Source organism: Sus scrofa, chromosome 6, assembly GCF_000003025.6.
Source record: "Sus scrofa isolate TJ Tabasco breed Duroc chromosome 6, Sscrofa11.1, whole genome shotgun sequence".
NCBI lineage: Eukaryota > Metazoa > Chordata > Mammalia > Artiodactyla > Suidae > Sus > Sus scrofa.
Window position 1 is genome coordinate 48,204,633 of NC_010448.4, and position 71,226 is coordinate 48,275,858.

A 71,226-nucleotide genomic window follows, 5' to 3' on the forward strand; every position below is an offset into this window, starting at 1 on the left:
CCTGCGGCTCTCCAGCTCTTCCTTGGAATAAAGTTTTCGAATGCGGACCCGGTCTTGTCTTTCTCCGGTCTCTCCAGTGCCTCTTGCACAAAGCCAGGCAGAGTGTTAGTTAACAGTGAACATCCTTAGAGGGAGGGAAGAATTCAGAAAGTTCACCTGATTTTCCACCGGTTACGGAGTTTCTTCCCCCGTCCCCCAGTCTAGCTTCCTGACTGTAGACAGATGCTCTCTATCTTGGTTGCCTTGTCTGAAAGAGGGGAAGGATTTCGGTTCAGAGTGTCTGACATACAGGAAGTCCCATATAAGGATATTGTCACGAATGTCTTTGCATTTCAGTGACCCTGTCCCTCATTCCGTGTGCGGCGAAATGTCTGTTCTCTTGGATTCCTTGATCTTTTCCATGGTACTGTCACACCCCTCTCAGTGATGGCCCCTTTACTCTATTTTCCCTGAAGCAAGAACTGAACTGTGTTGAGGTTTTCAGAAATTTTAATGACCCGGGTTTGGGGAAGGGTGGAGGAGGAACCATCCCGTTTGTGAACTCAGGGAGTCCCATGGTCCCTTGGATGAGGGGATCTCCTTGACTCGGGGGGAGTCTGGTCACGTCCCTTTCTAGCAGACACACACGGAGGAAAGAGAGACATCTCTCCACACCTGCATCAACTTCACAGATTGTGGCGAGAGCCGGTGGGGGAAGCTGTAGTAGTGCTGGCCATTCACCATCACCTGGAAGGGAAGAGTGTCCAAATGGCCGTCTGCCGCCAAACGACTCGCCGCCTTCCTTTCTCCTTCTTCCCCGGCACCCACTCCCTCCACCCAGAAAACGCATGTGGGAGTTCCCGTAGTGGCGCAGTGGTTAACGAATCCTACTAGGAACCATGAGGTTGCAGGTTCGGTCCCCGCCCTTGCTCAGTGGGTTAACGATCCGGCGTTGCCGTGAGCTGTGGTGTAGTTTGCAGACGCGGCTCGGATCCCACGTTGTTGTGGCTCTGGCATAGGCTGGTGGCTATGGCTCCGATTAGACCCCTAGCCTGGGAATCTCCATATGCCGTGGGAGTGGCCCAAGAAATAGCAAAAAAAAAGCAAAACAAAAAAACAACAAAAAAAACCCACGTATACCTTCTCACCCAGTTACTCCTGCAGTGTAAGTAGTGGGAAGCTGGTAATGAGAAGTGTGGTATAGAAACCTTAATGTAGGAGTTCCCGTCGTGGCGCAGTGGTTAACGAATCCGACTAGGAACCATGAGGTTGCGGGTTCGGTCCCTGCCCTTGCTCAGTGGGTTAACGATCCGGCGTTGCCGTGAGCTGTGGTGTAGGTTGCAGACGCGGCTCAGATCCCGTGTTGCTGTGGCTCTGGTGTAGGCTGGCAGCTACAGCTCCAATTGGACCCCTAGCCTGGGAACCTCCATATGCCATGGAAGCGGCCCAAGAAATGGCAAAAAGACAAAAAAAAAAAAAAAAAAAAAAGAAAGAAAGAAACCTTAATGCAATGTCATTCTCGAGAGCAAAATATTGCAAACAACATAGATGTGCATGAATCAGGGTCTAGTTAAATCATTTTTGGTGATCCTTCCCCTGGAATCTTATACAAACAGGAAATAATGAGGACACCTCATGGATAGAATGACCTCTGCAGATACCTTCTTAGCCCACACACAAACCCTAGTCCTCATGGCGTGATATATACAGAAACCTACAACACCATCTCTCTCTCTCTCTCTCTTTTTTTTTTTTTTTTTTCTGGCTTCACACACATCTTGTGGAAGTTCCTGGGCCAGAGATCAAACCTGACCCACCAGGGAACTTGGTAACACCATTTGTTTAAAAACAAATGGAAATTCTCTTGTGGTGGTGCAGTGGGTTAAGGATCTGGCATTGTCACTGCAGCAGCTTAGGTCGCTGATGTGGCACGGATCTATCCCTGGCCTGGAAACTTCCATAAGCCTCAGGCGTGGCTGAAAAAGAAGAAAAACGAAGAAAGGATCTCTCTATTTATTCATCCTCTATCAGGTGGGTGTCCTTGTATAAGCATGTGTTATGTCCGGAAGGAGTTGTATGAAAGCTAGTGTCAGTTGTCCTGGTTTGAGAGCAAAAGACTTCATTTTGGATGGATTATCATTACTCACGGGCATATTTTAACCACTTAGCTCAAATAATGACAGCGTAGGTAGAAAGGATACCTCTGGGGGATCAGGGCCGTTCTCCCCTTTGAGGGAAAAGGCACATGAGCTGATTGTGACTCCGGTTAGATTTGGGGAAAGACCCGAGGGGGGCAGTATGAGCAGAGGGTGGTTTGAGATTCAAGGGGCCGGAGCCCTTCTGGGAGATGGACCCCAAAGGACAGTTGGGGCCAGGCCAGGGCGACCTGTGTCCTCCTGGGAAAGCCTAAGAGGGCACAGAATGGCTGGGTCCCAGGCACATGTACCTGGTACTCGTTTTGCAGCACCAAGATGTGCAGCTCAAAGGGTTGGCCGTCCGCAAAGGGCATGTCGGAGGATTTCACCTCACAGTTCCAGCTCCCGTTCTGCCGGCTGTTCATCCTCACGTATAGGCCGAAGCTCACTCGGAAGTGGAAGGCGATGTCTGAGTCCCCATCCGCTTCCGTGTGGAAATCCACCTGCATTTCTGGGTTCTTGCTAATGGGCAAAGCACACAGGCTCTTGAGCAGGCCCCTTCCTTGTGGGGGAACCCATGGTTGACACATGCCTGCATGTCCTCCCCAACTCCTCCCTGGTAGAAGGAGGGCCTTTCTGGGGGCTGCTGTGATCCTTGCTCCTGGGGTGCTGCTTCGGCTCCTCCTGTCCAGGGTGGTGAGATGCCCTCTTGCTTGGCCCAAGGCTCGAACTGAGCAGCCATCGCCCCTGGCCTGCGCCTTCTGGTTGTTCATCCCCCGGAAACCCTATGCTTCTTGATAAAGAGCCTCAGCCCTGGCCCCTTTCCCCGGAGCCCGAGACCGGCCAACGTCCTGCAACTGCAAGCTCAATGCCTGGTGCCGTACGGCTCTCCAGGACCTGCGCCTGCAACGTGCTGCCATTATGCTTATCACACATGAAGTGACACCCTAAGCCACCCCGCCTTCTCCTGCACCTCCCCTCCTGTGGGCTATAGAGCACTCACCTGAAACAGACAGCAGGTTTCCCTCTGATTGTCACTGAGGAACCCACAGGCAGGGACACATGCTTCGTGTAGGGGACCTGCCATGGGGAGACGAGGGTGGGTGAGGGGCAAGGCCAGGGGTGGGCTCCCCTCCTACAGGAATATCCAGGGGGGCACAGGTTAGACAGCAGAGGACAGACTCTGAGGACCCCCTCCCAGGCAGGTCCCTGTGTCCTTGAAGAGATGAGAGCGTCAGAGTTAAGAGCCGGGATTCAAATCCCTGCCCTGCCCTTCTTAGCAGTGAGATCTTAGCTCCATCACCTGCCTTAATCTGCCTCTGCTTCCTCAGGACAAGGAGGATATTCAGAAATTCATAGACTGTTTTCAGGAATCGATGTGGTGCTTATGCCAAACCTTTAGCCCAACCCCTGGCACGTACAGGGTCCATACGGGGGCACCTATTAGAAGGAGAAGGGCCCTTTCTGGAACACTCTCTTTTCATTATTTTCTACCATCTGAAACTCTGAAAGTTTCAGGACTGGAGGATAGAAACACCTGAATATAACAATTCACTCCAGTGGAAAACATTTGTGTTAGGAGAGAGGGAGACGCCTGTGTGCGGGATTGGTGTATGCAGAAAATGACCAAGGAGATGGCCTTCCCGCTGTGGCCAGGGGGTGAAGGATCTGGCTTCCATCCCCGGGCCCTGTGCAGTGGGTTAAGGATCCAGTGTTGCCACAGCTGTGGGGTAGCTCGCAACTCTGGTTCGGGTTTGATCCTGGCCTGGGAACGTCCAGAGGCCATGGGCGTAGCCCAAACAAAAAATTATCAAGGCAAGTGCATGTCTTTTCAAGAATGTGTCCCTGTTGCTGAGAGCATAGTCCCCGCACAGAGTGTGTGGGCCGGGAACCTAACTGGGGAGAATCTACAGGTTGTTGATTGAAATCTGTAAACTGTCTGCACTGAGGCTGAGCTTGGAGCTTCTAGCTTCAGGTGATTTGATTTTCTGAGAGCAAATGCCCCAAAGGCTGTCCCCTGGGGGCCAGGCTGTGCTCCCCCTCCTCCCACGAGGCCGCGAGAAGGGCTGACTGGGGGTGGGGACCTGAGACAGGTCCCAGTGTGTGGACACGGACTGGAAATGCAGTGCCCTGCAGTCTGAGGTCACCTCCCCCCACTCCTCTTGAGAAGGGGCATCTAGGACCCTCGTTGTGCTCATGTTAAGCTCAGAGATGCGTTCGGGGGGGACCCACAGTCCCCAAGACCACATTTCTGCCAACAGGGATCCACACTGATCCCCATGGAAACACCCACTGAAACAGTCACTGCTGGGGGAGTTCCCGTAGTGGTGCAGTGGAAAGGAATCTGACTAGAATCCATGAGGATGAGGGTTCGATCCCGGATCTGGCATGGCCGTGAGCTGCGGCATAGACCACAGATGCGGCTCAGATCTGGTGGTGCTGCGGCTGTGGTGTAGGCAGGCAGCTGGAGTTCCCTTTCAACCCCTAGCCTGGGAACTTCCATATGCTCTAGGTGTGGCCCTACTAAGGGAAAAAAAAAAAAAAAGAGGACAAAAAAAGAAAAAAAAAGGGTCACTCTTGTGTAGGAGAGTTCCCTTCCCTGCAGACAAAGCCACATACGGAGTCACAGAGTCTCTTCTCACGCATGCACACAGTCCCAGAAACATGCCACTCAGTGCATCACTCAGACCCCCCACATTCCCACTCTGTGTGCACGTACAGATGTGCTGTACTCACACACACAGACCACAAAGACAAATGCACAGCCTCCCCCCTCACACTCAGGCACACGCTCCCTCATCCAGGCAGTGGTCCCCATCCCACAAGAAGTCACGGTCCCTCGGTCGAGTTCACTGTCAGGCAGATACTGCCAGGGGCTGACACAGACCCAGGCTTGGCACCTGATCCCCGTGTACCATATCCCCAGGGTCTTGCTCACACACTCACAGCTCTTAGGAAAACAGGCCACAGAAAAGCCCACATTTCCATCTTCTACAATGTCTTGCCCTTGTTGCTCCTCCCTTTATGTGACTTGGGATCACGGAGGGCGTGTCTTTTCAACTCACCTGTGGCTCTGCCATGGTGGTGTCGTCCTCTGGGCAGCTCGTCTCCACTCTGCCTGGATTTGTGTGTGACCCTCTCAGAGTCACAGAATATAAAGGATCAGCCCCACCCTCTGGCTTGATTCCTGTTTCTCAGCCTCAGAGTTTCCCAACCGGGGTGATGGTGGGGGAAGGGGGTGGCAGAAATGGACCCAGTGCCAACTATGCCCGGGGACCCGTCCTTGAGCAGGGCGTGTCTGTGATAAAGCAGCAGCTTCAGGGAGGGAAATGCCCTGGGAGGAAGGACCAGCAGGGCAATGGCTGCAGGAGGGTGGGCTGAGGGGGAGTGGGTCTAAAGCCAGCCTCCGAGCCTCGTCCCACATCTCGACCCCACAGCCCGGGGCCGCTCAAAAGATGTGCGCGTTTCTAATGTGCACAGTGGAAGAGAGCTGGAGATCCTGGGGTAACCCAAAGAACTTGGGTCCCCTTGGCCCCTGTGGAGCCGCACCAACGTCCTGACCCTGGGTTGTGCTGAAGGCGAGTGTGGAGATTATGGCAGATGCCAGGCAAGGGCAAGGGGCAGTTCATGGGCCCCAGGGGCTTTCAGGCAAGGTGGTTAAAGGCAGCATTCGGGGCGAGGGCTGCAAGGTGCACCATTTCCTTCTGCTTGGTGGGTGGTGGGTTAAGAGGGTGATGTTTCGGGACCGTCATCCTTCGGGTTCCAGCCAGTCTGGGGTCTCCTGTTTGTGGTCAGCCTGCGGTCACTGTCCTCCACCTGGGTGGGGCCTTTGCTTCTGCAGAATGTCTCAAAGATACACATCAGGTTCTCGTGTTTTTCAGTTGAGGAGGAACGGGGGCTTTATCGCTGACCGTTGTTTGAGCCAACCCTCCTTATCTTGCTCAACTGCTCCTGTGTCGTTTCTGCCTTCCCTCCCTTCCCCAGGTAGCACCTGCTTGAGTCTGCTCTTTGCATCTCAGGCAAGGCCTAGGAGACCAAAGCCTTTTTCTACCAACAAGAAACTGGAGGACCCTGGAGGTCCCTGGTGGCTCAGCCAGTTAAGGATCTGGCATTGTTACTGCTGAGGCATGGGTCCCTGGCCCAGGCACTTCTGCATGCTGTGGGTCCCCCCCCAGCCCCCCAGAATAAAACTTGAGGATGCAGGTGCGTCTGTATTCAGGAGGGCCCCCCAGGATCCTGCTTGATCGTACCCCCTCCTCTTCTCTGATACCCTTCACTCCTGTGGGGAACAGAAGTGGGACAAGGAAGGGAATAGAGATTTGAACAGAGAGGTTCATCATCGACTTGGCCGAGGAACTTGGTCTTAGTGGGACTTGACTTCCGTGGGGCTAAGGTCTCTCTTCTGGGGGTTCTATGAGAGCCTAGACCTTGATCCTCAGCTGGCTCAAGGGAGGCGTGGAGAGAGGATTTTTTTTTGTCATCTCCAGTCCACACTCAGTCTCCTGGCACCACCTCTGCCAGGTGAGGGCCCCTCAAACTCTGTTCTCTCGCACAGCTGGACTATCCGTAGTCACGCCTTGTCCTTTCTCTCTCAGTCTGTGGGCATCAAACCCCCAGAGACCCTGATTCTGCTTTAGGTTCTAGGACAAATGTGAGATCCTTAGGTTCTATTCCTTGATTTGTGCACTCCTGGGTTCCAGGCCCGAGGACAGGCCCAAGTGTAGGCAATTGAACTTCGGCCATCAGGCAGGACCTCATCCTCAAGTTCTCCTTTTGGAGCGAGAGGAGACGTCTTCAGCACCTAAATTAGGAATTTATAGAAGAGGTGTATTAGAATTCGGTCATCATGGAGGAGTTCCCTGGCGGCAGAGCAGATTAAAGATCTGGGGTTGTCACTCTTGGGGCTCCGTCCCTGGCCTGGGAAATTCCACATGCTACGGGCAGGGCCAAAAACAATCGTCATTGATGTGAAGTAATGTTTTCATCACCCACTCGTTGCATGAGGCCGTGGCTCTGCGGAGACTGAGAGCCGGGGTCTCGGAGCCCTTTTGGGAGGACAGATGGGGATCTTTCCTGCCACTCAGAGTCCCTGCCTCGTAGCAGTGCCTGGGCATCCTCGTGAAGTTATTCTCCATGACTCTCATCTCCCTGGAAATTCTTAAATGTCAGTGATTGCTCGGTAAACATAAGGTATTTGCTTTTGTGTGTTGCATTTGTTCGTGTTTATTGATGTGTTCACCTATTTGTTTAGTTGGGGGAATATGTTTACGGAAGCATAGAAGACTGTGCTTTCAGGAAGGTATTGAAAGGGGGCTTTTCTTCACTGCAAAATGTGGCTTCATCTGGTGTTTGTGCAGATTTTGGGAACTAAGAGAGACAATTGCTTTTGATGTGGTCTTCAGGGCTTTTTTTCTTTCTTTCTCTTTTTTTTTTTTTTAGGGCCACACCCGCAGCATATGAAGGTCCCCAGGCTAGGGGTTGATTTGGAGCCGCAGCCACTGGCCTATGCCTCAGCCACAGCAACTCCAGATCCACAACAACTCCAGATCCAAGCCATATCTGCGACCTACAACACAGCTCGTGGCAATGCCAGACCCTTAACCCACTGAGCGAGGCCAGAGGTCAAACCTGCATCCTCATGGTTCCTAGTCAGATTCCATTCCACTGAGCCAAAATGGGAACTCCTTCAGGTCTTTATAAGGAAGTTTTTTCTTGGATTGGATTAGGCAATTAATCCTTTTTTTGGCAGCATCCATGGCATGTGGAATTTTCCGGGCCAGGGATTGAACTCATGCCATGGCAGTGACCCAAGCCATTGCATTGACAGCTCAGGGTCCTTAACCCACTGCCCCACAAAAGAACTCCTGAGCAATGAATCTATTGTTTGTACAGTGTGAAATCTGGTATTCTCCTTGCAGCCTCCCATGAAGAAATCATGAGTGGTGGGGTGGAGGTTTCTCTCTGCTTTTTGACTGCGTTCACAACAGCCACAACTTTATAGGTGGGATCACTTTACACTTTCCCACGGCAACTCGTAATTGGACTAACAAAGCCATGTATATATTTTTTCTTTTGACTCCCACTTCTTGCCAGAGCAAAGTGAAGAAAAATTGAGAGTGGGGGTGGGGTGTGGCAAGATATATATATATATATATTTGGTCTTTTTACTGCCACACTTGCAGTATATGGAAATTCCCAGGCTAGGGGTCAAATTGGAGCTGCAGCTGTCAGCTTACACCACAGCCACAGCCACATCAGATCTGAGCCGCATCTGCAATCTATGCTGCAGCTTGTGGCAACGCCAGGTCCTTAATCCACTGACCAAGGCCAGGGATTGAACCTGTGTCCTCTACCTGCTAAGCCACAATGGGAGCTCTGCAGCGGTGTTTTGAGCAGCAATATATGTCTGGACTACATGTTTTTTTCAAAATATATTCATAGTTCTTTATGACAAGAAGAGAAATTAAGCAAACCTAGATTTTCAGTTGAGTTTCAACATTCAGTTAGTACGATAAGGAACTGAACTTCCGGAGAGCAAGCGCTGGGTGCAGGCAGGCTGTCATTAGGAAGTAACAGTTCAGGGGCTCCCATCGTGGCGTGGTGGTTAACGAATCCAACTAGGAACCATGAGGTTGTGGGTTCCATCCCTGGCCTTGGTCAGTGGGTTAAGGATCCGGCATTGCCGTGAGCTGTGGGTGTAGGTCTCAGAGGCGGCTCGGATTTGGCATTGCTGTGGCTGTGGCGAAGGCCGGTGGCTACAGCTCCGATTAGACCCCTAGCCTGGGAACCTCCATATGCTGTAGGTGCGGCACTAGAAAAGACAAAAAGACAAAAAAAAAAAAAAAAAAAAAGACAAAAAGGGGAAATAACAGAGTTCAGTTACCTTTTTTCTAATGATAAATTAGAAAATTTTAACCCATAATTGAAACATCATTTCTAATATCTGAGACATATAAACAGTACTACAAAAATAAAGGGACCATTTAGGAGAAGACTGTGAATGACGTAGGAATTCATCAAATCACAGAAGAAATCATAATGTCCGCTGGGAGATCCCAGTGTGGCTGAGCGGGTTAAAGACCTGATGTCGTCTCTGCGAGGATGTGGGTTCGATCCCTGGCCTCGCTCAGTGGGTTAAGGATCTGGCATTGCCATGGCACAGGTGGCAGATGTGGCTTGAATCTGGCGTTGCTGTGATGGTGGCGCAGGCCGGTGGCTGCAGCTCCAACTCTACCCCTAACCTGGGAGCCTCCATAGGCTTCAGGGGCAGCCCTAAAAAGAAAAAAAATGAAAGAAAGAAAACTGGTGACTGGAATCAGGCACTAACTCACTAGAAAGGAGGCACGTGCAAACAACATAAAGGTTGCTAATTATTTCCCTTATCATGTAGACCAAAAAATAAAAAGGCGCATCATTTGCCATATGGGTGATGACTTGCAATTTGGGTACCGTCTTGCGTTGTTCATTGGACAGCATGTTTTGCAAGGCATTTTGAAGCGTCACTCAACACCCGTAAGGCTCACAAAGTTCCCATAGAGGCAGGTCGTGTGTGTGTGTGTGTGTGTGTGTGTGTGTGTTGGGGGGTGGAGGGTAAAAGGAAAAGAGGAGGAAAACCAACTCCATAAAACCCAGAGATGAGGCACGTTAATTCCTTAGGGTTGGTCCTGCCCTGAATATGTGCTGCATCCGTGGAGCGTAGGAGGAAGGACGGCAGTTCAAGAGTCTGTGCCCCCTTGTTTATTGTTAGAACCCCCTGCTTCTGTTCGCATTGTCGAGAATGTGGTCTCTCACCCCACATGATGCGTAAGACTCTACTGTCAGGAAGCCAGGACTGTTTCCTTCTCTTCTTCTCGTACTGAGCTACAGAAAAGATCATCCCCCAGCTAGGCTCCCTTTCCTCCTTGTCTGTGGGACCTCTGCCACCTGCGTAGACATTCCAGACCGTGAGGTGAGGCCAAGAGCAGGGCCAGTAAAGTAGCCGTTCAGGTGGTACTCCTGTGTGCATTTCAGCAAGGTGTCCTCTTCGTGACAGACGCGTTTCTAAGTGATGCCTCTTCTGTGTGGATGCACGACAGCAACACGCCCCTACGCCAGGGGGTGCGTGTTCCGCGACCTCTGCTCTTCCCCCCCTTCTCCTAGGCAGCATCTCTGCATCCTCCTGACCCTCTGTGTTGTCCAAGCCCTGTCTCCGGATGTCTTTGAGCCTCCCTCTGGCTGCAGAGGTGCTGAAGCCGAGGCATAGGGTCCCAAGACCTACCTGCCCCCAGATGTCTCCTTCCATCATTGACTCTCTGGAACCGGAGACATGGCACATCACTAAGCCCTGAGCGTGTCTGAACCGCTTCAATGGCTTTCTCTTCTGTTCGTTTTGCTGCTACAGAAAACTTCTCTGAGGCACTCGGGAAGGATAGTTAGGAAGGCCTCATTCGGCAGGGACCACTGCCGTGGGGGTTTGCAGGGGGGGAAAGAATGGGCCTTATTTGTAAGTAAAAGAGGGAGAAGTGGAGATTGAGAGCCAAGGAGCAAGATGGGATCAGTGGGTAGAAAATTTCTTTCTTTCTTTCTTTTTTTTTTTGTCTTTTTAGGGCTGCCGCTGCGGCATATGGAGGTTCCCAGGCTAGGGGTCCAATTGGAGCTGTAACTGCTGGCCTACCCCACAGCCATAGCAATGCTAGATCCAAGCCATGTCTGCTACCTACACCACAGCTCATGGCAACGCTGGATCCTTAACCCACTGAGTGAGGCCAGGGGTTGAACTCACATCTTCATGGATATGAGTTGGATTCGATGACCGCTGAGCAACGAGGGGAATGCCTAGAAAGTTTCTAAGAGGAAACCTCATGGGTACGGCAATTCCGGCTCAACGAATTTGATGGGATTCTCATTGGCGGCTGTCCAGGATGATACGATAACAAGGGTGGAGGATGCCGTGTTTGGTCAGTGGTTGGGGTGGTTGGACACCAAGGGCGGGGAGTGAGAAATTTGTTCAGATGCTGAAGGTGGGAGATTTTTATTGAACGGACCCAGCAGAATTCCTGCTAAAACTGGACCAAGTGGGGCAAGGTCAGAGACTGAGGTCAGGACCTCGTCGAAAAGAGGGCTCAGCAGGGCCGGACTCGAGGCTAGTCACTGAGAGAATCTTTGGGGGTCCTTCTGTGGCCCAAGGGGACTGGCGGCGTCTCTGGAGCACCGGGATGCAAGCTTGATCCCTGGCCCGGCACGGTGGGTTAAGGATCTGGATCTGGCATTGGCACTGCGCTGTAGGTTGCACCTGTGGCTGGGAGCTGAGTCCTGGCCTGGGACATCCATAGGCCATGGGGCCAAAGAAGAAAAAGGAAAAAAGACAAGAGAGAGAATCTTTGTCATCCCTCATTTCGCTTTGTTTTAATTTGCCTTGCTTCCGTTCTTGGTGTTGTTGAATATATTTCTGAATATTTAAAAGCCATTCATGTTTCCTTTTCTATGAAATGTCTTTTTTTATTTCATACACATTGTCAATTTTTCTGTTGGGTTTTTGGCATATATCTTACTGATCTTAAAGAGCTTTTGGAGTTCCCACCATGGCGCAATGGCTTTAGAATCTGACTACAGTGGCTCTGGTTGCTGTGGAAATTGTGGGTTTGATCCCCCTGCCTGGCGCACTGGGTTAAAAGGATCTGGTGTTGGGAGTTCCCACTGTGGCTCAGCAGTAGCAAACCCTCTTGGTATCTGTGAGGATGTTGGTTTGATCACTGGCCCCGCTCAGTGGGCTAAGGATCTGGTGTTGCCGTGAGCTGTGGTGTAGGTTACAGACGCGGCTCGGATCCCGAGTTGAGGAGGCTGTGGTGTAGGCCAGCAGGTGTACGATTCGACCTCTAGCCTGGGAACCTCCACATGCCATGGGTGCGGCCCTAAAAAGACCAAAAAAAAAAAGGATCTGTAGGTGCTGCTGCTGGGGTTGCAGGTGTGGCTTGGATTCGATCCTCAGCCCAGGCTAGAATTTCCATATGTTGTCATAAAAATAAATAAACAACAGAGAGTCCGTGGTGGCCTAGTGGTTAAGGATTCAACATTGTCACTGCTGTGATTCCAGGTTAATCCCTGGCCTGGGAACTTCCGCGTGCTGTGGGTGCAGCCAAAATAAAATTAAAAAATACAATGGCCCAAAGGAGTAGTTATATAAAAAAAAAAAAAAAAAAAAAGAGAGAGAGAGAGAGCTCTTTATAGATTAAGCATCAAAAACTTCCTGTATCATTTATGTTGTATTTTCTCCCCTTGTTGTTTTTATCTTTTGAATCCTTCATCATATATTTTGCCTTTAAAACGTCTAAATTTAATGTGTTTAATTTTACTGATTTTTAATGGATACTATTTTGAATACAGTTATTATTTTATTTTTATTTCTCTATTTATTTATTTTGCTTTTTAGGGCCACACTCGTGGCACATGGAGGTTCCCAGCCCAGGGGTCTGATCAGAGCTGCAGCTGCCAGCCTCCACCACAGCCACAGCAATGCCAGATCCGAGCTGCGTCTGCGACCTACACCACAACTCATGGTAATGCTGGATCCTTAACCCACTGAGCGAGGCCAGGGATCAGACCTGCAACCTCACAGTTCCTAGTCGAATTCATTTCTGCTGCTCCGAACTCCCTAGCATTATTTTATGGTTTTTTTTTTTTTTTTTTGGTCTTTTTTGCCATTTTTTTGGGCCGCTCTCGAGGCATATGGAGGTTCCCAGGCTAGGGGTCGAATCGGAGCTGTAGCCGCCGGCCTACGCCAGAGCCACAGCAACGCTGGATCCAAGCCGTGTCTACAACCTACACTGCAGCTCACGGCAACGCGGGATCCTTAACCCACTGAGCAAGGCCAGGGATCGAACCCGTAACCTCATGGTTCCTAGTCGGGTTTGTTAACCACTGCGCCACGACGGGAACTCCCCTAGCATTATTTTAAATCTAATCTATTGCATCTTATCAATGAGCGTTGCATCCTAGCTAATGACTATTCACTCTTGTTTTCTAGGTGTGGGGTTCTGATGGGGAACCGCACAGGCAGGGTCTCTGTTCTCTGGACAATCCATCCATGGAGGGGAGAAGATCTGCTCATTAGTGGCCTAGAGCATAGTTACAGGTTGGCCAAGTGGGTAAAGGATGAGCACCCGACCGTGTGGAAGCGCATGGTATCTTCTACCAGATGGCATCCATGAGGGGCAGAGACTTGACCTGGGAAAGAAAGGATGCGAAAGAGTCTGATGTTTGGAGGCAGGGCTCAGATGTCCCTGGAAATGGGAACACGTCATAGCACCCTGCCGAGGGAGGTAACCTGATTAGTTAAACGGGGACAAAGAAGCCGAGAGGATGTCACATAATCAGTGAAAGAGAGTCTTGGACTCTAGGGAAAAGCTGGCTCCTAGTGCCTTGTTGCCATTGACAGAGGGCTACATTCTAAGTACAGGAGGCGAATCACTTCTGGGGACTGATGGACAGGGACACAATTTGGTCCATCTGGCAAATATTGAAGAACAGAGTATCTGGGCCAGGAGAGGATTCGCAGGGCCAAGGGGATGCCTTGGCATTTCTCTGGGGGAGGCCTCAATGGCTTTGCCTGGAAAAAGGAGGAAGTGGAGCTGGAGAGAAGAGGTGATGTGGGAGTTCCTGTTGTGACTCAGTGGAAACGAATCTAATTAGCACTCATAGGACGCAGGTTCAAATTTGTTTTTGTTTTTGTCTTTTTTAGGGCCGCACCTGGGGCATATGGAGGTTTCCAGGCTGGGGGTTGAATCGGAGCTGCAGCTGCCGGCCTACACCACAACTCACGGCAACGCCAGATCCTTAACCCACTGAGTGAGGCCAAGGATCAAACTCACAACCTCATGTTCGGGTTTATTAACCACTGAGCCACAATGGCAACTCGCCTTTTTAGGAATTTGAAAGGAGGAGGAAGGAAAGGATGCCTCGGAAAAAGGCGTGGGTCAAGGGCTGGGCTGTCTTAATGGCTAGTAAGTATTATTTTAACAGTGAGGAGAGAAGGAGGAGAAATCATAAAATTGGTTTTATGTGTGTTATTTTTTTATTTTTTATTTTTTTGTCTTTTTATTTTATTTTTTTTCCTTTGCCATTTCTTGGGCCGCTCCCGCGGCATATGGAGATTCCCAGGCTAGGGGTCCAATCGGAGCTGTAGCCACCAGCCTACGCCAGAGCCACAGCAACGCAGGATCCGAGCCGTGCCTGCAACCTACACCACAGCTCACGGCAATGCTGGATCCTTAACCCACTGAGCAAGGGCAGGGATGGAACCCGCAACCTCATGGTTCCTAGTCAGATTCGTTAACCACTGCGCCAGGATGGGAACTCCAATGTGTTATTTTTAATAGGAAGTAATTTATTGACTGGTAAAACATTGGCATGGGGCCTGGACACATGTCTGTCCTGTGCACAAAAGCCTCTTGTGCGCCAGTAGTGCCTTTTGGCTCTGTGTCCTCATGGTACCATTTGGCGATTTGGTATCCTGCCCACGGAGGGAACATCTAAGCAGGTGGCGGATACTATGCAGAGGATCTCACAACTATGATTCTTTTGTCTGTCAGCGGCTCTCCTGCTTGGTACCTCTAACAGGACCCTAGGTCCTGTGACACCGACCTGGGAGACCCTGGTCTAACCGGTGGCAGGTGGCAGGTTCTGTGCAGATAAGGAGGAAAGGTGGCCAGCCTGGGGGCCTCCCTCTGCCTCGGGGAGAAGGAGAAGGAAGCGGTTCCTGATGCCCTCTTCCACGTCCACAGACTTGCTGCCATTGGAGAGACCCTACTGTGAGGGGTTCTGTGTCTTTCCAGTGATGGGCCTTGAACCCCACTCAGACCTCACTCCTCGATTCTTTGGAAGTCACCTTTGAGCCACATGTCAGATGAGATATATTTTCTTTCTCTTAATGAAGACCTACGCTTCATTTTTAAAAAACCGTAGTTGATTTATAAGATTGCATTAGTTTCAGGGGTATGATATTTATGCTTCATTTTAATTTAATTTTATTTTTATTTTATTTATTTATTTTTCATATGGCCAAACTTGTGGCATATGGAAGTTCCCTGGGCTAGGGTGTTGAATCAGAGCCGCACCTGGGGCCTATGCCACAGCCACCGTAACGCCGGATCTGAGCCGCATCCACGACCTACGCTGCAGCTTGCGGCAAAGCCAGATCCTTAACCCGCTGAGTGAGGCCAGGGGGTGAACCTGCATTCTCATAGATACTAGTCGGATTTTTTTTTTTTTAGTCTTTTTGCCTTTTCTAGGGCCACTCCTGCAGCATATGGAGGTTCCAAGGCTAGGGGTCGAATCAGAGCTGTAGCCACCGGCCTACGCCAGAGCCACAGCAACACGGGATCTGAGCCGCATCTGCGACCTACACCACAGCTCATGGCAACGTGGGATCCTCAACCCACTGAGCAAGGCCAGGGACCGAACCTGCAACCTCATGGTTCCTAGTCGGATTCGTTAACCACTGAGCCTCGACGGGAACGCCTAGTCAGATTCTTAACTGGCTGAGCCATAGCGGGAACTCCTAAAGCCCCAGCCACCTCTCCTAAACCTGAATATCGCCAGAGCAGAGACTAGGTTTCCGCCCCCGCTCAGGGCCCAGGCAGAATCGATGGCAGAACATCTTCTGAAACAGAAACACGGCCAGTGGCTTGTTGAGCATGTACCCTGTCATCCCTGTGTCATGCCCTTGAGATGCGGGTAGAACTGAGACACACTGCTCGCCTCATGGTGTTTCTGGGGTGGAAGGGAGGTGGGCAGACACACAAGCGACACAGTCTAGAGTGAGGAAACGTTATGGTAGGCACCAGAGGAGCATAGGGCTGAGAGGGCGGGGTGGAGGCGCCCGTGCATAGACGATAGCCCAGAGGAAGCTTTGTTTGGGTTTGACTTAGAAAGAGCAGCAGTATCTGGTACAGTGGAGTCCTGCAATCCTGCATTTGTCTCCTTCCTTCCTTCCTTCCTTTCTTTCTCTCTTCCTTCCTTCCTTTCTTTTGTCTTTTTCTTTCTTTTTTTTTTTTGCTTTTAGGGGCCGTACCTGGGGCATATGGAGGTTCCCAGCCTAGGGGTCAAATCAGAGCTGTAGCCGCCGGCCTACGCCAGAGCCACAGCAATGTGGGATCTACACCACAGCTCACAGCAACACCGGATCCTTAACCCACTAAGCAAGGCCAGGGATCGAACCTGAAACCTCATGGTTCCTAGTCGGATTCCTTAACCACTGAGCCACGATGGGAACTCCCCTTCCTTCCTTCCTTCCTTCCTTCCTTCCTTCCTTCCTTCCTTTCTTTCTTTCTTTCTTTCTTTCTTTCTTTCTTTCTTTCTTTCTTTCTTTCTTTCTTTCTTTCTTTCTTTCTTTCTTTCTATCTCTTTCTTTCGAGCTGCACCAGCAGCATATGGAAGTTCCCAGGCTAGGGGTCCAATTGGAGCTGCAGCTGCTGACCTACACCACAGCCACAGCAATATGGGATCTGAGCCATGTCTGTGACCTACACCACAGCTCACGGCAAAGCCAGATTCTTAACCCGCTGAACAAGGCCAGGGATCAAACCCCCATCCTCATGGATGCTCGTGAGATTCGTTAATTGCCGTAGGAAGCTCTGTATCTGCTGATCTTAAACTCCTTCTTTATCCCTCCCCACCTCCCTTCCCCCTTGGTAACCTCAAGTCGATTCTCTAGATCTGTGAGTCTGTTTCTGTTTTGTAAGTAAGTTCATTTGTGTCATATTTGAGATTCCACACGTAAGTGATATCAATTGGTATCTGTCTTCTCGGTCTGACCTCACTTACGATGATAATCTTTGGGTGCATCCATGATGCTGCAAATATGCTGTTTTAGTGCCTATTGTATAATTTACTCGCTTCCATGGCAACAGTTAGTTTCCCGCTTTCAGCTGATTAGAGGAGCTGTAGTTTAGTTTGCCCCTGGCCACAGGTTTACAGAGTAGACTGTGGATCATGGGCAGTCTGGACTATTTCCGTGAGTTTGCTTTCCCCTTTCTATCATCTTCTTGATTGTTAAGCATTTGCCTTGAGTCTGGCCTTTTCTTTAGTGCAGTGATGGAGACTGAAAGACAAAAATTGATTAATTTGAAGACAGGAAAGGATATCTCAGGAATTTAAATGATCAGCTCAAAGCAAAACTCCTTTGAGATCCCTGAATGAATGCTCCCATTTCTTTTACTCAAAGGGCCATAGCAGAAATTGAAACACAACATATATATGTTTTCTTTTTAGGGCCGCACCTGCGCCATATGGAGGTTCCCAGGCTAGGGGTCGAATCAGAGCTGCAGCTGCCGGCCTCCACCACAACCACAGCAGTGCTGGATCCGAGCTGCCTCTGCGACCTATACCACAGCTCAGGAGTTCCTGTTGTGGCTCAGAAGAAACAAAGCTGATTAGCACCCATGAGGACGCAGGTTTGATCCCTGACCTCGCTCAGTGGGTTAAGGATCCAGCGTTGCTGTGAGCTGTGGTATAGGTCACAGAATTGACTTGGATTCTACACAGTTGTGGCTATGGTGTAGGCCAGCAGCTATAGCTCCAATTTGACCCCTAGCCTGGGAACCTTCATATGCAGCAGGTGTGGCCCTAAAAAGACGATAATAATAATAACAAAAGATTTACAACAGCTCAGGGCAATGCTGGAGCCTTAACCCACTGAGCGGGGCCGGGGATCGAACTCATGTCCTCATGGATACTAGTTGCATTCTTAACCTGCTGAGCCACAACAGGAACTCCTGAAACACAACATTTTGTCTTGTGCGTGGCTGGATCACTAGAGCAAATTGAACTTACAACTCGTGCAGCCTCCTGTGTAAATGTGAGAGTGTTGTATAAGAAAGAAGGGGAACGTGATTATAATAGAAACATTTGGGGGCGATTCTAAGACATCCGAATGCTCTGAACTACTAACGTCAGTTCAGTATGTTGTGCAGGGAGAATCTTCACTTTCCCTTCTTAAAATCATCCCCTGAAAGCTGGGAGTAAGTGCAGTGGATTGTTTCACTGTGAAATTCAAAGGCAGAGCCAGCGTCAGAGACCAAAGTGAATTGAAAGAGTGAGAACGTGTTTTTCTTTTAAACTATGCAGACACATATATTTGAGAACTACTTGAAGGGACAGAGAATGTCCATTTTTATTTTTAAAATGTAATTAATGCATTAATTTGGGGGGCCACCCATGAAGCATGTGGGAGTTCCTGGCCAGGGATGGAACCTGTGCCACAGCAGTGACCTGAGCCCCTGCAATGACAATGCCAGGTCCTTAACCCGCTGTGCCACAAGGGAACTCCAGAACGCCAGTTTTTAAAATACAGAAAAATAAAATAAAATACAGGATTGATGTTAAACAGTGAGGTATTTTTCTTCTTTAGTGCAGCTTGAACAGACTTCCAAAAGTGGGGAGGAAGCGAATAGGCAATAGAGAAAAAGTAGAGGAGTCACTGAGATGAGGGGAAGCAGGTCTGCATTTCTGTTTCCACTTGAGATACTGTCCTTTCTGAGTCTGACTCATCACCAGTGTGAGAATAATAAATATCACAGTCAAAACTGATCTTCTTTTTTTTTAATTTTTTATTTTATTATTTATTTATTTTTTTGTCTTTTTGCCTTTTCTAGGGCTGCTCCCACGACATATGGAGGTTCCCAGGCTAGGGGTCTAATCGGAGCTGTAGACGCCAGCCTACACCACAGTCACAGCAACACGGGTCTGAGCCGTGTCTGCAACCTACACCACAGCTCACGGCAACACCACATCCTTAACCCACTGATTGAGGTCAGGGATCGAACCTGCAACCTCATGGTTCCTTGTCAGATTTGTTAACCACTGAGCCACAATGGGAACTCCAAAACTGATTTTCAACATGAGAAAGTCTACAGAAAGTAAAGCCTGAGGGAGTTCCTTTCATGGCTCAGTGGTTAACGAACCCAACTTGGATCCATGAGGATGCAAGTTCGATCCCTGGCCTTGCTCAGTGGGTTAAGGATCTGACATTGCCGTGAGCTGTGGTGCAGGATGGCAGCTGCAGCTCTGATTTAACCCCTAGTCGGGAACCTCCATATGCCGCAAGTACAGGTACGGCCTTAAAAAGAAAAAAGAAAAAAAAAAGCCTGAATTTTCCGGTCCCCCCAAGATGCTTGGAGAGCGTTGCGACCTTTCTCGTTAGACGGAAGACTGCTGCTGAATGTAACTGAGGGAGGGCGCCTGCTGGTAAGGCAGCCCCAGATGCTGGACAAGTGCACCTGATGCTACGCAGAATGGTCCTGCTTCCCTGGAGGGGGGAGAAGGCTGTGACTCTGACTCCCGAGACCATCCTTCCCTGTGCACTTGGAACCATCGTGCAGCTTTGCCTGTGCCAAGATGTTGACGTATGTATGACTTAATTCCAAAAAAGCAGGTGCACTCTAGAAAGTGGATACGGGAGTTCCCTACGTGGTGCAGCGGGAATGAATCTGACTGGTGTCCATGAAGATGCCTGTTCGATCCCTGGCCTCCCTCAGTGGGTCGGGGGCCCGGCGTTGCGGTGAGCTGCAGTGGAAGTCGCAGACGCGGCTCGGATCTGGCGGGGCTGTGGCTGTGGTGTAGGTCGTCAGCTGTGGCTCCGATTTGACCCCAAGCCTGGGAACCTCCATATGCTGTGGGTGTGGCCCTAAAAAGACAAAAGAAAGAAAGTGGATACAGTATCTTCTGTATAGAAAATGGATGGCGTGGAGCTCCCTTGTGGTGCAACGGGTTAAGGACCCCGCATTGGCATTCTACTCTGGGCTTTTTATCAGTGTTGTTGCCTGTGTCCTTTAGGGATTTCAATGAGCACCACGAGGAAGGGAGACACAGCTTAGAAACAGCGTTTTCCTTGGAGGTGGAATTAAGGCAATAATGTTTAGCACACACTCACGTAGAATTTTTTAAAAGGAATTGTTTCAAATCCTTTATTATGTGCATTTATTATTACCTCATACAGAAGGAACACCACAGAGACTGTTACATAGTTGAGACACAGCCTAGAGATGTTGGCAATAACCTGACCAAGGTCACAGCCACTAGGGGTGAGAAGCGCACCAGTGGCCTCCACAGCCTGCAGTACCAATGCTTATGCCCTGCTGCCTCCTTCACAGAGTGAATGCAAATATAATTACATAGCTCACTTTCCTGAAAATTTGTCCCTGGGGTTGTCTTCCAGGGGTTAAGCTAAGGCAGTCAGATTCAAAATTGAAGGTCAGTGCAAGAAGCAAGGAGGAGTTCCCACTGTGGCCCAGACAGGATTGGCCTGACGTCTCTGCAGCACCAGGATGCAGGTTCAGTCCCTGGCCCAGCACAGCAGGTTAAAGGATCCAGCGTTGCTGCAACTGCAGCGTAGGTCACAACGGTGGCTTAGATCCAGTCCCTGGCCCAGGCACTCCATATGCCACCAGGGCCAAAAAAGAAAAAACAAAAAAAGTGAAAAGAAAATCCACAGAATAAGAGCATATGAAAAACACTAACTCTACAACTCAATTAAAAAAAATGAAAAAGAAGCAAGGAAAGTTTCACATTTTTCAAGCCCAAGTCTCACCCTCTCTATGCAAAAGAGCAACGGAACACTGGAATAAATCTCGCTTGAGGAGTGTGTGTGTGTGTCCAAATGCAAATTTTAATTAGAATAAACTAGAGTTTGCCTATAAGCAGATGGATGTAATACACAGTAGCAAACAGTAGAGAGTTTGTGATCTACTTCCTACAAACAATGAAAAGTGGTTTGAGTCTCAGTTGGTTACGATTTTTTCCTAATTTTATTTTTTTGTCTTTTTAGGGCTTCACCTGCGGCATAGGGATCGAATGGGAGCTCCAGCTGCCGGCCTACACTAGAACCACAGCAATGCCAGATCCTTAACCCACTGAGTGAGGCCAGGATTGAACCTGCAACCTCATGGTTCCTAGTCAGATTCATTAACCACTGAGCCACAGTGGGAACTCCTGTCTTTTTTTTTTCTTTTTAGGGCCACACACCTGCAGCTTATGGAAGTTCCCAGGCTAGGGGTTGAATCAGAGCTGCAGCCACAGCCACAGCAACGCCAGATCGAGCTATATCTGTGACATCCACTGCTGTAGCTTGCAGCAACATGGGATCCTTAACCCACTGAGCGTGGCCAGGAATTGAATCCTCATCCTCATGGATACTAGTGAGGTACAGTGGGAACTCCCTATAATCCTTTGTTTAAATAAATGTCTTCTCTTCCTTCTGAAATAAAGCCAGATAGCATTTCTCAGTGATTTTTTTAAATCAGCTTAAGTAAATTTCAACTATTTCTTGAGAATCTCTTTATGATTCTATAACCTAGGGAAAAGTAAATAGAGACTTCACATTGTGTTTAAAATTAATCAGCATAAGGAAGTGAAAATTCTGGTGAAGACATGCTGAGATATTTTAGGACTTAGTATAAACAGTACTTAGCAGTTGTGCCAACTTTGTTGTCACACAAAGCCAGGAGGAAAAGTTAAACAACATTATAAAAAGTAGGAGGTCCTGGATTTTCCTTTGTGGCTCAGAGGTAACCCAACTAGGATCTACGAGGGCGCGGGTTCAATCCCTGGCCTTGCTCAGTGGGTTAAGGAGTTGGCATTGCTGTGAGCTGTGGCGTAGGTCGCGGAGGCGGCTCAGATCCCAAGTTGCTGTGGCTGTGGGGTAGGCGGGCAGCTGCAGCTCTGATTTGACCCCTAGCCTGGGGACTTCCATATGCCACCAGGGTGGCCCACAAAAAAAAAAAAAAAAAAAAAAAAAAAAAAAAAAATTTTGTCTGGGTATACGCCCAGCAGTGGAATTGCTGGATCACATGGTAGTTGTGTGTTTAGTTTTCTGAGGCGCCTCGGGACTGTCTTCCGCAGTGATCATACCATGTGCCATTTTAGCTTTTGTGTCCCAGTTGCTCTGTGTATCCACTGTTTTCTTTGTCCTTGTGTTTCTGTCTGCCTTTTGGTCTGGTGTTTTCCTATGATGTTTTTTCAGTTTCCTCTTTTTCTTCATGCTTTGTGTGTTTCTGCTCTAGGTTACGCTTTGGGGTTACCGTGAGGTTTGTATAAAATGTCTCATAGATAATGTCTCCGTCTTATCTTCGTTTACTTATATGGGTTCCATCCTTTTCCTTTTCCCCTCTTGTGTTTTTCTTATCTCAAGTGATCTCTTTTGATGTTGCGATTTTGCTACCAAATGGAAGTAGCTGCAGTCTTTTGTTGCCCCTCGCATTTATGCTATAATAAAATATTTAAGGGCGTTCCCACTGTGGCTCAGTGGGTTAAGAATCTGACTAGGATCCATGAGGATGCAGGTTCCATCCCTGGCCTCGCTCAGTGCTTAAGGGTCTGGCGTTGCCAAGAGCTGTGGTGTAGGACTCAGGCACGGCTCCGATCTGGTGTTGCTGTGGCTCTGGCGCAGGCCAGCAGCTACAGCTCCAATTAGACCCCTAGCCTGGGAACCTCCATATGCTGCAGGTGTGGCCATTAAAAATTAAAAAAAAAATCTATTGTAATAAAGAGTTACAATTTTCTGATTCTGTTTATCACCTTTCCTAACATTTTGTGTACTTTGCCTCTTTGTTTTTGGTAGAAAGGCTCCCTTCCTCATTTCTTGTGAGGCAGGTTTGTGTTGGATAAATTCCCTCAGCTTTTGTGTGTCTGGGAAAGATTTATTTCTCCTTCGTATCTGAATGATAACTTTGCTGGATGGTATATTCTTGGCCGACAGGTTTTATCTTCTAGTATTTTGAGAACATCATTCTACTTCCTCCTAGCATGTAGAGTTTCTGCTGAGAAATGGGCTGATAGCCTAATGGGAGTTCCTTTGGGGGCTCCCATCCTTTTTCCCTGGCTGCCTTAAAAATCCTTTCTTTGTCGTTAGCTTTTTTTTTTTTTCTTTTCTTTTTTTCTTTTTTGCCTGCCCTGCAGCATATGGAGTTCCTGGGCCGGGGATCAGATCCCAGCCACAGCTGAGACCCATGCCACAGCTATTACAACACCAGATCCTTAACCCACTGTGCCAGGCCTGGGATCGAACCTGTGTCCCAGCTTTCCAGAGATGCCTTCCACCCTGTTGTGCTGCAGGGGCAACTCCTGTCAGTGGCTTTTGACAAACTTAATATAACGTATCTTGCAAAAAGGTCTTCCTGTATCAATGTAATTAGATGTTGTTTTAGCTTCATGGACTCATGTATCCAGTTCTTTCCCCAGGTTTGGGAAGTTCTCAGCTCTTTTCTTTCTTTCTTTTTTTGCCATTTTTAGGGCTGCACCCACAGCATATGGAGGTTCCCAGGCTAGGGGTCAAATCGGAGCTACAACTGCCAGCCCGCGCCACAGCCACAGCAATGCCAGATCCAAGCCGTGTCTGCGACCTACACCACAGCTCACAGCAACACCGGATCCTTAACCCACGGAGCAAGGCCAGGGATCAAATTCACATCCTCATGGATACTAGTTAGATTCGTTGCTACTGCGCCACAGTGGGAACTCCCTAGATTTCGATATTTGATCTTTTGCTAATCTCTCTTCCATACGGTCTGCTCTATTTCCAGTGCTTTCTACAGGACTCTTTATTTCTTTCATAGTTTTCTTCATCTCTAGAATTTATTTGGTTCCTTTTTAGAGTTTTAGTCTCTCTGGTATTTTTTCTGTTCATTCACTTTATTTCTGGTCTCCGTGAATTGCCTTTCCGAGTTATCTTGTAGCGTCACTGAGTTTCTTCAGGACAACTGTATTGACTTCTCTATTTTTGTTTTTGTTTGTTTGTTTGTTTGTTTTGTCTTTTTGCTATTTCTTTGGGCCGCTCCCGTGGCATATGGAGGTTCCCAGGCTAGGGGTCAAATCGGAGCTATAGCCACTGGCCTACGCCAGAGCCACAGCAACTCGGGATCCGAAGCCGAGTCTGCAACCTACACCACAGCTCACGGCAACGCTGGATCGTTAACCCACTGAGCAAGGGCAGGGACTGAACCCACCACCTCATGGTTCCTAGTCGGATTCGTTAACCACTGCGCCACGACGGGAACTCCCGACTTTTCTATTTTTGATTGAAATAGTCCATGACTTTAAGTTTAGTTTCTGGAGAATTGTCATTTTCTTTTGGTGGGACAGCGTTACCATGTTTCTTCCCGGTGATTGATGAATTATTGTTCTGCCAGTGCCTTTGATGTCCGGAAACACCCTTCCTCTTGGTTTTATTAGTTCAAGTTCAAAATTAGAGGCCTTCCAGTAGATGGCGATATAGCACAAGTCTTCGGTTTCTCTTGCCTGTGCAAACTCGGGGATATATTTGAGTCAGCACTTGCCTCCTTGCGCTGCCTGTGTCAGACAGAGGCGAGGCTCCATGCTCTGATGACCGCTTCTTGTGCCTCCAGGGTCATTGGTGCCTGGCAGATGCCAGTGTCACTAGTCCCACCTGGGACACTGGGAGGGCGAGCTCTTCTTCTGGGATTCCCTGAGCCGCAGCATCTACCACTAAGAAGGGAGGGAGAGGGCGAAGGGGGAGCCTAGTTGCATGGGTCCCACTGCCATGTCGGGTGTTGTAGGGCTTGTAGGCATCTGTGTGTGGGTGAGGGCCTCTTTATTGAACTGCCCGATTCTGTCAACCCCACTTCCCCACGCCTCAACCACGTCTGAATCATTGCTCTCCAGGATTCTGCAAGGGCCTTACAAATAGGCTTTCTTTTTTGTCCAAGTCCACTACAGTCTGTTTTTTACACAGAGCCTCAGAAGAGGTCCTTTTAAAACATAAATGGGAACAGATCCCACCTCCTCCCCACCCCGCCCAGGCTCCCATCTCACTTGAAGCAAGGGTCCGTATAATAGCCTGGGATCTACTTTTCTGTACCCTGAGATCAAGCCCTGCCTCTGTCCCCTTTTGCTCCAGCCACACTGTCATCCTTGCTGTTCTCCCAAATTTCCCCACTCCCACATTGTGCTCCTTATCAGTAGCTGGTTTTTCTGACTGCATATTCTCCCCAAGATATGCAAGACTCTTTAGCAGTAACTAGAACCACAGTGGTGGCAGTGCCAGATCCTTAACCCACAGAGTCACCAGGGAAGGCTAAGATTTAAAAAATTTTTCTGGCTGCACCTGTCAAGTATGGAAGTTCCCAGGCTGGGGTTGCATCAGAGTTACATCTGCCAGCCTATGCCGCAGTTGGCAGCAACACCGGATCCTTAACCCACTGAGCAAAGCCAGGGATTGAACCCACAGCCTTAAGGAGATTGTGCCGGGTTCTTAACCCACTAAGCCACAATGAGAACTGTAAAACTCTTTTCTTGACTTTCTCCAAGTCTGTTTGAATCTCATCTCTTTCATGAGAACAACCCTAACTAAGCCCTCTGTGGACAGCTCTGTTCCTCTACCAAAATCTTTTTCAAGACACTTGTCTTTTGCTTGAGTGTTATATTTAAAAAATTACTGCATGTATTTTCCAACTGGAGTGTAAGCTCCATGGAGCAGGATTTTTGTCTTTTTTCCTCTTATGCAGATAGGACAAGCTTGCTGCCAGTTAGTCGCTTAGTTGTCAAATGAATGGATATGTGGACGAATAGACAGGTGGAAGGATCCTTCTGGTTGCTTTACTCACAACCCTTTGACTGGGGATTCTGTGCATCTAATATTTTACATATAAGAAGACTGGGGGGGAGTTCCCGTGTGGCACAGTGGTTAACAAATCCGACTAGGAACCATGAGGTGGTGGGTTCGGTCCCTGCCCTTGCTCAGTGGGTTAACGATCCAGCGTTGCCGTGAGATGTGGTGTAGGTTGCAGATGCGGCTCGGATCCCGTGTTGCTGTGGCTCTGGCGCAGGCCGGTGGCTACAGCTCCGATTCAACCCCTAGCCTGGGAACCTCCATATGCTGCGGGAGCGGCCCAAGAAATAGCAACAACAACAACAACAAAAAAAGACAAAAAAGACAAAAAAAAAAAAAAAAAAAAAGAAGACTGGGGGAGTTCCCATTGTGACGCAGCGGAAACGAATCCGACTAGGAACCATGAGGTTGTGGGTTCGATCCCTGGCCTCTTTCAATGGGTTAAGGATCCGGCAATACTGTGACCTGTGGTGCAGGTTGCAGACGGGGCTCGGATCTGGTGTTGCTGTGGCTGTGGTATAGGCTGGCAACTACAGCTCTGATTAGCCCCCTAGCCTGGGAACAGTCATATGCTGTGGGTGTGGCCCTAAAAAGACAAAAAAAAAAAAAAAAAAGCTGGGTCTAGCAGAGGTTTCTGTAATTAGGTCCCGCAGGGGCAGAGCTGGGACTCTTGTCCCAGGGATATGTTGCTCAAGATTTTTTTTTGGCTGTGGTGTGTACTGGCTTGATGTAGGATCTCTGTTCCCAGGCCAGGAATTTAACCCTGGTCACAGTGGTGAAAGCACTGAATCCTAACTGCTAGGCCACCAGGGAACTCCCTGGAATAGATTTGACATCAGAGAAAAAGTCAGCTGCATACAGCATGGGGTGGGCACCAAGTTTATGAAGCAGGGTAGCCAAGGAGCTCTTTGTTATATATATATATATATATATATTTTTTTTTTAAGGGCTGCACCTGAGGCATATGGAGGTTCCCAGGTTAGGGGTCTAATTGGAGCTGCAGCTGCCAGCCCAGGCCACAGCCACAGCAACGCCAGATCCGAGCTGAGTCTGCGACCTACACCACAGCTCATGGCAATGCCAGATCCTTAACGAGGCTAGGGATTGAACCTGCGTCCTCATGGATACTAGTCAGGTTCGTTTCTGCTGAGCCACGACGGGAACTCCTCTTTGTTATAGTTTTATCATTGCACCTTATCAGTAGATATGACTGGATATTTTACACTGACTCTGATGCCTGCGCTGCGGTTAAGAGTATCAGCATCTTCAGTTCAATTAGAAGCTCTTCTTGTTATCACAGTGGACTTTGGAGAGTGCACACTAAACACAATTTGGAGCCATGCGTGTCCAAAGAATAGAGGGCAGGGCTCTACAGCCTGCGTGAAAGGGTCAGGGGGTGACACCCCTCCTAACAGCATTTATAGGGCACCTTCCCCAGACACACTCACACGCAGTAGTTTCAACTGGAAAGACTCAGCTGGAGACTATGGAATCCTTGGTACGAAGGATGGGAGAATGGCCCTGATCACCTCTGCTGCTTGGGCCAGGTCACCTGGCACCAATCACCGAATGAGTACTGGCAGAGAATGCGTCTGTGTGTGTCCATGAGAATCACTGGATGGGCATAATCATACGTCCTAGGCGTAAGTTTTTCTCTGGGTTGGGAAGTGTTTGTAATAGGTGTATCTGTGACTCTGAGGACAGGTCTGGGCTGAAATTAGTGTCTCCTTGTTGGAGGCGTGCTCTTGTCTCTTAGCTGCAAGAGAAAGCCCCGTTCTCTGACTTGATTCTGCCGGGCGGGCGGCGGGGGAGAAAACGCTGGCCTCCCCCTCACGCCTGCATCCATCTCTTCCACAGCCCAGCCCCTAGGACGGTCTGTTTCCCTGGCTGTGGGTTGGATGGTGAAGATCAAGGCCGATCTTCTGCATCCCAGCAGGTGAGTAGATCCCAGTTTATGTTTGACAGAAAGCGACGCCCCAGGGGGAGGGTGTTGGGGACCCTCACTGGAAACAGTTCAGGATTCTTTAATCCTGAGTGAGCTGAGGTGGCTCGTGCAGAAATGTGAGGTTACACTCAGGTGGAATTTCCTGTGTGTGTGTGTGTGTGTGTGTGTGTGAGAGAGAGAGAGAGAGAGAGAGAGACGGCAGAGTGAGAAAGGTGGGGGGAAGGGGAGGAAGGGAGGGATGGCGGGGGCAGGAGTGTGTCCCTGAGGAGGTTAAGGAGTAACTTACCTGGACACCAGTGATGCCGTGAGCCATCTTCTTGTCCCTGCAGAAAGAGCCCAGAATTCAAGGCGGATTTCTTGTGTGTCCCGAGGAAGGCGGCAACATCGCATTCCATTTCCGGGTGTAGGGCAGCAACGCCGTGGTGATGAGCAGCTTCCAGGAAGGGGATGGAGGGAGGCAAGAGAGCTTCTTCCCACCCTTTTGTGCCAGGACAGCCGTTGGAGCTGCGGATTTTGGTGCTGGACAGTGAATACCAGGTGTGTGGTCCCTGCGGGGTGAGGGGCGTGGAGCGTGGTGGCTGCTGTGAAGAAGCATGTAAGAGGCCAGCTCTGAGCTGATTGCAACAGACCGATTTTTTTTTGTTGAGAATTTTCAATACATGTGTTTTTTTTTCTTTTTTTAAAAATTATAGTTATTTACAATGTCGTGCCAATTTCTGCTATAACTTTTTTTTTTTTTTGTCTTTTTTGCTATTTCTTTGGGCCGCTCCTGTGGCATATGGAGGTTCCCAGGCTAGGGGTCGAATCGGAGCTGCAGCCCCTGGCCTACGCCAGAGCCACAGCAACGCGGGATCCGAGCCGCGTCTGCAACCTACACCACAGCTCACGGCAACGCCGGATCGTTAACCCACTGAGCAAGGGCAGGGATCGAACCCGCGACCTCATGGTTCCTAGTCGGATTCGTTAACCACTGCGCCACGACGGGAACTCCTGCTATAACTTTTTTATTTTAATTTTATTATTATTATTATTGTCTTTTTTTTTTTTTTTTTGCCTTTTCTAGGGCTGCTCCGTGGCATTTGGAGGTTCCCAGGCTAGGGGTCTCATCGGAGCTACTGCTGCCAGTCTACACCACAGCCATAGCCACAGCAGATCTGAGCCGTGTCTGCGACCTACACCACAGCTCATGGCAACGCTGGCTCCTTAACCCACTGAGTGAGGCCAGGGATCGAACCTGCACCTCATGGTTCCAAGTTGGATTCATTTCCGCTGCGCCACAACGGGAACTCCTGAACCCATCTTTTGAAGGTCACTGAACACAACTCTTTGAGCACAACCCTGTGCACTGTGCAAGCAGAGACTCAGAGGGGAACCCCACGCAACTCCTGTTCTCATGGACAGTCAGGAATGTGGAGGGAAAAGTGCAGCCCACTGTCCTCAGGGGGAAGCAGGGATGGTGCCCTGGCGGCAAAGGAGGGCCGTGAGGATGATTTACTGCAGCAGTGTTTTGGCAAGATTTCCTGGAGAAGGAGATATTTGAACTTCGTGTGGAAGTTCCCTTAGGGATCGATCCTGTGCTGCAGTTGTGACCTGCACCACAGCTGCAGCTACGCTGGATCCTTAATATGCTGTGCCCAGTGGGAACTTCTGGGAGTAAAGATTTTTTACAGGCAATGAGACGAGAACAGGCATTTGGGAAAGGGAAGGAGGAGGCCAGATTGTTCTGGACTCCCCAGCAATGTACCTCTTCCCTTAGGTGCTTGTGAATAACAGGCCCACCTACAGCTTCGGCCACTACCTGCCACCACAGTCTGTGAAAATGATGCAGCTGAAGGGGGATGTGCTGGCTGCGGTGGAAGTATGCTGAGGGGCAGAGGACCAGGCAATGCAGATGCCTGCCTGTCACACTCTTTGGTAATGTGTGGGATCACAGCATTTCCCAGAAGATGCTGAGATGGCCTCACAACCCTGCACTTAAGCGAATCAGAGTAAAATCTTCCTAGTATGAACCAGGACTTGGCTCTTGCTGGTAGGGAAGGCATCCAGGGCGTATTTGGTGCCTAGGGAGAGTCGTGCCAGGTACAGAATGGGGAGGTGGTTTGGGAAGGACCCAGATGGCCAAAATGCCAAGGGCTGGCCCTGAAATAGAGACAGGGTCCGAGTGTCTCAGGGTATTGGGAGGAAGGTGGGCAGGTTGGGGGCTGTGTAGGGAAGGGGCACAACTTTGTGTCTGTGAGCTTCTTTTCACTTGTTTATTCAACCAAAAATATTAGTCAGTCTTCCCTAGAGAAGCAGAACCAATATGGTGCTGTGTATGCATATGGGTGCATGTTACATAATTAGATATATATAGGAGTTCTCTTGTGGCGCAGTGGGTTAGGATCCGGCATTGTCACTGCAGCAGCTTGAGTCACTGCTGTGGTCTGGGTTCGAGCCCTGGCCCGGGAATTTCCACATGCCATGGGAGCGGCCAAAGAAATATATATATTATATAAATTTATATATTATATGAATATAAATATTATATATATATAAAGAGATTTAGCATAAGGAATTGGTTTTCTATGATCATGGAGGCTGACAAATTCCAAGATCTTTAGGGTGAGGCGGCAAGCTGCAGACCCAGGAGGGTCAATGATGCAGTTTCAGTCTGAGTCTGAAGGCCCGAGACGGAGGAAGAGCCAGTGCTTCGGTCCCGTTCTCAAGGCAGGAGAAATCCCCCCTTATCCAGGCAGGACCACCTTTCTCGTTCTCCTCAGGCCTTCGCTCGACGGGACGAAGCCCACCCATGTTAGGGAGGACAGTCTGTTTCACTCGGTCTGTGGATTCCAATGTCAGTCTCCTCCAGAAACTCTCTCACAGACACACCGAGAATAGTATACAACCAACTCCCTGGGCATCTCGTGGCGCAGTCAGGTTGGCGCATGAAATCAACCACTGCAGCCCCTTGCTGCAATCCACCTCTGCACATAGACATTCCAATATGAGCACTTCCTGATGCTGAAAGGACCAGGGATTGAGGCTACTGACAAAAGGAACGTGAATCAAGGATGAGGTTAGCCCAGAGGGAGGTTTTGAGCTCAGGAGCTGAACGTCAGGTGTCCAGGCAGATAACGACTTTGACCGTGGGGCACGGCTTTCCTGGTGTCTGTCTCCCCTCACTTAGGAGCACCTAGGAGTTTCAGGGGTTATAAAGTGTGACCTAGGAGGCTGGGCCCACATGCTTCCAGACTTCTCCAGGCTGAAGTCCTCTGGAGACAAAGAGAAACTACAGTCTCTGGACCTGCTTAATCCCTAAGTTCCTGGGGATCCTGAGTTCCCACAATTCCCCAGATGCTCTGTATATAAAGGAAGCTTTGTTGCTTTTTTTCATCTTCAGGTCCTCTGAGCATTCTTCCCTATTTTTGTACTTGGCCATGAATAATCTATCAAGGAAATTAAGAAACTATAGCTTCTGGCCTACACCACAGCCACAGTGACAGGGATCAAAGGCACACTGGTGACCTATATCACAGCTCATGGCAACGCCAGATCCTTAGCCGACTGAGCAGTGCTAGGGATCGAACCCTCATCCTCATGGATACTAGTTGGGTTTGTTACCTCTGAGTCACAACGGGAACTCCTGATACTCTTTTAGAATAGCATAAAAAAAGAGTACAATCCTTAGAATTAAATCTAACCAAGGAGGTGCAAGACTTCTACATGAAAATGACAAAACACGTTGAAAGAAATTAAAGACTCCAGTAAATGAAAAGACATTCCATGTTCAGGGAGTGCAAGCTTTACTGTTGTAAATGCTGTTAATAGTTATAAATGTGGCATGGGTTCGATCCCTGGCCCAGGAACTTCCACATGCCAAGGGTGTGGCCAAAAAAATAATTATAAGTATTATTAAGGTAGCAATACTATCCAATGTGATTTGAAGGTTCAGTGCAATCCGTATCAGAATGCCAATGGTCTTTTTTTTTTTTTTTTTTCAGAAATGGAAAAGCTGATTCTAAAACTCATATGGAAGTGAAAGGGACACCAAATAGCCAAAATAGCCTGGATAAAGAAAGAACAAATCTGAGGATTCAAATATCTCACTTTCAAAACTTCCTACAAAGCGATGCTAAGGGATCTAAGGAAGAAAGCATGACGTACAAGAACAGATGGGCGATGTCAGCAGAGAGACAGGAATTCTAAGAAAGAATCAGAGAGAAAGACTACAGGAGTTCCCTGGTGGCTCAGCAGGTTAAGGATCTGGTGTCACTGCTGTGGCTCAGGCTGCTGCTGTAGCATGGGTTTGACCCTTGGCCTGGGGAACCTCCCCCAGGTGCGACCAAAAAAAAAAAAAAAAAAAAAAAAGAAGGATAAGCAATGAGATCCTGCTGTATAATACTGGGAACTGTATCTAGTCACTTATGATGGTGCATGATAATGTGAGAAAAAAATGTGCTTATGTATGTGTGACTGGGTCACCTGGCTGTGTAGCAGAAAATTGACAGAACACTGTAAACCAGCTATAATGGACAAAATAAAAACCATTATTAAGAAAAAAGAAAGAAATGCTACAGGTTTTTAGAAATTACATAAATGAAGAATGTATTTGATAATCCCATTAGTAGATTAAACATAGCGAGGAAAGAATCTCTGAACTTGAGGATGTGTCAATATGAACTTCCAAAACTGAAAAAAAAAAAAAAGGACTGAAAAAACTCAGAGGCGTTCCCGTCGTGGCTCAGCAGATGACAAACCCAGCTAGCATCCATGAGGACGTGGTTTCGATCCCAGGCCTCGCTCAGTGAGTTAAGGATCCGATGTTGCTGTGAGCTGTGGTGCAGGTCTGCAGCTGTGGCTCTGATTCATCCCCTAGCCTGGGAACCTCCACATGCCTCGGATGCAGCCCTAAAATGACAAAAAGACAAAGACAAAGACAAAGATAAAAACCCCAAATGTTCGAAAACCATGGAACAAGTGCAAAAGGTGTAGCACATGCTTAATGGGGATTCCAGAAGGAGAAGAGAGAAAGGAACAAAAGAACTATTTGAAGCAATGATGGTTGAGAATTCTCCAAATTCATGCAAAACACCAAACTACAGACCCAGGAAGCTCAGAGAACAGCCAGTGGGATAAAAGCCCCCAACCCCCGGCACCCCCAGAGCAATAAAACCGAAGTCCTGTATCTCAGCATATTATTTTCATACCACAGAGTATCAAAGATGAAGAAAACATTCTGAAAGAAGCCAGAGGAAAGAAACACCTATAGAGGAGCAAAAACACAAATAACATCTAGGAGTTCCCGCTGTTGGTTCCTCAGGTTAAGAACCCAGCTAGCATCCATGAGAATGTGGGTTTGATCCCTGGCCTCGCTTAGCAGGTTAAGGAGCTGGCGATCCTGTGGCTGTGGTGTGAGCTTGCATCTGCGGCTCCAGTTTGACCCCTAGCCTGGGGACTTCTGTATAATGCAGGTGCGGCCCTAAAAAAGAAAAGAAAAGAGAAAAGAATAACATCCAGTTTCTCCTTAGAAACCATGCAAGCAAGGCAAGCAGAGTGAAGTATTTAAGGTGTTGAGGGAAATTGGCGCAACCACTGTGGAAAGCGGTATGGAGATTTCCCCAAAACTGGAAACTAGCACTATCATGTGACTGAGCAGTTCCACTTCCCTGAATTTATTCAAAGGAAATGAAAATCCTAACTGGAAAAGATCCACAATAGTCCTCCCTTAGCAACAGCAGTTCTGTTCCAAGACCCCCGGTGGCTGCCTAAAACCCTGGATGGTACCAAACCCACAGATAAAGATGAACCTTGAACAATGGGGGTGAAGTTTGGGGTGCTGACCTCTTATGCACTCAAATCTGAGTGTAACTTTACGTGGGCATTGGGTACCCACAGTTCTGTGTCCATAGTTCCCCAGACTTGGATGCAACCAGCTGAGGACTCTGCAGAACTGCACACAGTACTTTTTTCAACTGAAAACACCCACATATAAGTAGACCCATGCAGTTCAAACCTCTGTTGTTGAATGGTCCGCAGTACCAGATTTTTGCCGTACCTGTGGCATATGGAAGTTCCCAGGCCAGGGGTCTAAACCCAGCTGGAGTTGTGACCACAGCTGGAGCAACACTGGATCCTTAACCCACTGCACCAGGTTGGGATTGAAGCGGCGCCTCCACAGAGATAAGCTGGATCATTAACTCACTGCAGCACAGCAGAAACTCCCAACAGGACCAGCTTTTGACCCTGTATAGTTGTCCCGCAGTAATGAGGGTTCGACATTCATGGATGCAACCAACCATGGATCAAAATATTTTAAAAATATTTTTCAGAAAATTCCAAAAGCAAAACTTGAACTTGCTGCATGCTGGCAACTATTTACAAAACATTTACGTTGCCTTTGCACCTCTTTGCCTAGTATTTACAGTACATTAGGAGTTAAACATAATCCAGGGAATTCCCATTGTGGTGCAGCGGGACCAAACCCGAACCCAACTAGTATCCATGACGATGAGGGTTTGAGGGTTTGATCCCTGGCCTTTCTCAGTAGGTCAGGGGTCTGGTGTAGACACGGCTTGGATCCCGTGTCGCTGTGGCTGCGGCGTAGGCTGGCAGCTGTAGCTGTAGCTGTAGCTCCGTTTCAAAATACTGTTGTGCAATCTTCTTTTGTCTATTTTGCCTACTTCCAAAGCATTTTCGTCACCCCATACCCGTGAAGCAGTTACCTTTCACTCCGCCATCCCAGCCCCGTGAATGCTTCATGTAGTTTGAAGCTCTGTTTTTTTGATGCAGAAACGTCTAGGGCTATTTTATTTTATTTTTGGCCACACCTGAGGCATATGGAAGTTCCTGGGCCAGGGACTGAACCTACTTGTGCCAACACCAACACTGGATCTTTAACCGGCTGCACCACAGCAGAAACTCCAAATGTGTTTACTGCTATTAATCGAGTCATTTCGGTTAATGAATCCCTCTATCCTTACAAAATAAACTGCTTTATCTCTTATCATACTCCTTGGTCTGGACTATTTTATTTATTTATTTTTTGCCTCTTTTTAGGGCCACACTCAAGGCATATGGAGGTTCCCAGGCTAGGGGTCAAATCAGAGCTGCAGCTGCCAGCCTACACCACAGCCACAGCAACGCCAAATCCCAAGCTTTGTCTGTGACCTACACCTCAGCTCATGCTAACACCGGATCCTTAATCCACTGAACGAGGCCAGGGATCGAACCTGCATCCTCATGGATACTGGTCATATTCGTTTCCTCGGAGCCACGATGGCGGGAACGCCTTATCTGATTTTATATAGCCAGTCAAGTTTGCTGTTTTTTGTTTGTTTTAAATGAAGTATAGTTGATTTACAATGTTGTGTTCGTTTCAGGTGTATAGCAAATTGATTTGGAGATCTATGTATATAAATTTTTTCTTATTCTTTCCCGTTATTCTTTATTTCAAGATATGGAGTATAGTTCCCTGTGCCATACAGAAAGTCCTTGTTGTTTCGGTAGCTTATGTTATGGCAGTGAGGGTCTCCCAGTCCCATTCACCCAATTTACCCGTCCTTCATTTTGGTAACCCTGAGTTTCTTTTCTATGTCTGTGAGTCTGTTTCTGGTTTTGCAATTAAGTTCATTTGCATTATTTTTTAGGTTTTACATATAAGTGATATCATTTATTTGTCTTTGACTTCCCTTAGTATGATAATCTCCAGGTCCATCCATGTTGCTGCAAAGGGCATGATTTCATTCTTTTATATAGCTGAGTAATATCGCATTGTGTGCTGTGTGTGTGTGTGTGTGTGTGTATTAGTATATATGTATATACTAATGTCTTGTGAACAGTTCCCCTTAAATTAGTTGAAGGTCAGGGATTAAATCTTGGGTCACACTTTTTTTTTTTTTTTTTTTGGTCTTTTTAGGGCCGCACCTGCACGGCATATGGAGGTTCCCAGGCTAGGAGTCTCATCGGAGCTGTTGCCAGATCTGAGCCGTGTCTGCGACTTACAGCACTGCTCATGGCACTGCTGGATCCTTAACCCACTGAGCAAGGCCAGGGATCAAACCCCGCAACCTCATGGTTCCTAGTCGGATTTGGATTGTTTCTTCTGTGCCAAGAGGGGAACTCCAAGGGTCACACTTTTATTCCCAGAACTCTGCACAGCACCAGGCACAGAATGGTTCTCAATAGGTTTGTGTTGAATGGATGATTGGAGGGTGTGGCATTAGGGAGGGATAAGGGTGGGGACTTGATTTTGTTAACGTTTTTACTTAAATATAAGGTCTCTAAGCACAGAGGATGGTAGCCTAAATTGTGGAGTCAGAAAACCCAAGTCGACTCATTGCCCTTCTAAAGGCGATTATCATGACAGGTAAGTTGGGGCAAAGGCAGTGGGTGTGCTTGAGATGCTAGAGGTTGAGTGACTGGGTCGAGGATAAACTAAGGGGAGGGGGGGTATTGGTGGCTTTGCCAACACCAGGTTATCCGTTTTGGGAACCACGGAGTTATACCGTCAGGGAACATTTGAAAAACAGTTTCGGGGTTACGTTGTGGTTCAGTGACTAACGAATCTGACCAGGAACCATGAGGTTGCGGGTTCCATTCCAGGCCTTGCTCAGTGAGTTAAGGATTACAGCGTTGCTGTGAGCTGTGGTGTGGGTCACAGATGCGGCTCGGATCCTGCGTTGCTGTGGCTGTGGTGGAGGCCGGCAGCTGGAGCTCTAATTCGACCCCTAGCCTGGGAACCTCCATATGCTGCAGGTTCGGCCCTAGAAAAGACAAAAAGAAAAGCAATTCGTAATTGGACTTTCACTGTTATCAAGTCCAAGCTCGTGCTGCCTGTTGCATGACGGGCCAATACCTCGAGAGATGAGCTGTTGGGGCAGGGAATAGAGACTTTATTTGGAAAGCCAGCTGACCGAGAAGAGGGTAGACTCATGTCCCAAAGAACTGTCTTATTCTCTTGTCTGAGTTAGAATTCGGGCTTCTTTTATACTAAAAGGGGAGCGAAGAAAGGCAAACATTTCCCGGTTCCAGTCAGCCTCGAGGGGCTGTCTTCTCTCCCTTCCTGCAGTCATTCCCAGGTGGGCCTGGTCAGGAGGTTTCTGGTGAGCTGAACAAATGTCTTTTCACTTAATGCTCCCAGGTGGGGCTCCCAGAGATGGGCCAGCACGTATAACTTAAGCTTACAGGCAACATCCTTTCAGTGATTAACTTCTAATAGAATAAGAAAGTTTTCCCCTATTATAGCTATTACTCCAGTACCATGAGTTTTTGTTTCTCCACCTCTTTTTATTTTTTATTTTTTGTCTTTTCTAGGGCCTCACCCACAGCATATGGAGGTTCCCAGGCTAGGGGTTGAATCGGAGCTCCAGCTGTCGGCCTACGCCACAGCCACAGCAACCTACCCCACAGCTCACGGCAACGCTGGATCCTTAACCCACTGAGCGAGGCCAGGGATGGAACCCGCAACCTCATGGTTCCTAGTCAGATTCGTTAACCACTGAGCCACGATGGGAACTCCTTTACCTCCCTTTTAACACCTGGTATTGTCATATTTTTAAAATGTCAACCATTTGATGGGGCTCAAAAAACAAAATTCAACTGAGTAGGTGTTAAAGATCTTACTGGCTTTATTTGATGATTCATGAATCAGGCAGCGTGTGATCTAGCATTCGGAAAGGAGCCCCAAGGATAAGATGCATAAACGGACAATGTATAAAATGAACAACATTTACAGGCAGGAGGAAGCAGGCACTAATTAGGATGTCCTACAAGGCAAAGAAGTGGGTTGATTATTGCAGGGTTCCCTCCCTTTATCGGATGGCAGGGGTTCCTAAGGCCTCTGTGCTGATTGAGCAATTAGTGATTGGTTTAAGATTCCATTTCTGGGAGGCCTGTTTGGTGATGTGGAGCTTGTTTAAGTGACTCGTTTGGGGCCTGCTGTCTTTTTTGTTTGTTTGTTTTTAGGGCTGAAGATTATAGGGAAGTTCCCAGGCTAGGGGTCTAATTGAAGCTGCAGCTGCAGGCCTCCACCCCAGCCGCAGCAACGCCCGATCCTTAACCCACTGAGCGAGGCCAGGGATCCCACAGATCCCACCGCGTCCTCTGGATACTGGTGGTTCTTATACTAGCTGGGTTTTTAGTGCTGAGCCGCAAGGGGAACTCCCTTAATGGGATGCTTTTCCAAGGCAGAAAAGGAGTGGGGCAAGGAAGTCATAAACAAACGAAAGGATTATTTCAGGCAAAGTCACCTTTGCAGGAAGACAGGGGTCTACGTGGCAGAGAAGCTCGCGGTGCTGGCCAGGAAATTCCGGACTGACTGCTTCAAAGTCGCAGTCAGTTCAAAGGGCTGAAACTGTGGTTGGGGTTTAGTCTTCAGTGTTGGTTTGTGACATTGGGCTTCGCACAATGACTCCATTTGGGGCCTGGTGTGTCTTTACACAGGTGTTTCTGTGCTCCTGGAAGCAGTTTTGCTCGCTCTCCAGGCCTCGTATACAGGACTCAACCTGGGACTCGCCCTTGTCCCTCTCTTGTGTGGATCCTCTTCTGCGCAACCCCCCTCTTTTTTTTTTTTTATTTGGTTGGGTTGAGCTACATCCTCATGGGGTGCACACATGCAAGGTAAGTCGGCTGAACAATGAGCATCAAGTGTCTTTCTCCTATTCACACATGGAAGAAAAACTTTAACTGCACAAAGAATTTGGGCTTGAAAGTAGTTTCCTTAAGGATGTAGTATTAGTCTCTTTGCTGTACACTAGAAATTAACAGAACATTGTAAATCAACTATACGTTAATACTTTTTTTTTTTCTTAAAGGAAGTGCTTATAAAAACTAAAAAAAAAAAAAAAGAATGTAATATCAGGAGTTCCCGATGTGGCTCCGTGGGTTAAGAATTCAATACAGTGTCTGTGAGGATGTGGGTTAAGGATCCAGTGTGGCCTCAAGCTGCAGCATAGGTCTCAGATGCGGCGTGGATCGGGCTGCTGTGGCTGTGGCGGAGGCTGGCAGCTGCAGCTCTGATTCGACCCCTAGCCTGGGAGCTTCCATGTGCCGCAGGCATGGCCCTAAAAAGACAAAAAAGTTTGTGATGTCAACGTCCCTAACTATAAACGTGTTGTTGTATATTTCTCCCTTTATTTCTTTAATATTTACTTTCTATATTTAGGCATCTGTGGGGGATAGAAATGTTTAGGAATGTTACATCCTTTGGTTGGATTGACCCCTGTAACATTCTGTGATGTCTTTCTTTGTCTTTTGTTACAATCTTTTGTTTTAAAGTCTATTTTTTTCTGATATAAGTATTGCTACCCCAGCTTTCTTTTCCTTCCTATTGGCGTGGTATATTGCAGCAACCTGCACCACAGGGCAACGGGAGGGCCTGAAAGAGGAACGGAGCACACAAGACTCTTTTTTTTTTTGTTTTTGTTTTTTTTTTTTGTTTTTTCAGGGCTGCACCAGCAGCATATGGAGGTTCCCAGGCTAGGGGTCGAATCGGAGCTGTAGCTGCCAGCCTACACCACAGCCACAGCAGCTCCAGATCCGAGCCGAGTCTGCGATCTACGTACACCACAGCTCACGGCAATGGTGGATCCTTAACCCACTGAGCAAGGCCAGGGATCGAACCCGCAACCTCATAGTTCCTAGTCGGATTCGTTAACCACTGAGCCACGACGGGAACTCCCACGAGATGCTTTTTCAATTTAAAAGTGGGGAACCAGGGGGGACTCTGTTCCGCAGAACAAAGGCCCCTAGGCTTTAGCCCCCATGGCTTTTATTAGGGAAGGTGATGTGTTTAGAATAGTGAGCACGAGCGGGCACGGGGAGTGTCGAAGCCATCTCTTCGTGAGATTTAGGGAGACTACGAGCAATGAAAGTCACAGGTCTATACATCTAGGGTATGGTGCAGCTGCGTAAAGAACAGCAGAGTTAACGTATAAGCCTGTTACTTTATTTTGACGGGAGACCTTGCACTTTAGAACTCTGCGTCAGCAGACGTGCTCGTCTGGCTTTTGCCATCACAAGCATTCTTGGCTTGTTGTGCTTTTCTGCAAACCGAGTTCAGCAGTTCAGGGCCTCCAACGGTATCTCTTTTTTGATCCCTTCATTTTCGTTCTGCGTCTTCAGTTTCAAAGTATGTTGCTTGTAAGCAGCATATAGAAGGGTCTTTTTTGGAGTTCCCATTGTGGCTCAGCAGCAATGACTCCAACTAGTATCCGTGAGGTCATGGGTTTGGTCCCTGGCCCTGCTCAGTGGGTGATGGATCTGGCTTTGCTGTGAGCTGTGGTGTAGGTCGCAGATGCAGCTCTGATTTGGCATTGCTGTGTCTGTGGTGTAGGTTGGTAGCTGCAGCCCCGATTCGACCCCTAGCTTGGGAATTTCCATATGCCATTGTGAGGACCTAAAAAAAAAAAAAAATCCCGATAGAAGGGTCTTTAAAAAAAAATCCATTTGGTTCACTATATCTTTTGATTAGTTTAATCCATTTACATTTAGAGTAATGATAAATATGTATATAATCATTGCCATCAGAAAATTATTTTCCGGCTGTTTTTATAGTTTCTCTTTGTTTTTCTTTCTCTCTTGTGGTTTGATTATTTTCTTTAGGGTTACATTTATATCTTTTCTGGTTTTCTTTAGGTATTTAATGTGTTTTCTTTGGGGTTATCATGAGGTTCACATATATAATATCCTATGTATTTGACAGTCTCTCTTAAGTTAAGAGTAACTTAATTTTGAACACTTCCAAAGCTTTATATTTTTAATTATCCATCCCATGTTTTATATGTGTGTGTGTGTTTTTTTTTTTTTTTTTTTTGGTCGTTGTTGTTATTGCACCTGCAGCATATGGAGGTTCTCAGGCCAGAGATCAAACCCCAGCTGCAACTGTGATCTATGCCACGGCTGCAGCAACACTGGATCCTCAGCCCCTTGTGCTGGGCTGGGGATTGAGCCAGTGCTGCCACATATTCAATGCCAAATACTTAACCTGCTGCACCACAGTGGGGTATCCTCATACTTTATTTTTTTGCTTTTTAGGGCCGCACCTGCAGCAGATAGAGGTTCCCAGGCTAGGGACTGAGTTGGAGCTGCAGCCGCTGGCCTACACTGCAGCCACAGCAATGCCAGATCCAAGCAGTATCTGTGACATACACTACAGCTATGGCAATGCCAGATCCTTAACCCACTGAGTGGGGCCAGGGATAGAACCCGCATCCTCATGAATACTAGTTGGGTTTGTTACCGTCAAGGCACAGTGGGAACTCTTCATGATTTATGTATTTAATGACACACCTTACATGTTTTTATTTTATGTATCCCTTGACTTACTGCTATTATTTGGCTGTACCCATGGTATATGGAAGATCCTGGGCTAGTTATTGAACCTGTGCCACAGCAGTGGCCCAAGTCACAGCACTGACAATGGCGGATTCTTAACCCACTAGGCCACTAGCGAACTGCCCAGTTGTTTGTTTGTTTGTTTAATTTCTTTTGGCCACGCCCATGGCAATCAGAAGTTCCCCGGACAGGGATCAAACCCACACCACAGCATTAACCCAAGCCACAGCAGTGACAATGCCAGATCTTTAACCTGCTGCGCCATAAGAGAACTCCCCCAATTATTTATTTTGAATCAATTTTGCTGCTTGTGCCTTTTACCCTTCCTACTTGCTTTGTATGTGATTTATCCACTACTTTTATTATGGGATATATTTTTTAATGAAAGACTTTTGTCTGTTCTCTTTGCAGAAAAACCAACTTCATCTCGCCGATCCCGTACTTACTTCAGTCGGGAACAGCTTCGGGTGCTAACTGATACCTTTGAAAAGACCAGGTACCCCAACTGGTTCATCGTAAACACGCTTTCTTCAAATATTCATCTTGATGAGTCAGTTATAAAGGTATGTCCCCGCGTCTGTCACTAGATAGTACACCCGACCCAGAGTTTCACATACTTTTAGTCATCGTATAATTCTGGTTGCTTGAAAAATTGCTGCCAGGACAGATGTCAAACATATTATCTCTTTGTTCTAAACAACACTCCTTTTACTGAGAAACGCTAAGGCTCAGAGAGAGGAATTGTCTTCCAAAAGTTATAAACATAGGAACTAGGAGTTGAAGCCAGGCTTTGCTGTCTTCAGACCCACAATGCTAGGTGAGATCCTTTGGTGATGGATTTCAGATACTCCCACTTGGGGAGCTCCTGTTGTGGCTCAGTGGTAATGCACCTGACTGGTATCCATGAGGACTCAGGTTCCATCCCTGGCCTCCCTCAGTGGGTTAAGGTTCTGGTGTGGCGGAGAGCTGTGGGGCAGGTCGCAGATATGGCTTGGATCCCAAGTTGTGGCTGTGGTGTGTCCTAAAAAGGGAAAAAAAAAGAAAGAAAGAAAAAAACCCAGATATTCCCATTTGGGTCTTTTCCTGGTTATTTCTAGGTTCTCCTCCCCTCAACCCCTTTTCTCTTTCTTTTCTGGCTGCCCTGCAGTATATGGAATTCCTAGGCCAGGGATCAGATCCAAGCTGCAGTTGTGACCCATGCCGCTGGGCCAGGGATTGAACTCGAATCCAGCACTGCAGCGATGACACCAATCCCGCTGTACTAAAGCGGAAACGCCAAAGTTCTCTCTCTCTTTCGTTTTTTTTTTGTTTTTGTTTTTGGTTGCACCTGTGGCATGCAGCAGTTTCCCCACGGGAAATCAAATCCACTCAGCAGTGGATCATTAACCACTAGGCCACCAGGGAGCTCCTTCCTCTTGGTTCTCCTTGGTTATAACCTGCACCATCATCTACATGCCTTGCAACTAAGTGCCCACAGAGTATTCAGGGCTTAGGAACCCCTGGATGAATCTCAAGGCACCCTAAGCTAGACCCCCCACTCAATATTCTCAGCCTTCAGAATCCTCTCTCTGAGAAACTGGAGTATCCACCAAGGCAAAACCCACTTTCCTCCTAAATATACCTCCTGATCTAGGCTTAAAGTGCTCTGTCCTAGTCTACCCGCTGCCAGCACGATCCTACGCTCCCTTTGCCCTCTGACTCCCAGAACAGAGAGGAGAGAAGAGACTTTCCTGAGAGTATCCTTCGTGGCCCAGCGGTTAACAAACCTGACTAGTATCCATGAGGACGCAGGTTCGATCCCTGGCCTCGCTCAGTGGGTTAAGGATCTGGCATTGCCGTGAGCTGTGGTGTAGGTTGCAGACATGGCTCAGATCCCACATGTCTGTGGCTGTGGTGTAGGCCAGCAGCTGCAGCTCCAATTGGATCCCTGGCCTGGGAATTTCCATATGCTGCTGGTGTGGCCCTAAAAAAAAAAAAAAAAAAAAAAAAAAAAAGAAAGGCCCTGTTCTCATTCAAATAGACATGAAGACCTGTGAGAGCAGGTTTCACACACTAAAGAAGCAACCTAATTTCCGAGGTACACGAGGTTTCCCCATGGGATGCGATCCATCCCCACCCCCCTTCTTTTGCTTTTTAGGGCCGAACCCATGGCTTATGGAAGTTCCCAGGCTAGGGGTCGAGTTGCAGCTACAGCTGCCGGCCGACACCACAGTCACAGCAACACCAGATCCAAGCTGCATCTGTGACCTATACCATAGCCCATGTCAATGCTGGATTCTTAACCCACTGAGCGAGGCCAGGGATCGAACCCGCAACCTTATGGTTCCTGGTTGGATTTGTTTCCCCTGAGCCACCACGGGAACGCCTGCAATCCCCCCTTATTAACCTGCTTATCTCCCTCCTCCCTAGACTTGGTTTAAAAACCAGCGTGTCAAAAGGAGGAAGAAGGAGCGTGAAACTCAGCAAAACCCACCACTGGAGGACACACCACAGGTGTCTCCAGTGAAGGAGGAGGAGACCCTCTCCCCTAGTGCTTCTGGAAACACCCGTTCCATGTCTCTCAGCATCTCAGATGCTTCTGACCCTGACTCTCCCCAGCCTTCGTGTGCCGAGACATGTGAAGGGGCTGCACCATGTGAAGGGGCTGCGGCCACCCCATGCGATTCATCCTGTGACTTTCTGCCTGAGGATCTCCGACAGATAAGTTTCAGAGACCCTGATCCCCCTTGGGCCTCCAGTCCGTACGACATGGATCAGCTTATACAATTATACAACTTACCTGGCGAGGATGATCCCAGCAGTCTAGACCAGTACCTCCTCCCGCTGTGCTCCACCTGAGGGAGTCTGCCAACACCTGGAACGGGCTCTCTGCAGTCCAAACAGGTCACAGATCAGAAATTATCGTTTTCTGTAGGAAAAAAATCAATCCCTCTTGAGTTCCCGTTGTGGCTCAGTGGGTTAAGAACCCGACTAGTACCATGAGGATGTGGGTTCGATCCCTGGGCCTCGCTCAGTGGGTTAAAGATCCAGCGTTGCCACATGCTGCGGTGTAGGTAGCAGACGCGGCTCATATCCTTAGTTGCTGTGGCTGTGGCATAGGCTGGCAGCTGCAGCTGCAATTCGACCCCTAGCCTGGGAACTTAAGTGTGGCTCTGAAAAGACAAAAAAAAAAAAAAAAAAAAAAAAAAAAATCAAAAAATCAATTAATCAATCTCTATCTTTCATCATTGCTGGCAATTTCTGTCCCATGTAGCTTGCTGATCCCTTTGGCTGGGATCTCATAATTGAGGAGAAGAGACCTCATCCACTTCCACCAAGGTGTACAAGCAGCCCTTGTGACCATCAGTGACACCCAGAGCTTTTGCCACCAAGGACTCCCTACGTCTCCCATGTGCTAATCCCAGCTGATGGAGCTGTGCAGAGTGCACGCCTGAGTCCTCAGGAGCAGGACCCGATGTCACAACTTCATCAAACGCTGGCCCTCCCCTTCTGCAGGAACACCTGCATCCTTGATGCTTAGGGTGAGGTTGGAGGAGGTGATTCAGAGGATGTGACTGCCCACTGACCTGTGAGAGGCCCCCAGCTCATCACCCCATCTTCTGTCCTGTGTACGTTCTGCCCATATTTCTCTCAGTGGGGGCTGTTGCAAGAACCTTGCCTTGAGAGAACGAAGTGTTGCTGAGACCCCACAAATATGTGTCTGAACCCAGTTAAGGCCCCTGCATAAGCGTGTTGGGATTTGTTGGCTGGATAAGGAGATCTATTTGTCTTGTGGCCACTCAGGACAAGCCTTGCAATGAAGTTCCTCTGCTCATTAAACCTGTCCTCCTCCAACTTGGCGTGGTCTGCCTCTTTCTTTTTAGTCTCTCCTTGTCCTCTGTGAGTATGGGGGCCAGATATAATTACCAGGTGGTTATTAAGAAATGGGATGAGGAGTTCCCGTCGTGGCGCAGTGGTTAACGAATCCGACTAGGAACCATGAGGTTGCGGGTTTGATCCCTGGCCTTGCTCAGTGGGTTAAGGATCCGGTGTTGCCGTGAGCTGTGGTGTAGGTCGCAGATGAGGCTCGGATCCCGCATTGCTGTGGCTCTGGTGTAGGCTGGCAGCTACAGCTCTGATTAGACCCCTAGCCTGGGAACCTCCATATGCCACGGGAGCGGCCCAAGAAATGGCAAAAAGACCAAAAAAAAAAAAAAAAAAAAAAAAGGGGGATGAATAGGGAGTTCCCGTCGTGGTGCTGCAGAGGTGAATCTGACTAGTATCCATGAGGATGCAGGTTCGATCCCTGGCCTTGCTCAGTGAGTTAAGGATCCAGTGTTTCCGTGAGCTGCTGTGGAGGTCGCAGATGCAGCTCGAATCCCTCGTTGCTGTGGCTGTCATGTAGGCCAGCAGCTTCAGCTCTGATTCAACCCCTGGCCTGGGAACTTCCATATGCCACTGGTGCGGCTCTAAAAAGCAAAATTAAAAAAAAAATAAAATAAAATAATAGAGGAGTTCCTGTCATGGTGCATTGGAAACGAATCCGACTAGGAACCATGAGGTTTGATCCCTGGCCTCGCTCAGAGGGTTAAGGATCTGATATTGCCAAAGTGAGCTGTGGTGTGGGTTGCAGACATGGCTCAGATCTGGCACTGCTGTGGCTGTGCTGTAGGCCGGCAGCTACAGCTCTGATTAGCCTGGGAAGCTCCATATGTCGTGGGTGCGGCCCTTAAAGGACAAAAGACCAAAAAAAAAAAAAAAAAAAAAAAAAAAAGAGAGAGAGAGAGAGAGAGATATGATATTGTCTTTTAGCTCCATTATACCAGAGGCCTGATGGGATAAATGTGTTTGCCAAGAGCTTTTCCTGCTTTTGGAACCTGATGAAATCAAATCTCAGCCTTCCAACCTGAGTGGCCTTGTCCTGGAGACATTTTCATATATGATGATGGGGTAAATATTTATTCATGACTGAAAGGTATTCTGTTAGTGTACTGCTATCTTTTGACTCTCTGGATCGTTTTTGCTATAGGGGATCTCTGTGTTTCAAATCCAGGGTGCGGACTGTGATATTGTGATATAACGAGAAATACATCCTTTAGTCTCCAGGCTCATGGCTCTCAAAACCCTTGTTTTCTAAGAGATCAGAGCGAGGGGCATCTTTTGTTGTAATATTTGACATTTTGTCCTTGGTTCCTAAACTAATATAGAGCAGTAAAGAGAATTGTATGCTAGTGAAACAAGTCAGGTAGAGAAAGACAAATACGGTATGACATTGACAGGGATGGCATAGGCACAGGTAGTTGCAGAAGTCCTGGGAGAGGATCATAGATAGAGAGGGAAATCTAGGGGACTTTGGGAGATCACTTTAAGTTAATAAATTGCTCAAAAAACCATCAGAACCTGGCAGGCTTGCTTGACTAGGGGAAGGGTGAGAATGGCCTCGGTCATTGGGTGGGGGATGGAATTCAGACTCAGAGGCAGGGCAGGAGTTTGAGGACCACCCCTCTGGTGATTTGAATACACACCTTACCAGATACCAAGGAGGAGCTGCTACCTGCCCCCGCAAGGAAGAGGCGGGCTTTTCCAACCCCCACTCCCCTTGGATGATAAAGCTGTGGCCCACTATGGGATCCTTGGGGCACAGCTTCCTTGCCGGCTTGCATCTCTCTCAAGCATCCTATCCTAATAAATCTATTTTTGGCCTATCATTTTGTTTCTCGCTGAAATCCTTCTGCACGGAGGCATAAAGAACTTGGACCTCAGTAAGTCCAGACATTGGGTAAGTGCTAATTTAAAACATGGGTTCAGGTCCCAATCTGGATTTGAGCTGGGTTGGGGGCCCAGCACATGGGTTCAAGTTCCAATCTGGGTTCTGGCTCAGTTCAGGCTGTTAGTGCTGTCAGTTTCCATATCACTTGTATTTGGAATCTAAAACAAACAAAAAAACAAAACAAATTAATGTATATGCAAAACAGAAACAGACTCATAGATAATAGAAAACAAAGTCATGGTTACCAAAGGGCAGGGGGCAAATTATGGGTGTGGGATTAAAAGATAAAAACTACTATGTATAAAATGTAGATAAGTAACAAGATACATTGCATGGCATGGAATTAGAACCATTATCTTTTCATAACTTAAAAATACTGAATCACTATGCTGTATACCTGAGACTAATACAACATTTAAAACAACTATTCCTCAGTTTAAAGAAAGGTGAAATAGGGAGTTCCCTGATGGTCTAGTGGTTAGGACTCAGTGCTTTCACCACTGCAGCCCGGGTTCAATCTCAGGTCACATCAAGCTGCTACACAAAGAGGCAAAAAGAAAAGAAAAAAGAAAAAGGTGAAATGAGTGTTTTGTTCACAAATTCTGCTTTAATCTAGCCACACTTGAGTTTATGTTAATGAGGGTTTTTTTTTTTTTTGGCCACACCCTTGGCCTGTTCCCAGGCCAGGGATTAAACCAGATCCACAGCAGTGACAACACAGGAGGATCCTTAAGCCGCTGAGTCTTGAGAATTACTCTAATGAGGTGATTTTTTTGGACAGCTCCTTCATAGACACAGGGTTGGGGCTGATCACCAGGGCACTGACTTCGTGATTAGGGTGAGTGGCACTTTCAAGCCCATTATCTGCCCTCTGGGAAGAGGAGATAGGCTGGAGATTGAGTTAATGACTAAAGGCCAGTGATTTAATCAGTTTTGCCTGTGTAGTGAAGCCTCCGTAAACATTACTTAAAATGTCTCTTTCCTTTGATTGCACCCTAAACAAAATCACCTGTAAGCTAAAGACCAGACACCCTGAGCACAATTACCTGTGGGTTAAAGATTATCAGCCTAAGATGTTTTTCAGGAACTTTCCTAGTTTGCTCTAATCCCTGATCGGTGTTCTCTTTTCACAAGTGCTGTTACTCTAGCAATAACCCAGAAGATCACCACCAGGATTACTCGAGATCTGACGCCAGCTTGGATACCTAAGACTCCCTCAAAGAAAGAAGAATGCCCCAGTCCTAATTTTTATCTGAAACCCTGTTTTTCTCCTTTTTACTATAAAATTCTCAATTTTTCCCCAAGAGAGGATAAAGTCTTGAAGGCATTAGCTTGCTAGTGGACGCCTTTGCCTGGTGAAGCAATTAAAGCCAGTTTTTTTCTCCTTCATTCAAAACTCTCTCCGTATTTGTGTTTCACACTGGTGGACAGAGGCCAAGTTTCAGCAACACGAACAACAAATTATTTGAAAAGAAATTTAGAAAGCAATCCCGTTCATAATAGCAACAAAAAAAACATAGAATAAATTTTTTTTTTTTTTTTGGTCTTTTTAGGGCTGCACCCACAGCATGTGGAGGTTCCCAGGCTAGGGGTCTAATCGGAGCTGTAGCCGCCAGACTACACCACAGCCACAGTGACTCAGGATCTGACCTGTGTCTGTGACCTACACCACAGCTCACGGCAACGCCGGATCCTTAACCCACTGAGTGAGGCCAGGGATCAAACCAGCAACCTCATGGTGCCTAGTTAGGTTCATTAACCACTGAGCCACGACGGGAACTCCCTAATAAATTTAACCAAAGAGGTGAAAGACTGTATGTACACTGAAATGTATGAAAATTGATGAAATTGAAAGAAGACACAGTTAAATGGAAAGATAACCAGTATTCATGGATTAGGAGAATTAATATTGTTAAAATGGGTACACTACCCAAAGCGTTTTAGGAGCTCTGTGCCAGGAACAGCGAGCAAGACCAAATATTTCTCAGTATAAGTCACAATATCATAGCTTAAATGCTTGGAAAAGGGTACAGAGCTTCAGGCAGATCAGAATATTGCAGAACAGGAATTATGGGTTATAAGGAGGAAGTTTGAAGCTTCCCGTTGTGGCTTAACAGTTAACCCAACTAGTATCCATGAGGACACAGGTTCGATCCCTGGCCTTGATCAGTGGGTTAAGGATCGGGTGTTGCCGTGAGCTGTGGTGTAGGCCAATGGCGACAGCTCCGATTCAACCCCTAGCCTGGGACCCTCCACATGCCTTGGGTGTGGCCCTAAAAGGACAAGAACAACAACAAAGGCGTTTTGAAGGAGACTGAGGAAGAGGCGAGAAAGCTGTCATCTTGGTTCTTCCCTGTCCCGTCTTCCCCTCCCAGACTCAGCTGTACAATGAGTTAGGTCCCCTTATCTAAAGTTTGAGACACATACTGCATTTGACTGGGACAAGAGTGACCAAAGGTGCATTGAAACGTCTATGCACAGGAGGGACAGAGGAAGAGAGGAGCAGAGGGACGGGAGAACGGTGGCGGGGGTAGGAGGAGGGGCTGGGATACAGGAACGAAAGGGGGAAAGACCGTAGGAGGGAGCGGCGGGGCTGGAGCGCGTCAAAGACAGAATAGGAGCCGCTGGATTCATGGAGCATCCACAGCAGGTCGTGGGGTGGGGGGGGAAAGGGTCGGCCCTGACTCGGACTTGGCCGTCGGAAGTAAAGTCTGTGCACCTGGACCAGATCCAGGTGATGCCAATACCGGGCGTGGCTCCAGGCGGGCTGGGGAGGGCGGTCGTTTGAGGGGAGCGGCTGGAGGGAGAACCTCATCCCCCACCTGAATTCAACTCCCTTTGGGGTGCGGGGAAAATCTGTGAGGCAGCGGGGAGCGTGCAGGGTGTGAAGGTCCGGGGAGCGTGGGGATTTGCATAAAGAGGGGGCGGGAAGCCTCTCGGATGCACCGCAGGTGGAGGGAGAGGTTTTAACCCTACTCCCAGGGCGGAGGTTGGAGGAGCGCCGGCGAAGGCGAGAGCCGCGGGGCTGCTTTAGGGTACAGACAGGGTTTATCTTGTGTGGCTCTCGTTGAGGGTGCTTGTTAAACGTTCATGTCCTTTTCAGTTTCCTGGGGACCTGTCTAAACTGCAGCTTTGGATTTCGTGGCTGTGGGGATTCCGCGGGCCTGAGATTCTCTATTTAGAACCATCCCTGGGGTAGTGCCGACGGTACTGGTCCACAGATGGCACTGGGAGTCCATTTTTTTTATAGCAGTTATTGACTTAGCCAGGTATTTTCTGCGACTTACGAATGGTTTTGTTTTTTTAGGCTCGGAGTTTCCTGAGGCCAGGGTCTTGCTGAGAGCTGAAGGCAAAGGCCAAGCAACCAGATGAGGCAAGTACTCCACCTTCTTTGCAAATAATTATGTTGAAAAAAGCTTGTTTCATTGTGTATGTATGGCTGCTGTACAGCATGTGTCGTCTCATGTGTACAGAATTTTATGCATTGTACTTATTCCTGAACCCAACTTGGGTCTGCTCGTTCCCTGCACAGCAAAGCTAATCTATTGACGGTGGGTTGTGGTGAAGCAAAGCACAGCGTTTTTTGCAACATGGGACCAGGCAAGGAGGATGCACAGCTTATGCTTAAAAGACCTGAATTCCCTGATGGCTTTCAGGGAAAGGTTTTTAAAGACAGCATTTCAGAGAGAGCATTGATGCGGGGTCTGATCAGCTTGTGGACATGCTTCTGCTGGGTTCATGTGTGGTATTTCAGGCGTTAACATCATCAATCTCCTTGTTCCAACCAGTCTGAGGTCCACGTGCTTGTGGTCGGCATGCAGTTAAGGTCCTTCACCTGGTGGGGGTTTTAGTATTTGCAAAACAACTCAGGTATGTGGCTCAGGATATTATTTCTAGCCCTTGAGGAACTAAAGGACTTTGACTTTGTTTTATGAGTATGCTATTATTATTTTGCTTTGTTTTTGTTTCTGCATTTTCTCAATTCGCTGATTATATTTGCTATTTGGAAGGGGGAATGGGGAGGAGAGGGGGGAAGAGACGTGGGAGGCGAACGCTTTTCTCCAAATAAGAGACAGGGGACACGGTGGGGGACCCTCTCCCTGAGAAGGCCCTGCAGGATCCTGCTCAGTTTCATACTTAATAACTCTTGTTCCTGGTTCTCCATGAACTCAAACACACAGCCCCCCCCCGCCCCCATCTTCAATTGTGGTTTTCTCCCACCTATGGGGGAGGCAGTGGGTGGGGGCTAGCCTTGTCCAGGAAGAATGAGAGCTACACCACGGTCACAGCAACACCAGATCTGAGCCATATCTGTGCCTACACCGAAGCTTGCAGCAATGCCAGATCCTTAATCCATTGAGCAAGACCAGGGATTGAACCTCTGTCCTCACAGATTTTATGTCAGGTTCTTAACCTGATCAGCCACAATGGAAACCAAGCACTTCGTTCTTTTTTCTTTCTTTTTTTTTTTTTGCTTTTTAGGGCCGAACCTGTGGCGTATGGAGGTTCCTAGGTAGGGGTTGAATCGGAGCTGTAGTCTCCAGCCTACACAACAGCCACAGCAACATCAGATCCTAGCCGTGTCTGTGACCTACACCACAGCTCATGGCAACACCGGATCCTTAACCCACTGAGCAAGGCCTGGTATTGAACCGGCATCTGCATGGATACTACTTGGATTCATTTTGCTGAGCCATGATGGCAACTCCTACTCTGTTCTTAATCAGGCCTGCCCCCAGGGCAGACTTCCTAACCAGAGCCTAACTTGCTACAGTATCATCAGAGCCTCGTCAGCCTGGAGGAAGGAAAACAGTCAACCTCAGCTGACTCTAGCCGGATGGGAGACGGGAAATGCCATCTTGTCCAGCCTAAAGGAGGGCAGGGAATCGGAGAAATGCTTGAAGTTTACAGCCCAAGTCATAGGTTCACTAAAAAGACTGAGACCTAATTGGAGGACTGCGGTGCACATAGGGGCGCACGTATTTTTTCCTATTATAGTTTTGTCCAGATATATGCCAAGGAGTGGGATTGCTGGAACATATGGCAACTCTTTAGCTTTTTGAGGAACTTAGGAGGTTGTAGTCTTTGTATTGAGATGTTATATATAACATTGTTATAAACATTCTTTTTTTTTGTCTTTTTCAGGGCCACACCTTTGGCATATGGAGGTTCCCAGGCTAGGGGTCAAATCGGAGCTGCAGTCACCCATCTACGCCAGATCCACAGCAACGCTGGATCCTTAATCCACTGGGTGAGGCCAGGGATCGAACCCACAACCTCATGGTTCCTAGTCGGATTTGTTTCCACTGTGCCATGTTGGGAACTCATGTTATAAACATTCTTGCACAAGTTTTCTGTAGGTGTATGTGCTTAACTCTCCTGCATCAATACCCAGGAGTGTTGCCGAAATATCATCTGGCTCTGATGCTAAATGGAAACTCGGAGGGCAGGATTGGAGGAAACAGAAAAATTAGCTTTAATTGCCAGGCAACGAGGGGAGCACAGCAGGCGAGTGCCTCAAGGACTGTGCCCTCACCTTGGAGCGGGTAATGAGGAGTCTTGGCTTTCAAGGAGCAGGGCGTGGTCAGCTCCTGGACATTGTTCTGATTGTTGGGTGGTTATGTAATTGGGAGTCGGCATCATCAACTTTCTGGTTCCAGCCAGTCTGGGGTCTACTTGCTTGTGGGCAGCATCCAGTTGACTTCTTCCACCTGGTGGGGGCTTCGGCACCTGCAAATCGGCTGCAAGGACGTGGCTCAGCATATTATCAATAGTCTTTAAAGGAGAGCTAGGTAAAGGCCCTTGATTTTGCTGAATCGAAACTATTGTCCTTCTGTCTTGCTTGACTGTTTTACTTTTTCTCTGTATTTTCTCACTTCTCTGATTAAATCGATTCTTGGACTGAAGTTTTTCTATAGATAAAAAGGCACATGGAGGGCATGAGTGGGGTCCACTCTGGAAAGGCTTCACAGGATCCTGCTTACAGGAGCAAAAGTTGTTAGATCATAGGGTAGAGGTATGCTTAAATTGATAGGAACTGCCAAATGGCTTTTTAAGAGTTGCTGGAGTTCCCATCGTGGCGCAGTGGTTAACGAATCCGACTAGGAACCATGAGGTTGCGGGTTTGATCCCTGGCCTCGCTCCGTGGGTTAAGGATCCGGCGTTGCCATGAGCTGAGGTGTAGGTTGCAGTCGTGGCTTGGATCCCACGTTGCTGTGGCTGTGGTATAGGCTGGCAGCTACAGCTCCGATTCCACCCCTAGCCTGGGAATCTCCATATGCTGAGGGTGCGGCCCTAAAAAGGCAAAAAACAAAAAAGAGTTGCACCAGTTTTATACTGGCATCAGCAGTATATGGAAGTTGCAGTTGCTCCACATTCTTGTTAATAGTTGTTGTTGCTAGTCTTCTAACCATTCCAGTGGTGATGACATAATTGCTTATTGTGATTTTAATTTGCATTTTGATAAACAACCATCGTTTTAACATTTAAAATTTTTAATTTTTAGACGAAGTATAATTGGCTTAGAATATTATTAGTTTCAGGTATGCAACAGAGTGATTCGATGTTTAATACACTACAAAATGATCAGCATGACAAATCTAGGTACTCTCTGTCACCTAAGTTATTAAATATTGTTGGCTATATTCTCTATGCTGTGCATTGCATCCCTGTGGCTAATTCATTTTGCAACTGGAAGATTGTACCTCTTAATCGCCCTCACCTGTTCCACTCACCTCCCACCACCTTCCCCTCTAGCAACCACCTGCTTGTCCTCTGTCTGTTTCTTTTTTTTTTTTCATCTTTTGTATTTTTAAGGCCGCACCCACGGCATATGGAGGTTCCCAGGCTAGGGCGCAAATTCGAGCTGTAGCCACCGGCCTACGCCAGAGCCACGCCAGATCTGAGCCGCATCTGTGGCCTGCACCACAGCTCACAGCAACACCAGATCCTTAACCCACTGAGCAGGGGCAGGGATTGAACCCACAACCTCATGATTCCTAGTGGGATTCGTTTCTGCTGCGCCACGACGGGAACTCCCTATTTTATGTTTAGTCACATACTTTTTAGATTCTTACATATAAGTGAAATCATAGGGTATTTCTTTCTGACTTACTTCACTTAGCATGTTAACCCCAGGTCCATCCATGTTGTCATAAATGGCAACTTTTCACTTTTTTTTTATACTTGAGTTATATTCCAATACATGTTATTATATGTACTCGCATGTGTATATAAAATCTTTATTCCCTCAAATATTGATGAGCACTTAGGTTGCTTCCATATCTGTTGTAAATAATGCTGCCACAAACATAAGGGTGCACATATTTTTTGAGGTGTTTTTGTTTTCTTCAGAAAAATACCTAGCAGTGGAATTGCTGGATCATATGGAAGTTGTAGTTTTCATTTTTGTGGCTCCTCCATACTGTTTGGCATATGGGCTGCACCAATTGAAATCCCACTGACGACGTACTAGGGTTCCCTTTTTCTCTGTCCTCTCCAGCATTTGTTATGTGCAGACCCCTTTTACTTCTTAGGGCAGCACCTGCAGCATATGGAAGTTCTGGGGTAGAGGTGGAATCGGAGCTGCAGCTGCCCCAAATCTGAGCCACATCAGCAACCTATGTCGAGGCTTGCGGCAATGCCGGGTCCTTAACCCTCTGAGCTAGGCCAGGGATAGAACCCACATCCTCACGGATACTAGTAAGGTTCTTAACCTGCTGAGCCACAGTGGGAACTCCTTGTAGACCTTTCAATGGTAGCCATTCTGACAGGTGTGAGGTGATATCTTCTTGTGGCTTTTTACTTAATTTCTTTGATTGTTAGTAATGGTGAGCATGTTTTCATGTGTCTGATGGCCATCTGTATGCCGTCTTTGGAAAAGCTGGGTACTCAGCTCTTTCTGCCCATGGTAAAATTGTATCATTTGTTTCTTTTGATAATGAGTTGTATATGTTTTGGATATTAACCCCTTATCAATCACATCATTTGCAAAACTTTTTCAAAACTTTTTCGCATTCAGTAGGTTGTCTTTTTTTTTTTTTTTTTAAGGGCTGCACCTGCGGCATATGGATGTTCCCAGGCTAGGGGTCTAATCAGAGGCACAGCTGCTGGCCTATGCCAGAGCTCACGGCAACGCCGGATCCTTAACCCACTGAGCGAGGCCAGGGATCAAACCCGCAACCTCATGGTTCCTAGTTGGATTCGTTTCTGCTGTGCCTTGACGAGAACGCCCAGGATTTTAAAAATTTCCCTTTCTGATAGTTTATTAGTGTATGGAAATGCAACAGATGTTTTTTCCCTTGATTTTTGGCTGCAGCTTGCAGGGACTTGAGGTGGGATCATAGTTCCCAGACCAGGGATTGAACCAAGGGCTCTTCTGAGCACTTCTTTAACACTGTGCTAGCCTGTGCAATAAGGCAAATGAAGGACATAAAAGGAAACGAAAATGAAAAAGGAACTGTTAACACACGTTTTTATTGTATTTATAGAAAACTCTAGTCTATAAGAAGATTAAAAAAAAAAAACCCAAAAACAAACCCTTCTAGGTGTTCCCGTCGTGATGCAGTGGAAATGAATCTGACTAGGAACCATGAGGTTGCGGGTTCGATCCCTGCCCTTGCTCAGTGGGTTGGGGATCCGGTGTTGCCATGAGCTGGGGTGTAGGTTGCAGACGCGGCTCGGATCCCGCGTTGCTGTGGCTCTGGCGTAGGCCAGTGGCTACAGCTCCAATTCGACCCCTAGCCTGGGAACCTCCATATGCCGCAGGTGTGACCCTAAAAGGACAAAAGACAAAAAAAACCTTTCTAGAACTAAGTGATTTATAGCAACGATATCGAATACAAGATCAAAATATAAACATATATCATAATGATAGTTTTTAACGAACAAAAAACTTATTTTTTAATTACAAGTCTAAAATCTTATCAATAAAAGCATAAGGAAACTATGATACTGCCTCACATGTGAATAGATAGAAAACTTCTAAATGAGATATTGCCACATGGACTTCAGCAGTATAACAAAAATCATAGTATATACCAGAATTGTTTATAGTTCAAGAAACCAGTAAAAACAAAATCAACACCTCAATAAATCTAAGGTTAAAAACACAAGGCTATACCAACAGGTAACAAAATGACCACGGACAAAACTCAGCAGTCACTAGCCAGCAAAGTGGGTATCCTCTGGTCCCCTGCCTATATTGAAGGAAATTATTTAGAGGTGACAAAGATAATCTCCAAGTAGAGTGCACATTATAGAATGTTGGGAAATTTCCAGGAAATTCAGAGAAATTGGCCACTGTCACAATAATATTCAGCCTTGTCCTGAAGAGCCTATCTATTGCAATAAGAAAATAAAGTAATAAAAACCAATGGTGGAAAATAAAATTTATATTCATATAACTTTTACCCCAAGAATTTGTGTCATAAACACAGTGTTTGGTAGACAGACAACTCATGCTTTATTTAATGTAGGAGAAAATAATTGCATCTGTATAATAAATGAAGTATCCAGAATGACATTCAAGTCTATTAGAGACAAAAAACAGGGCAGGAATTCCTTGTGGCACAGCAGGTTAACAACCCAGCACTGTCACTGCAGCAACTTGGGCTGTGGCTGTGGCTTGGGTTTGATCCCTGACTGGGGAACTTCCACATGCCATGGCACAGCCAAAGAAAAAAAAAATAGTGGAGAAAGGAATAAGAAAGTCAAAATTTCTTGGCCAAGAAACATGTTTGTAAAAATGCTCAGCTGAAATTGAAATTTATGAAAATGTTGATTAAAACATGTCTAATGTCTAATATGGGGCTATAGGAATACTCAGCTTGGTAGGAGTCTGAGAGAACAATTGGGCAATATCTAGTAGAACTGGAAGTGTTATGTACCCTATAATCAATTTAGCAATATATAGCATATATAAAGAATAATATAATAGGAGTTCCCATTGTGGCTCAGAGGTAATGAACCTGGCTAGTATCCATGAAGACATGGGTTCGATCCCTGGCCTCGCTCAGTGGGTTAAGGATCCAGCGTTGCTGTGAGCTGTGGTTTAGGTCAGACACAGCTCAGATTTGGCATTGCTGTGGCTGTGGTGTAGGCGGGCAGCTACATTTCTGATTCGACCCCTAGGCCGGGAACCTCCATATGCCATGGGTGCGGCCCTAAAAAGAAAAAAAAAAAAAAGGGAATAGACAATGTAGGAGCAATTCTACTTCCACGTGTACAGATGTAAAGAAATTCCAACTCACACAACCCAGTGATCACAGACAAGGGTATCCCCTGAGGTATATCTGAAAGAGTGAAAGGTTGTTAAAGACTGGAAAATAAGGTTTAAATACATCATAGTATGTGCATATATTAAAAAAAAATGGGCCAGGGAGTTCCCTGATAGCTCTGTGTGTTAAGGGTCCTACATTGTCAGTGCTGTGGCTTGGGTTGCTGCCGTGACACAGGTTTGATCCCTGGTCCTGGAAATTCTGCATGCCTCAGGGGAGGACCAAAAAAAAAAAAAAAAACCAAAAACCAAACTGGGCCAGATAATTTTATAGAAAAGAGTGAGCCCTACGTAGGAGGGCCAAGTAATTGATTGCAGAGAAATACGCCATGTGTTTCCTTTCTCAACATGGCTAGGTGTCTGCCATGGTTATTATTATTTTTTGTTATGGTAGCGTTTCCAGTGTGGGTTTTCACCTCCCAAAATATTAGGCCTTGTAAATGGGACTTCGGAGGTGAAGTTTGAGATGCAGTTCTATAAACAAAGGTAAGCAAGGTTTCTTTATTGTAGCCTCTTAAGTCCTTTGATAGTCTGATAATGAGCAGGGTGGGTTTTTTTTTTAAATTTTTTTGTCTTTTTAGGAACATACTTAGGCATATGGAGGTTCCCAGGCTAGGGGTCGAATCGGAGCACAGCCACAGCAAGGCGGGATCTGAGCCGTGCCTGCAACCTACACCACAGCTCACGGCAACGCCGGATCGTTAACCCACTGAGCAAGGCCAGGGATGGAACCTGCAACCTCATGGTTCCTAGTCAGATTCGTTAACAACTGTGCCACGATGGGAACTCCCTGCCACTTTTTATCTAAAGGTGTAAATAACACCTCCATGCCTCCTTGTGGATTTAACATTTAACGAATCCCATAAGCAAAGCGCCATCATTACCCCTCATTTTACTTATTCAAGATCCCAAGCATCGGCTACCCCACTCCATGGCCTAGGCCTTGGCTAAGGTTTTTTTTTGGGGGGGGGTCCCCTGCCTTGGGGCAGGCGTTAGTCCAGAACCCAGTCCTGGTGCTCCTGCCAGTGCCCAGGCCTGGCTGAAGAGGCAGATCTCGGCTGGTGGAGTCCTCCAGGTCAGGTCCCTAGATCTTGCCCAGCCATCACTCCTGAGGGAGCAGGGTCCCCAGGACCCAGCCAGCGCTCGGGCTCTGTGGCTGAAATGTCGGCTGCCTCTCTGTGCACCGATGCTAAATAGAAACGCAGAGGCAGAGTTGGAGGAAGCAGGAAAAGTAGCTTTAATGGCCAGGCCAAGAGAGGAGCACAGCAGGCTAGTGCCTCAAGGATGGTGACTGTCCCCACACACACCCGCCCCCCCACCTCCTGGGGAGAAGGAGGAGGTGGTATAGACAGGGCTCGCCCGCCGTCTGGGGCTGGGGGTTTAGATCCAAGTTGTATCAGCCTTGCATTGCTTCTTCCTTTGCAAAGCTTCCAAATAGTCACAGGTCTGATGTCTCTGGGCTTATGCCTCTGTAACCTTCTCTGAAAGGCAGAATCCTTCAGGAAATGAAAGGAAAAAGGAATCCGGGGGCAGGACACAATTCACACAGAGTCAGAGAGTGATTAAGAGGCCAGCTCAGTGACAGCCACCTTTTTGTTTCATGGACTACAGATTAGCCATCAAGGGAAAAGGTTAAAATCAAATAGAACTGAGGTGCTTCACTCTTGATGGCACGAATATATGTGGGAGGCCTTTTGTTTCTGTCCAGCAGGAAAGTCTCCTTTGTTGTTTTGTGATGGCAGCTCCCCACACCAACACACAGTGGCTGGGCCTGTGGCCTGCGACCAAAGCAGGTGCCACTGCCATTAGGTCCAGAGGCGGAGCCTGGGCGGGGCGGGCGGCTAGGGTTCTGGAACTCTCAGGACACAGCCCTCAGCCTGTCCCTGGGCCCCCAGCTCACCCAAAGGCCCAAGGTCAGAGGGCTCGGAGGGCACTGGAAGAAGGCCAGGATCCGCATCTCACGTCTTCTCTCTGCCGAGAGGACCCTGCCCGGGGACTGCTAGGGGAGCAGGACTTCTAAGGGCTGCGCACTAACAGCTGCCCGCCCGCCCCCATTACAACATCTCAAAGTATTTGAGGTGCGTTCCTTTAATAATTTGTGATGTGGAACACCTTTCCATGTGCCTGTTGGCCATGTGTGTGTCTTCTTTGGAGAAATGTCTCTTTAGGTCTTTTGCCCATTTTTTATTTTTTGTTGATGTAGAGCTGAATGAGCCATTTGAATAATTTGGAAATTAAGCCCTCTTCAGTTGTAAATATTTTCTCCCATTCTGTAGATTGTCTTTTTTTTTTTTTTTTGTCTTTTTGCCATTTCTTGGGCTGCTTTCGTGGCATATGGAGGTTCCCAGGCTAGGGGTCAAATTGGAGCTGTAGCCACCAGCCTATACCACAGCCACAGCAACGCGGGATTCGAGCCGTGTCTGCGACCTACACCACAGCTCATGGCAACGCCAGATCCTTAACCCACTGAGCAAGGCCAGGGATCAAACCCACAACCTCATGGTTCCTAGTCGGATTCGTTAACCACTGAGCCACGACGGGAACTCCGTAGATTGTCTTTTTGTTTATGGTTTTCTTGGCTGTGCAAAAGCTTATGATTTGATGAGGTCCCGGTTGTGTATTTTTGTTTTTATTTCTTTTGCCTTAAGAGACTGAGCTAAGAACACATTGCCACGATTTACATCCAAGAATGTTTTGGCAATGTCCTCTTCTAGGATTTTTATGGTGTCATGTTTTATATTTAAGTCTTTAAGCCATTTTTGAGTTTCTTTTGTGCGAAGCATGAGGGAGTGTTCTAACTTCATTGGTTTGCACCTGACTGTCCAGCTTTCCCAGCACCACTGTTGAAGGGACTGTCTTTTCTCCATTGAATATTCATGCCTCCTTTGTCGAAGATTGGTTGTCTGTAGGGGTGTGGTTTTATTTCTGGGGTCTCTATTCTGTTCCATTGAACTGTGTCTGTTTCTGGGCCAATACCATGCTGTTTTGATTAACATAGCTTTGTCTGAAGTCTGGAAGGGTTATGCCTCCAGCTTTTTTTTTCTCTATGATTGCTTCAGCAATTCTGGTTCTTTCGTAGTTGCATGTACATTTTAGGATTATTCTAGTTCTGTGAAAAATGGGTAATTTGATAGGGATCACATTCAATCTGTAGATTGCTTTGTGTAATATACCTATTTTAACTATATTAATTCTTCCAATCCAAAAACATGGGTTGGCTTTCCATTTCTTTTGAATCATCTTCAGAGTTCCCGTCATGGCTCAGCGGAAACAAATCTGACCAGTAACCATGAGGATGCAGGTTCAATCCCTGGCCTTGCTCAGTGGGTTAAGGATCCGGTGTTGCTGTGAGCTGTGGTATAGGTTGCAGACGCGGCTCTGATCCCACGTTGCTGTGGCTGTGGCGTGGGCCAGTGGCTACAGCTCCGATTTGAGCCCTAGCCTGGGAACCTCCATGTGCCATGGGTGTGGCCCTAAAAAGAGAAAAAAAAACTGAATCACCTCAGTTTTATAGTTCTCAGGATATAAATCTTTCATCTCTTTGGTCTTTCATTTTTTAGGTTTATTCCTAAGGTTTTTTTTTTTTTTTGTCTTTTGTCTTTTTGTTGTTGTTGCTGTTGTTGCTATTTCTTGGGCCGCTCCCACGGCATATGGAGGTTCCCAGGCTAGGGGTCGAATCGGAGCAGTAGCCACCGGCCTATGCTAGAGCCACAGCAACGCGGGATCTGAGCTGTGTCTGCGACCTACACCACAGCTCACAGCAACGCCGATCCTTAACCCACTGAGCAAGGGCAGGGATCGAACCCACAACCCCATGGTTCCTAGTCGGATTCGTTAACCACTGCGCCACGACGGGAACGCCTCACTTCTAATTTTGATTTGGTCCCTCTTCCTTTTTCTCTTGATGAACCTGGCTAAAGGTTTGTCAACTCTATCTTTTTGAAGAGCAAGCTTTTATTTTCATTCATATTTTCTATTTCCTTAGTCTCTATTTTATCTATTTCTTCTCTGATCTTTATGATTTTTTTTCCTTCTACTAAATTTGGGTTTTATTACTTGTGTGGTTGCTTTAGGTGTAAAGTTAGGTTGTTTGAGATTTCTTTTGTTTCCCGAGGTAAGCTTATATCACTGTAAACTTCCCTCTTGGAACTGCTTTTGCTTCATCCCATAGATTTTGGACTGTCATGTTTTAATTTTCACTGTTTCTAGGTATTTTTGACTTCTTCAGTGAGCCATTGGTTGATTAGTAGCATATCGTTTAGCCTCTATGTATTTATGTTTTTTGCAGTGTTTTTCTTGTAATTAATTTCTAGACTTAAATTGTTGTCAGAAATAAATGTTTGATATGATTTCAGTTTTCTTAAGTTTACTGAGAATCGATTTGTGGCCCAAGATATGATCTATCCTGGAGAATAGTCTATGTGCACTTGAGAAGAAGGTATATTCTGCTTTTGGATGAAATGCTCTGTAAATATCAATTAAATCCATCTGGTCTAATGTGTCATTTAAGGCCTGTGTTTTCCTATTGATTTTCTGTCTGGATAATTTGTCCACTGATGTGGGTGTTAAGGTCTCCTGTTATTGTGTTACTGTCAATTTCTCTTTTTATGTCTGTCAATATTTGCCTTATATATTAAGCTGCTCCTATGTTGGGTGCATATATATTTATGCACAGTTGTATCTTCTTGGATTTATCCCTTGGTTATTACGTAGTGTTTTTTTGCTGTTATTGTTGCTTTTTAAGGCTGCACCCATGGTATAAGGAGTTTCCCAGGCTAGGGGTCCAATTGGACCTACAGCTTCCAGCCTACACCACAGCCACAGCAATGCCAGATCCTTAACCCACTGAGCGAGGCCAAGGATTGAACTCACAACCTCATGGTTCCTAGTTGGATTTGTTTCCCCTGCACCATGATGGAACTCCTGTGATGTCGTCATCTTTTTTTTTTTAATCTCTTGTAACAGTTTTATTTTAAAATTTATTTTTTTCTGCTATGAGTATTTCTACTCCAACTTTCTTTTGATTTCCACTTCCATGGGGTACTTTTTTCCATTCCTTCACTTTCAGTCTGTATGTATCTCTGGATCTGAAGAGAGTCTCTTGTAGACAGCTTATATATGGGTCTTATTTTTGTATTCATTCAGTCAGCCTCTGCCTTTTGGTTAGAGGGTTTAGCTTCTTTATGTTTAAGGTAATTATGGAGATGTATGTTCTTATCGCCATTTTGTTAATTATTTTGGATTTGTTTTTGTAGGTCTTTTTTCCTCCTTTACTCTTCTGTTCTCTTGTGATCTGATGACCATCTTTAGGGTTTGGATTCCTTTTTCTTTTTTTGTGTACATTTCTATATTGATTGTTGGTTTGTAGTTACCTGAGGTTTTGATACAGCAGTCTATGTATATATGTAATTGTTTTAGTTGCTGGTCTTCTAATTTCAAATGCATTTCAAATATCCTGCATTTGTACTCTCCTCCTACCAGTTTTGATACCATATTTGTGTAGATGATTGCCTGACTTTATTGAATGTTTGCCTTTACCAATGAGCTTTCTCATAATTTTCTTGCTTCTATGTGCGGGCTTTTCTGCCTAGAGAAGTTCCTTTAGCTTTTGTTGCAAAGCTGGTTTTGTGATGATGAATTCTTTTAGCTTTTGCTTACCTGGAAAGCTTTTGATTTGTTGAATCTGAATGAGCGCCTTGTTGGGGAGAGTATTCATGGTTGCAGGGTTTGCCTTTCATCACACTATATTTAAAATATTGTGCCATGCCCTTCTGGCCTGCAGAATTTCTGCTGAAAAATCATCTGATGATGTTATGGGGACTCCCTTGTATGTTATGTGTTGCTTTTCTCTTGTCACTTTAAGTATTTTCTCTTTATCTTTTAATTTTTGTCACTTTGATGACTGTGTGTCTCGATGTGTTCCTCCTTGGGAACAGTGTAGGACTGTGTAGTCTCGTATAGGACCCTCTGTGCTTCCTGGACATGGGTGATTATTTCCTTTCCCATGTTAGGGAAATTTTCAGCTATTTTCACTTCAAATATTTTCTTGAGACCTTTCCCTCTTTCTTCTTCTGGGACACCTATAATGTGAATGTTAGCGCATTTGAAGTTGTCCCAGAGGTTTCATTACACTGTCCTCATTTCTTTTCATTCTTTTTTCTTTCTTATATTCTACAGCAGTAATTTCTACCATTCTGTCTTTTGGCTTTTTTTTTTTTTGGTCCATGCCCAGCATGTGGTAAGTTCCTGGGCCAGGGATCAAATCTGTGCCACAGCAACAACCTGAGCAAGTGCAGTGACAATGCTAGATCCTTAACCTGCTGAGCCCCATGGAAACGCCTCACTTATCTATTCATCTGCCTCATTTATTCTGGTGTTGATTCCTTCTAGTGTATTTTTTCATTTTAGTCATTGTATTCTTCAACTCTAGTGGTTCTTTATTTTCTAACTATTTGTTAAAACTTCTTGTAACATCTCACTCTGTGCATCTGTTCCTTTCCTGAGTTCTTGGGTCGCCTATATGATCTTTACTCTGAACTTTTTCTCAGGTACATTGCTTATGTCTACTTACTTGTTCTGGTGTTTTATCTTGTTCCTTCATCTGGAACATATTTCTCTGCCATCTCATATTGTCTAAATTTCTATTTGTATTTTTATCTATGGGAAAGGTTAATTATGTTTCTTGACCTTGGAGAAGTGGCCCTCTGTGGGGGATGTCATGTGTCCCAGCAGTACTCTCTCATCACCCAAGGGCCAAGGACCAGCTGGTCCCAGAGTAGGTTCTGACCTGTTTGCTTACTCAGTTCTGAAAGCTGTGGGATTTGTAGTATCCTTGCTTCTGGAGGGTGAGGCTAGTCTGGAGGATTGTGCAGGATTCCTGGTGGGAGGGGCAAAGGCCTGACTGCTGGTGGGTTGAGCTGGGTCTTGGCCCTCTAGTGGGCAGGGCTGTGTCAAAGGGTGTGTCTAGAAGCAGCTGTGGGCTCAGGAAGTCTTTAGGCAGCCTGCCTGCTGGTGGGTAAGGCTATATTCCTGCCTTGTTGGTTGTTTGGCCTGTGGCATCCTGCACTGGAGCCTACAGGCTCTTGGGTAGGGCCAGGTCTTGGTGCCAAAGTGTCAGCTTCCGGGAGCACTCATGCCCATGAATGCTTCATGATACCTCCACCACTAATGTCCTTGTCCCCAGAGTGAGTCACAGCCACCCTCTGCCTCCTCAGGGGACCCTCCAAGACCAGTGGGTCTGGCCCAGGCTCCTATGAAGTCCTGCTTTCGGATCTGCATGTGCACGAGGTCTTATGTGCACCGTCCAAGAATGGAGTCTCTGTTTCCCCGAGTCCTGTGGAGATCCTGCAAAAAACCTCCACTGGCCTTCAAAGCCAAATGCTCTAGGAGCTCCTCTTCTCAATGCCAGACTCCCAGGCTGGGGAGCCTGACTTGGGGCTCAGAACTCTAACTCATATGGGAGAACTTCTGTGATAGAATTATCTTTGTGGGTCACCCATCTGGGGATGTACAGGATTTTATTATATTGCGAATGCACCCTCCTACCATCTTGTGATGTCTTCTTTATGTCTTTGGATGTAGAATATCTTTTTTTCAGTAGGATCTCATTCTTTTTATTGATCTTCAGCAGATAGTAATGATTTTAGAGTATTCATGAGAGGAGATGAGCTCAAGATCCTTCTACTCCACCATCTTACCCCTTCTCTAGCCTTTTAAAAAAACTTATTTTAGGGCCGCATCTGTGGCATATGGAAGTTCCCAGGCTTGGGGTCAAATTGGAGCTAAAGCTGCCAGCCCATGCCACAGCCACTCCACATCTGAGCTGCATCTGTGACCTGAATCAACAGGAAAGAGAAAATCCCAACAGAGAAGGAAAATACACAGTATGACTTGAAGATCACTTATGCAAGCCATAAAAAAATATTAAAAAATATTAAAAAAATAGAAATAACAAAAAGTATTGTCTCTTAGATCTCATGTTGCTTCTGGTTTTTTCCATTTGCTTCTGTTCACTTGTTCTGAGTGATTTCCATTGTTCTACCTTCCTGATCACTTATGCATTCTTCTGTGTCATTTAGCCTGCTCTTCCCTGCTTCTAGAGTGTTTTTGTTTTTTTTTTTTGTTTTTTTTTTTTTACCTCAGAAAGTGAAACTATTTTGATTGGGTTTTCTTTATAGTTTCTAGTTCCTTGTTAATATGATCTGTGCTTAGATTGGTTTTCTTCTCTCTCTCTCTCTCTCTTTTTTTTTTTTTTTGTCTTTCTAGGGCTGTACCCGTGGCATATGGAGGTTCCCAGGCTAGGGGTCGAACCGAGCTGTAGCCATTGGCCTATGCCACAGCCACAGCAACGCCAGATCCAAGCTTCGACCTATATCGCAGCTCCCTAACCCACTGAGCGAGGCCAGGGGTCAAACCTGCGTCCTCATGGACACTAGTCAGTTTTGTTTCTGCTGAACCATGACGGGAACTCCTGGTTCTCTTCTCTTAATTCATTTTTATTACCAACTTTTTGAATTCATTGTCGGGTGGACTGATTATCTCTGTTCTGCTATTTTTTCAGGTTTTTTTTTTTTTTCTTTTTCAGCTGAGGGTAGTTCTGCCTTTTCATTTGACTCAACTTTGCTCTGTCCATGAATTCAGGTGAAACAGTTGTCTATTGAGGTCTTAAAGGGATGTTTTTATGTGGGAGTGTCCCGTGTAGACTGCATGTGCCCCCTCCCCCCCGCCCCGTGTCTTTGTAAAGGGCTGGATCTGGATTTGGTGTGGATCTCAGCCAAGCCCCGCTTCATGGTGTGCTGGCCACTGTCACCTTGACAGAAGCATGGCTGGTGTGGGAGAAGCCAGAGTCTATGCAGGATGTGAGGCAGAGCTTCCCATCTGCTCCATGATGTGGCTGATCTCTGAGGTGGCGTCTGCTCCTGTGCTGCTGGAGCGGGAGCCCTGAGGGTCAGGCTCCAGCTGGCTCTGTTCCCTTTAAGTGTGTTCTGCCCCCACATTTGGGCCTTCGCCCCAGTGGCGGGGTGTGTTGAAGTAAGTGGGGACTGTGGACCTAGAGGTCCAGTGTGAGGCCTGTGTAGCCCAAGTTTGCATCTTCTCCCCTGTAGTAGTTGTCCCAGCTCTAGTGCAAGGGCGGGGGGCCTGGAGCATCCAACCAGCTGGCAGTGGGATCATGGCATGGTGATACCGGAGTTCCAGTGGCTGCACTGCCATCAAGAGGTCTGGGCTGCTTCTCTGGTGCTGTTTGAGTGCCAACAATGGCCCGTGTTCCCCCTCAACCCCTCTCCAGGCCCCAGGGTCACCTCTGCATCTCTACACCAAGTCTTTCCTGAAGACCTGGCTGTCTTAGGTCTAGTGCAAATCTGTGGCATGGACTGAGTGGGGCTGGGGTTTGTTTGCTCAGATCAGGCTGGGAACATGGCAAGGGGGCAGCCACGAGGGCAGACCTCTTCCACCCTGTCTGGTGGCAGGCCAGCACCTGCACACTCCTCACAAGTGGATTCAAGGCTTCCCCGGCCTTTTGTATCTGCCCTGGAAATGCTCCAAGCAGCCAAAGGGGCTTGTTTCCTCCACACAGGTTCCCAGGACCAGGACGTGCCCACTCTGTGCCTCGACCCACACACTCCCCAGGGTGAGTAGCTGGCAGTGTGAGCTCCCTCTTCCTTTAATCCCCTCGCAGGGGCACAGGTCCCAACCCGATGCTTTTCTTCCTGTCCTACCCAGTTACATAGGAAGCCTTCTTGCAGCCGTGGTTGGATAGGACTTCTGCCAGTTTACAGTTAGTTTTTGGTGAGCGTTGTTCCACATGCAGATGTATTTTTTTTTTTTTATCTTACTTGCGTGGAGGGGAGGGGAGCTCCACATCCTCTTAATTACACCATCTTGATCCCCCCGAACTCTGAAAACTCAGCAATAAGAAAATAACCCATTTAGGAGGTCCCGTTGTGGCTCAGCGGTTAATGAACCCAACTAGCATCCATGAGGACATGGGTTTGATCCCAGGCCCCACTCGATGGGTTAAGATCTGGAGTTGCCGTGAGCTGTGGTGTAGGTTGCAGAGTTGGCTTGGATCCTGTGTTGCTGTGGTATAACCCAGCAGGTGCAGCTCCAATTTGACCCCTAGCCTGGGAACTTCCATATGCTGTGGGTACAGCCCTAAAAAGACATATGAAAATAAATAAACAATGGCCGGAATATCTGGACACCTCACCAAAGAAATACAGATAGCAAATAAATGTAGGAAAATGCTCATCATCATATACCACTAGGCACCTGCAAATGACAGTACCAGTGAGATACCACTATGACCCTATTAGAGTGACTGAACAGAGACCCTGACAAAGCGAAATGCTAGCGAGGACTTGGAACACAAGGAGGAACTTTTATTCATTACTGGGGATGCAAAATGGGAATGCAAAATGGTATAGCCACTTTGGAGGACATTTTGGCAGTTTCTGACAAAGTCAAACATAGTATATAATCCAGAAATTGAACTCCTGGGTATTTATCCCAATGGAAAGTTTTATGTCCATGCAAAAAACTGCACATGAATGTTTATAGCAGCTTTATTCATATGCCCCAAACCGGAAGCAACCACAATGTCCTTCCGTAGATGAATGAATGAATAAACTGTAGCACCTCCCTACAATGGAATATTATTCAATGATTAAAAAAAGTTATCAGGGCCATGAGTTATCAGGCCTTGAAAAGACACAGGGAGGAGTTCCCGTCGTGGTGCAGCAGAAACGAAACCGACTAGGAACCATGAGGCTGCGAGTTCAATCCCTGGCCTGGCTCAGTGGGTTAAGGATCCGGTGTTGCTGTGAGCTGGGGTGTAGGTCACAGACGCAGCTCGGATCCCGCGTGGCTGTGGCTCTGGTGTAGGCCAGCAGCTACAGCTCCAATTGGACCCCTAGCCTGGGAACCTCCATACTCCGCGGGAGAGGCCCTAAAATGACAAACGAGACAAAGGGGAAAAAAAAAAAAAAAAGACACAGGGAAATCTTAAATGCCTATAGCTTAGGGAAAGAAGCCAGTTGGTGAAGAATACGTATTGAATGATGCCAAGTATATAACATTCTGGAAAAGGCAAAACTCTAGAGACAGTGAAAGGATGAGTGGTGGCGGGGGGAGAGGGAGGGGTGAATACGTGGCCCACGAGGGATGTTCGGGGCAGTGAAAGCAAACTTGTGGGCACATTACATGTTTGTTGAAACCCATAGACTGTACAACACAAAGAATCAATCCTAAGGTGAACTATGGACTTTTAGAAACAACACACCGATATTATGTCATCAGTTGTAGCAAGTGTCCCCCACGAACACAAGATAGTAGGAGAGATTTTTTAGGGGGAGGGTGAAATACAGGGGAGTTCTGGGTTATCTTATTTATCTTTAAACCTAAAATGCTCTAAAAACACCATAAGGTTTTTTGAAAAGTGCTGCTTTATTGGCACGGAATGACTGTTTCCTCAAGAGAGTGAAATGAGAGCTTGGGAGCCTGCTCACCCTTCCTTGGAAGTGGCTGTGAGAATGAGTTCTCATTTCATGATTCTTTGCAAAAATCAGCTCAATCGGGGACCTCTTGTCTAGCTTCTGGAAGAAGGAACAGTAACAACCCTTCAATAATTAATAAATGAAAGTGTCAGGAGGAAATGCTTAGCTGCTAAACCTGGATGAAAAAGAGAAAGTTCTCTGAACACCTAACTCTGCAGAGCTGTAAACAAAGCGGTAAAGCTGCAGATGCTGACCTCAGGGGGCTCCAGGGCAGAGTGACGGGCCAGGATAGGAGCAGCTGCCCAATGTGTGACCAGCGTAGTCTTACTGAGGTTACCTGCCCCCACCCTAGCCACAGGATCCACCAAGGAAGTGGAATTTGGTATTTTTCCCAAAGAAAACAAAAACACTGATTTGCAAACAAGGTGCACGTCTATGTTAATTGCAGCAATGTTGACAGTAGCCAAGATGTGGAAGCAACTTAAGTTTCCACCAATAGATGAAAGGATTAAGAAGATGTGTTACCCAAATACAGTGGCATATTAGCCATAAAAGGATGATATGCTGCCATTTGCAACAACATGGATGGACCTAAAGGATACTATGCTAAGTGAAATTAGCTAGACAAGAAAGACGAATACCAAGAGTTCCTGTCGTGGCTCAGCAGTAACAAACCCAACAAGTATCCATGAGGATGTGGGTTTGATCCCTGGCCTCGCTCAGTGGGTTAAGGATCCAGAGTTGCCGTAAGCTGTGGGTGTAGGTCACAGATGCAGCTCAGATCTGACGTGGCTGTGGCATGGGCCGGCAGCTGCAGCTCCAACTTTACCCCTAGCCTGGGAACTTCCATGTGCGTTTGAGAGATTAAGAGGTAGAAATTTCGTTACCAAATAAGTCATGGGCTGTAATGTACGGCATAGAGAAATATGGTTCAAAACATTGTAATAACTTTGGTGACAGGTGGTAACTAGGTTTATCATGGTGATCATTTTATAATGTACAGAAATATTAAATCACTATGTTCCAGTAAAAAAAAAAAAAATAGTGGGAATGGGAGTTGGGTGAGACCTTTATTCAACCAATTCCTTACATGTAACAGAGAGTCTGTCCTTGGAAGAAGTGGCTTCTCATCTGCCGGCTGCGCAGCCGTGGGGATGATGGAACGGTGAGCGGGTAGTGCGACCCTGGCTGTGGAGGGTACCTGTAGAAACCTCGAACCCAAGAAATGCCCTCAGAGTTTGGGAGAGTGAATCGTCGCCATGTCGCCTAACACCAGGGTCTCCACCAACACTGAGCGCCAGGTGGCGCCGTTCGCACATAACAGGAGTGATGCTGCTGAGCGATGGTGTGGTCCCTTTTCCATCTGGCGGGGTGGGCAGCGCTCCTCCGCCTTCGGCTCAGGGACCGCGGCTTCTGAGGTCCACAGACGGGTCGGTAAACACGCGTGGACACCAGCTGAGACGCCAAGTTAAATTTAAATGAAAACGTGGTTTCTCCATGGAAGTATTAATAATGATGGACCTGTGAAAAGGCAGAAAATCTGAATAGACCAATAAGCAAAAAATGACCAAAATATAAAGGAAGTAACAAGATCTACACTCCTTGTGGCACAGTGGTTAACGAATCCGACTAGGAACCATGAGGTTGCGGGTTTGATCCCTGCCCTTGCTCAGTGGGTTAAGGATCCGGCGTTGTCCTGAGCTGTGGTGTAGGGTGCAGATGCGGCTCGGATCCCGCGTTGCTGTGGTTCTGGCGTAGGCCGGTGGCCATGGCTCCGATTCGACCCCTAGCCTGGGAGTCTCCATATGCCGCAGAATCGGTCCTAGAAAAGGCAAAAAGACAAAAAAAAAAAAAAACAAAAACAAAAACCAAAAACTACACTCCTTAAAAAAGGCATCAGACGATTAGCTAATTCATCATACAAAGAAAAACTTCCTAAATTACAGAAAGTGATCCAGAGAATAGAAAAAGCAATGACACTACCCAAATCATTTTAATGGTTGGCATAATTCTCTGGACAAATCGAGAACAATACAATAGAATAAAAATCTAGGCCAGTGGCACTCATAAACAGAAGAGAAATTGCCAAAAAAAATTAACAAATTGAACTTAGCAACATTTTACGACAATAATTCACAATAAAATGAGGGGATTGCTTTCAGAAATAGAGAATCATCTAGACATTAGAAAGTGTGCCAGTGCTTTCCAGGTACATGTACAGGTTAAACATGGAAGGATGTCTGATCATCTCAAAAGATATAGAAATGCTGCAAATTAATGGGAGTGACTTGAAATTCAATCTTTGCCTCACTCTGCCTTTCCTCCAGCTGCCGCTGCTATAGGGGTAGGAAACTGGAGGACAAATTCAACATTCTGTAAAATTTTGAGGAGAGGAATTGCCATTGTGGTGCAGCAGAAACGAATCCGACTAGGAACCATGAGGTTGCAGGTTCGATCCCTGACCTTGATCAGTGGGTTAAGGATCTGGTGTTGCCATGAGCTGTGGTGTAGGTCGCAGACGCGGCTCGGATCCTACATGGCTGTGGCTGTGGTGTAGGCCGGCGGCTACAGCTCCGATTCGACCCCTAGCCTGGGAACCTTCATGTGCTGCAGGTGCAGCCCTAGAAAGAAAAAAAAAAATACTTTTTTTTGGAGGAGAGAGGACAGTCGGGAGAGTCTGAACCTTCAACTTGAGCTGCAGAGATGGGAGAGACTTGGGGGGTGGGGGGCGAGAGGAAGCAGG

At 47.2% G+C, this 71,226-nt stretch overlaps 2 protein-coding genes and 1 long non-coding RNA gene across 3 annotated transcripts; 2 read left to right on the forward strand and 1 right to left on the reverse strand.

The window, feature by feature from the left end:
- On the reverse strand, window positions 526-5,227 carry LGALS13 (lectin, galactoside-binding, soluble, 13; the record flags this gene model as incomplete). The annotated part of the gene is given in 4 exon segments (NM_001142841.1): window positions 526-726; window positions 2,426-2,636; window positions 3,118-3,194; window positions 5,180-5,227. Coding segments are annotated over 4 exon segments (417 nt in total). The 3' UTR covers window positions 526-612.
- On the forward strand, window positions 7,098-31,916 carry LOC106507591. Its single transcript, XR_001303675.2, has 5 exons — window positions 7,098-7,304; window positions 27,568-27,646; window positions 27,985-28,192; window positions 29,412-29,569; window positions 31,636-31,916. It is a non-coding gene; the product is annotated as an uncharacterized LOC106507591 (long non-coding RNA).
- Window positions 35,692-43,936, forward strand: LEUTX (leucine twenty homeobox). Its single transcript, XM_013988567.2, has 4 exons — window positions 35,692-35,999; window positions 38,075-38,251; window positions 41,378-41,529; window positions 43,376-43,936. The coding sequence occupies exons 2-4, from the start codon at window positions 38,245-38,247 to the stop codon at window positions 43,802-43,804; spliced, it is 588 nt and encodes a 195-aa protein (XP_013844021.1). The 5' UTR covers window positions 35,692-35,999; window positions 38,075-38,244; the 3' UTR covers window positions 43,805-43,936.

Coding starts and splice junctions, on each gene's coding strand:
- LEUTX (XM_013988567.2), top strand. Junction 41,530..43,375: donor TTGATGAGTCAGTTATAAAG/GTATGTCCCCGC, acceptor CCTCCTCCCTAG/ACTTGGTTTAAAAACCAGCG.